Below are 56,813 nucleotides of genomic sequence, written 5' to 3'. Positions count from 1 at the left end.
AGCACATTTTCGGGCATTTTTGGGGTCGTTTCAAGTTTATATAAAACATTTAGAATAGTAAGAAACAACTCAATATTCATATATAATAAAGCAATATAACTCTATGGGAGTTTCTCTAACCGACAACCATCACTATGAGCTATGTGATGATACAACGTCTCGCCCACGCTGCCAGAATTGTCCTATAATTTGTCAGGATATAGAACGCCTCAACTAAGTGGATCCACTAGTCTATGCTAAAAAGTACTAAGGAATCGTCTAAAAAGTATGACCCTTTCTACCCACGATGGCTACATGATTTATGGAGACTTGAGTTATTATGAACTCGACCCTTTATTGGTGCTCAATACTACTGCCAAAATATACTCAGCTCATATGTTTTAAAAGAAAACTCTTTCTGTGATTTGAGGTAATTACTCATAAAAACTTATCTCTTAAAAGAGATGGAACTCAAAACTACTCATGAAAACTTATTTGGAAATCAGTGTTTCCTCTTATCTTAAATGTGAAAACATTTGTTCTTTGGGATTACTTAGTTCTCATATATAATTAAAAGAAATGAACTTGGCTCTACTCTTTCTCGAACTCAAGGCTTAAGTCTTTAAAACAAGTTTAAAACGATTGCATAAGACTTTTTAAACACTCTAAGAACTCTTTTGACTTGACTCTTATCTTTACCTTGAATTTGATTTGTGGATTCAAGGGTCATGATCTTGTGTTATAGACAACATCATGATGTTTAGACGTAACTTAGAGTGTAGAAATAAACTAGGAAACATAGGTACGATTCAAGGAAACTCAAATGGAAAGAAGTGGTAAAGGGTAGAAGACCCAGCGTCCTAGAGGGAAAACTTCAGAAGTTGGGTTGGGGCGCACCGGCTGGAGCGGCGCCCCAGAGCCCAAACTACAGAAGTTAATTTTGGGCGCTCTGAGTGGCGCGGCACCCCAGCCCTCTCCCCAGGTTTTTGACGAATTTTCTTGCTCGTTTTTCAACTTTAAACTCGCTAGATTCGAATGGTTCCTTCCCCAAAAGATTATATTCGAATACATAACCAAAATATGCAAGAATCAACTCAAAACAACATCAAATTTCGTGAATTTAACTCAAGAACTGTTCAACAACTTCAACTATCAAGAACCAAATAGAAACATCAACAAAATCTATCAAGAACTCTATTTCTATACTTTCAAGAACACAAATTCGTGGAATTAAATCATGATATGCGCGTGGATGAACTAATTCAATGCTATGTGATCTCACATACTTTGTAGGGATCAACCCTTGGAAAAATTGATGAGATTAACTTCAAGAACGTGAAGAATCCTTGCTTCTTCTCCTCCTTTCTCCTCTTCTTTTCTCTTCTCTCAAAATCCTAACTTAATTTTGTAAAGCGTAAACCGAATCCTATCAGTTTAGACCCCAACTTAATTACCAAAAATGAATTTAATTAATTGGGTAGTGAAAGACCATAATACCCTTCAAAAATCCCGTTTTGACTTTCCTTATCTAGATAGCTCAATTTTGAATGGACATATCTCCCTCATGCGGACTCGAAATTGAGAAAATTTGGCGGCGTTGGAAAGATAATTCAGTGATATTTCATACGGTATTTGGTAGAACATCTAAATCATCCCGAGCTAGGAGTTATGGTCATTTGAAGTTAACCCAAAATTCATACTTAACTTAACTTTGCCAAACATTCCAAATTTGATTATTCCCAACAACGGTTTCTTCCAAATTCTAGTTCTTTCAAATAGCGAGGTGTTACAATATCTCCCCCTTGGGAACATTCGTCCTTGAATGAGATTACTCTTACTAGGCTAAGGGTGTAACATCTAACATTCAGTTCAAACACCCAACAAGCAAATCTAACACATTAAGTATATCAATTTAAAGAGTACTAAGAAGAGAATTAGTACCTTGATCTGGAATTTCTCTGGACTCAAAGAGATGTGGATATCTCTTCTTCATATCCTCCTAAGCTTCCCAAGTGGCTTCCTCAACAAAATTATTTCTCCAAAGAACTTTGACTGAGGCTACTTCCTTGGTCCTCAACTTACGAACCTGACGGTCTAGTATCTGAACATGAATCTCCTCATAAGACAAACTATCCTTGATACCAATATCTTTAGTTGGTATGATAAGTGAAGGATCTCTCATGCACTTCTTCAACATGGAAATATGAAATACCGGATGGACCGCTGCTAATTCTTGTGGTAGCTTCAATTCATAAGCTACATTACCAATCCTTTTGGTTATACTGTAAAGCCTAATATACCGAGGACTAAGCTTCCCTTTCTTACCAATCTCATAACACCCTTCATGGGTGAAACTTTCAAGTATACCCAATCATCTACTTCAAACTCTAACTCCCTTCTCCTAATATCATTGTAGGATTTCTGAAGACTCTGCGTTGTTTTCAACCTCTCTTGAATAACTTTCACTTTCTCCATAACTTGATGAACTAGGTCTGGTCCTATCAACCCAGCTTCACCAACTTCAAACCATCCAATAGGAGATCTGTATCTTCTCCCATTAGGAGCTTCATAAGGAGCCATTTGGATGCTAGAGTGATAACTATTATTGTAAGCAAACTCGATGAGAGGTAGGTGATCATCCCAATTACCCTTGAAGTCAATCACACAGGCCCTCAACATATCTTCTAAAGTCTGAATAGTGCGCTCTGCTTGACCATCTATCTGAGGACGAAAAATAGTACTTAAGTTCATCTTTGAACCCAAGACTTTCTGAAAAGATTTCCAAAACTGTGCAGTAAATTGTGAACCTCTATCTGATATAATCGATACCAGAACCCCATGAAGTCTGACTACCACTTAATTATACAACTTAACATAATCTTCTACTGAATGGGTAGTCTTTACCGGTAACAAGTGGATTGATTTCGTCATTCTATTAACAATCACCCAAATAGAATTATGCTGTCTGCGAGACCTTGGTAAACTTGTGATAAAATCCATATTATCATCTCCCACTTCCATTTTGGGAGTTCGATATTCTGAGCCATACCACCGGGTCTATGGTGCTCTACTTTAACTTGTTGACAAATTGGGCATTTAGAAACGAACTCAACAATACCTTTCTTCATACTACTCCACCAATATACCTCGTCACGATACATCTTTGTGGAACCCGGATGGATAGAATATCTGGAGCTATGAGCTTTCTCCATGATCCTCTCCTGGAGTTCATCCACCTTTAGTACACACAATCTACCTTGATACCTCAATACACCATCTTCCCCTTTTTCAAAAGCCATTACTTTTTGCTTATGAACATTTGCCTTCAATTAAAGCAAGATAGGATCACTTCTTTTTTACTTCTGACACTAATGATGATTCAACCCCATTCATCACCACTACTCCTCCTTCTATGCAATCCATTAGTCGAACTCTTAATCGTGCAAGTCTATGCACCTCTTTTGCTAACTCTTTCTTATCTTCCTCAAAATGGGTGGTACTACCCATATATAATCTACTCAAGGCATCATCAACAACATTAGCCTTACCTGGGTGATAAAGAATATTCATGTCATAATATTTGAGTAACTATAACCACTTTCTCTGTCAAAGGTTAAGCTCTTTCTGACTAAACACATATTGAAGACTCTTGTGATAGTGAATACATCTACATGAACACCATACAAATAATGACGCCATATTTTCAAAGCAAATACTACGGCAACAAACTCTAGCTAATGGGTTGGGTAATTCTTCTTGTGAACTTTCAGCTGTCTGGAGGCATAAGCTATAACTTTACCATTCTGCAATAACACACAACCCAAACTAACTCTGTACGCATCACAATATACAACAAAGCCTTGCGTACCTTTTAGTAAGGTCAATACTGGGGCAGTAGTCAACCTCTTCTTCAATTACTGAAAGTTTTTCTCACAAGCTTCAGACTATTGAAACTTCACTTTTTTCTGAATCAGCTTGGTCAAAGGGGACAAAATAGATGGGAAACCCTCTACGAACCTTCTATAATATACAGCCAACCCTAAGAAACTCCTAATATCGGTTGGAGATGTAGGTCCAGGCCAATTCTGCACTGCCTCTATTTTCTAACTGTCAACTCTAATCCGATCACCGGATATAATGTGGCCTAAGAATGCCACAGACTCAAAGACAAAACTCACATTTAGAGAACTTAGCGTACAACTCTCTATCCTTTAGAGTTTGGAGGACTATTCTGTTATGGCTAGCATGATCTTCCTCATTCCTCAAATAGATTAGAATGTCATCAATGAACACAACAACAATAACATTCTGATATGGAAGGATATCTATACCGAAGTCTATTTCTCTCTTAGGAGGGACTCCAGGTAGGTCGTCAGGAACGATTTCTGGAAACTCACTCACAACTGAAACTAACTCAATAGGAGGTGTCTCAACACTAGAATCACTTACTCAGACTAAGTGATAGACACACCCCTTGGAAACTAAATTCCTCGCCTTAAGGTATGAAATAAAACGACCCTTAGGCACTGCTGAACTACTACTGCACTCTATAACTGGCTCATTAGGAAACTGGAACTTGACAACTCGAGTTCTACAATCAATGGAGGCATAACAGGCATGAAGCCAGTCCATACCCATAATAACATCAAAATCAACCATATCTAACTCAATTAAATCAGCCATGGTGCTCTTGAGATTGACAGAAATGGTTTAATCACGATAGACTCACTCAGCTAGAATAGACTCCCCAAAAGGTGTTGAAACACAAAAGGGCTTGCAAAGTTTCTCAAGAAGAACATCAAAATTCATTGCAACATAAGGAGTCAAAAAAGATAAACTCGCTCCATCGTATAGCAAAGCATAAACATCAAGAGTAAAGACTTTGATCATACTAGTGACAACATCTAGAGAATTATCTTACTCTTGGCGACTAGTGATAGCATATAGGCGGTTTGCTCCTCCGCGAGTACCTGAAGTAGCTCCTCTAGGTACATCCCTGTCTGGTGGAGCAACTAAAGAAGATTGGGCTCTATTGCCACTATTTCCATTTCCATGTCTGCCTTTCAGACACTCTTTCATGAAGTGACTCTCTTGACCGCACTTGAAACATCCTGTAGAGCCATCGCAACAAGCACCTGGGTGGTTCATACCACACTTAGCACATGTAGGAGCCCAATTACTTCTTTGTGCCACACTACCCTGAGACTGAGCAGGTCTAGCCTTGAAATTCTATGAATTCTGACTATTATACTCACCTTTGTTCCATGATGCAGGGGCACTAGCAGATGACGGAGTAGGTACCTTTTGCTTCTGTTGAAAGCAAGAACAGTTCACATTACTCCTTTGCTGCCCGGACTGATTCCCTGTTTTAGCCTTCTTGTTTCTGAATTCTTCTCTATCACTCAGCTTATGTTCCTCAACCTGCTGCACATAAACAATAAATATCGCTATGTCCATGTCTCCTATCAGCATAGGTGCCTTACCCTCCTTACTTGACAGACGAGACAATCTAGCAACAAACATACTCATCCTGCTCCTCATATTCGCAACCATCTCCGGAGCATATCGAGAAATTAGGTGACTTCAAACTATACTTATAAACACTCATAGGTTCCTACTTAAGAGTAAGGAATTCCCATACCTTGGCTTCTCTCAGTTCACGGGGAAAAAAAACACCTCAAGGAAGCACTCTCGTACACAACCCAACTCAAAACCGGTGCATCCTCAACCCTACCCTTCTTCCACTGGTCAAACCATGTCTTAGCAAGACCCCTCATTTAATAGGCAACTAGTTCCACTCGCTCAACATCAGTAACATGCATAACCTCAAACACTTTTTGCAGTTCCTCTACAAAGTTTTCCGAATCCATTGTGGTTCTTGAACTAGTGAAACTCGGAGGATTCATCATCAAGAACTCTCGGATCCTCGAAGTATCAGCCATTTCCTATCGAGCCCCTCTTTATTGCCCAACCTAGTTAGTCACAGCTTGACTTAGCATTCAAATTGCTTCCCGAAATTCTGCATTGGTAACCTCTCCTTGGGGTTGCACTTCTGGTGCATTAGGTACCATTTGCTCCTCTACGTTCCTCCTAGCAGGACGACCTCGAACAACTCTTCGTTGAGGGATGATTGAAAGACACGCGCAAACACGAGTTAGAAAGAAACTTTCATAGAGATAAACTCTATCGCACGAAATGAATATGAAAAAAGTGAGATAGTTCCTAAATGTTGCAGCCTCCTAATTATAGATGTGACGCACGTCACACCGATAACTAGGACTCTACAGATATGGCTTCATAAACTCTGTGGCACTCTTGAACTCTATGCTCTAATACCAAGTTTATCATGCCCCGAGCCTATATCCTGGGTGGGACTGCCATTTAAGAACCATTGCTGACTCTAAGCTAACCCTTGGCCTGGCTAGACTCTCAGCGGAAGACTTTACGCATTAATAAAGAAATCAAAATCACTTAAATCAACTATCTTAAAATAACTTAGAATGTTTTAGAAATAAACATTCTACTTAGCCAGAGTGGCAAACCAAGTCTTAACATAAACAATTGAAAATGGAAAGACTGGAGAACTATAACTCTCTGTCTATGAAGCCTCTAAAAACAATTAGGGATGTCAGGACAAGACCCCCTGTCATCCTAACAACTGAAATACTAAACAATTAAAAAGGGATCCTTCAGAAAACAATGAGGCTCACCAACTAAATCTGAGTGCTCAATTGGATCAATGGGGCGCTGGATGTTGATCCTGGTTATATGTATCTGCATCATAAAATGATGCAGGCCAAAAGGCATCAGTACATTGAATGTACGAGCATGCGAGGGAAATACTAAACATGACATAAGCTTGAAATGACTACTGAAAGAACACTTACCTCAGCTTTACTCAACTCATGGATACTCAACTCAAATACAGAATTAAACGTTAGTAAAAGTGAAGTTTATATAAAGCACTTAAAAGAGTAAGAAACCACTCAATATACATATATAATAAATTAATATAACTCTATAGGAGTTTCTCTAAGCGACAACCATCATTATGAACTATGTGATGATACATTGTCTCTCCCACGCTGCCAGAATTATTCTATAACTTGCCGAGATATAGAACGCCTCAACTAAGAGGATCCACTAGTCTATGCTAAAAATAACTAAGGAATCATCTTCAATGTATGACCCTTTCTACCCACGATGGCTACATGGTTTATGGAGACTTGAGTTATTATGAACTTGTCCCCATATTGGTGCTCAATTCTACTCCCAAAATATACTCAGGTCATATGTTTTAAAACAAAACTCATTCTATCATTTGAGTTAATTACTCAAAAAAACTTATCTCTTAAAAAAGATGGAACTCAAAACTACTCGTGAAAACGCATTTGGAAATCGGTGTATCCTCTTATCTTAAATGTGAAAACAATTGTTCTTTGGGACTACTTAATTCCCATATATCATTTAAATAAATTAACTTGGCTCTACTCTTTCTCGAACCTAAGGCTTAAGTCTTTAAAACAAGTTTAAAACGATTGCATAAGACTTTTGAAAGACTCTAAGAACTCTCTTGACTTGACTCTTAGCTCTACCTTGAATTTTATTTATGGATTCAAGGATCATGATCTTGTGTTATAGACAACATCATGATGTTTATACATACATTAGAGTGTAGAAATAAACTAGGAAACATAGGTACGATTCACGGAAACTCAAACGGAAAGATGTGGGAAAGGGTAGAAGAAATGGCGTCCCTGGCACTCTGAGTGGAGCGGGGTGCCAGAGAGCAAACTTGAGAGACTGGGTTGGGGCACTCTGGATGGCACGGCGCCCCAAATCCCAAACTACAGAAGTTTATTTGAGGCATTTTGAGTTGCTCGGCACCCCAGCCCCCTCCCTAGGTTTTTGACGAATTTTCTTGCTAGTTTTTCAACTCTATACTCCCTAGATTCGACTGGTTCCTTCCCCAAACGATTACATTCGAATACATCACCAAAATATGCAAGAATTGACTAAAAACAACATCAAATTTTATGAATTTCACTCAAGAACTTATCAACAACTTCAACAATGAAGAGCCCAATAGAAACTTCAACAAAACCCATCAACAACTCAATTTCTATACTTTCAAGAACACAAATTTGTGGAATTGAATCATGATTGGCGTGTGGGTGAACTAACCCAATGCTATATGATCTCACATACCTCGTAGGGATAAACCCTTGGCGAAATCAATGAGCTTAACTTCAATTTGTTAGCCTCAACATCATCAGAAGTACAAGCGGAGTAGGGGTGCTTCCCCACAGCAAGGGAAGAATCTGGTGGCCGCAAAGCATCGCCGAATAGGGCAGTCATCACCACCTCATCATCTGGTGCGGTGGGGGAAGACTCTGGCTTAGTCTCTGGGGAGCGAGAAGTGCAGCAACATCAGTACAGAGGCTATCTAACTCCTTCTTGAATGTGGTCACATCAACGGTTGGGGCCGTCTCTCCAGGACTCACAACTCAAAGGCATCCAAGCACTTATGACCGTCCTTGGTCTTCTGGTCCATCATCTTCTCCATCCTCTACTCAACCCTAGCCTCGAACTCAGCTATAGACCGCTGCATCCATGGCTTCACATGCTGAAGCAGAGTGTCCATCTTAGCCTCCAGCTTCTGGAATCGAGCTAGAGGGGTGAAGTTAGACCCTAAAGAGGGAGTGGCTCGGGATGAGCTAGGGCCTGACTGGTGGTCGGAGACGGTGGAGACTGAGTGTATACTGTAGTGGCCGGAATGGTGGAGTCATCGGCCTGCATATGCAAAACATCAATAGCCAGATCATCACCCAGAGGTGGCACCTTCACCTGTGGCTCTCCCCATGGTGCATAAAGGTTGGCATCATCCTGAATGAGGCCAATGTCTAGAGTCTTGGTTGTATGAGGCAACCTACCACAATGTCGTACCGATACAAACGAATCCCTACATAGCTAAAAGATGAGGCACTGGAAGGGCAAGGTGGTGGTGGCCTTGAAGGCCCTCTCATGGATATCCACAATCAATATGTGGGCAAAATCTACCTCATTTCCCACTACCATAGTTGCAAACATCCCTGGTCGGTCCTGTGTGACCATATCGTCCGCCTGAGTAGGGGACATTCGATTCCTCACAAGAAACCAGAAGAATTTTGCAACAAAGTTTAATGTAGCTTTCCTAATGCCTATTCTAGGGGTATTAAACCACTCCGCGTGCTCTCCGTCCATAGCAAGATGGCGTGCTAGCCACCTAATAAGTGACTCCCTCTGCTCAACATTTCTCTGAAATGCCCCGCTTTGAATGATGCCCATCCAATAGTTGAACTCTGCAGTATTGATGGGCAGAGTGTGATCCGGGCCATAGATAAACCTGCAGAGGGTGGTCTCAGAGATGTCTACTGTGAAATCCCGTACTAGTGTAGCCTCAAATGGAGGCTGAGCTGCAAGCTTTGCCCGTTTGGAGATGGATCCTTTGATGGTGGCGGCAGAGGAAATGTATAATTCTCGAACTATCTCCTTGTTGTATGTGCCTGGGTCCGTTCCATCCACTCACACATGTGTCTCCCGAAGAGTCCAACAATGACTGGAGCGGTGTGGAGGCAACCTGTGAGAACCCGACGATCCTCGGTGACTAATCTAGCCATCTTATTGTGCTCATTTAGCATGCGAGCATCAACATAGATTTGATATAGGCCCTCCACACAACATATATTAGGCTCTGTAGCAACTGGTACAGACTCAAAACTGGGGGCACTGGAATATCTCCCATACTATTGGCCTTAGAAGACTAGGCGGTGTTGCCGCGAGAGCTGGAGCCGGATGGTGACTTTGAGCCAGTTGGTGAGCTGATCGGTGTGGCCCTCTCTTCAGACTGGGGGCAGTGACCATGTCGAAACTCACCTGCTGGGCTCGATTCCTCGTAGTGCGAGGGGCAGTAGGGGAGGTCCTGATGTTGGGAGGAATATACTCAACGTGGTCCTCAATGATCATACATCGCGAAGGAGCGACAAATTTAGATTTTCCCTTAGCGGCATAGGTTGGATCTTGCTTAGGGGCCATAGTACCTGTGGAAGCTTAGTTAGTATCAAAACAAGCCAATAAAACACACGAAAGAATTTTAAAACAAGAAACTGACCAAAACAAACAACTAAAAAAATCTGGACAGTAGATGAACTGTCGACCTACGGTTCGTCGATGGAATGACGGTCCGTGGGTCAGATGGTTGAAAATCAGGTCCCAGATATAAGAACCACAGATGTGCAAAACGATATGTCGATGGAACGACGGACCATAGTCAACACCGTGGTTCGACACTTAGTGAAAGCTTTGTTTGCAACTGACCCACGAACTAGACCTACGGTCCATGGAAGGGGAGTCGTGGGTCAGTTTTGTGCCAGGTTACAGAACTTGACTCAATTTCATGCCTTTTCTTTCAATAATTACAAACAAACTAGGGCTACACATGCATTTCAACATGTGATTTGGTTGTTAATCATCTTTAGCGTCTTGTTGACACAAATTTTACAGATTATCAAATCGAAACCTATGAACCCTAAGTCAAAACTTCTAATTTGGCAAATTACTTGATTTCGTTGGTTAAAATTTACGACACATTCACATACCGTCATTCCAAGGATTCATCTAACTTCAATTTAACATTCAAACACATGATCTACAACCCAAGGTCAAGTTCATTGTTGTGATTTCAAGTTGAAACTATGAAATACTCAAAGTTTAGGGAAATCATCATACCTTACAAGTACGTAACAACAATGAGTGTCTGATTGATAACAACGACTACTAAACCAGCGTCGACACCGAACCTGGACTAGGAGATCTCTTTGGGGAGAAGATAGGATGAATATAGGATTTGGGGGAGTGAATTGTGTATTGATATGGGGTTAATGGGAGTGATTGTGGGAGATAGAGAGTTGAAAAATGGTTGGGAGGGAGTTTTGGACGTTGGGGGGTGTTTTAAAATAATGGGGTTTTATTTAAAAGTGGTCCGGGTCAGGTCGATAGAACATTGATTTTGGACCCATGAGACCCCATCGACGGTCCGTGGGTCGACCTACGGACCGTGGATAGGGTCCATAGGTCACTCTGACACTTAGAAAATTTTGAGGACTTACTTGGGATCTACGGACACCATTCACGGTCCGTGGATTGACCAACGGACCATCGATGGGGTCCATAGACCACAACACAACTGTTTACCTGTAGATTTTGTCTTTCGTCCCTGCACATGTTGCAATCGTTAGGACTTTCTCTTTACATTTTCTAGATACTTTTTAGGCACGGACCCTATTCTATATCTAGCCAACACTAATACCAAAATAAAACACCTATCAAAGGAGATATAAATATTAAAATAAAAGAAGAAAAACCTACAGTTGGCTAGATTATACATCTTGGGTTGTCTCCCAAGCAGCGCTTGATTTAACATCGCGGCACGACACAGACACCTTGATTACTCAGACTTCATGATGAGTCCTAGATTTGGACTTATTTAGGGGCATTATTGATATAGATTTAGTGTCCTCAAATGCTTATTTTGTGCCAATAACTGATGTGAAACCCTTAATTTCTAGGTATATGGATTGAGGAACAAAGCAAGGACACTAATTTGTAAAAAGGAACAAAGCGATTTAAAAGAATGAAGAAACGGAAGCCTGGTGATCGCCAAGTCCACTTGGTGAGTTTTCGAATAGTCGTTTGACCGCTTAAAGTTCCAGTGTGCCAAGCCTGAGGGAAGAAATCAAGTTTGCGATGGAAAAGAGAAGTCAGCAAATCGCCGAGTAGTTCCACGATGCAATGCTGGATTGCCCAAAGTTATAGACCTTGAGGATGTTGAATGTCAAGGAAAAAAGTCAATGAAAGTGACCAAAGGGGGCTCGCCGAGTGGTTCAGCGAGCCTGACTTACTACGTCAAGTGGCTTTTCGCAGCATATTTTTGACGACTATAAATACATTTTTAAACATTTAGCTTTGGATCTAATATCATAATATATGAATTGTAGCTGATATCATTAGACTGAGACAAGTTTTCTCTAGTTTTTCCTAAGCTTTAAAGAATTGAAAATTTTCACTTTTGAGAAATTGGAAGTGGGTCTTTGAGATTCTTCGAATTGGAGCATTGTAAGGACGAATCTACTCTTACCCAATTAATGGATAATCAATTTGGTAATAGTTTTTACCTTTTATGATGTCTAGCTAAAAGCCCAATTCTTGGGGTGTGATTATGGGCTGATTTAATTTATGGGTATGGCTAATTGTTAGTTTAAATGTTATTTAGAAGTGAGTTCAATCATTAATTGTGGTTTAATTTAAGAATTGTAGTTGCAAATGCAGTTCTACCCTTGTGTTTTTGTCTTGCTCGAGAGAGAGGTTTTAAAACTAAACTTATTGATTGATTGTTAGTGGGTATTGGGTTGACCTGGGTTCAGCTCGAGAGAGTGAATCCTAAACCCAATCCCACACATTCAGTTTGAGAGAGTGAATGGACTAAGGTGTGGGTTGTTCTTATTTTGCTTGCTTGTTGATATTCGAGAGAAATCAACTTGATTTAGGGTAAATTATTCGAGAGAAAGTTTATCTCCAATATAGCCTAGCTTACTCACTAATATCTAGCTATTTTCTAATAGTTGCAATTACCCATTTGTCTATATTAGCCTATAATTAAATCACATCCCAAGAACCCATCACATTATTGTTACTTCGTGTTGATTGCCGCTGCTTGTAGTTGATAATCAAAACCAAAACCCCCTATTTGACATTCGTGTCAAACCTTGATTTGAATGATATTTTTATTCGATAACTTTTATTCTTATGGCTGATTTAAACACGTTCATACTTTCCAATTGACTCTCAAACACGTACAGCTCCCTGTGGGATTCGACCCCAACTCATTTAGTTGGGTTATATACTGATTAACGATTGTTGACGCTTAGAATTGGATGAAGTGTCTTTGATAACATTACAACAATTAAAATGGCGCCGCTGCCGGAGATTGGTGTTGTTTGAAATTCTCTTGGTGAAGTTGAATTTTCTTCTTTTTATTCATAGTTGAATCTACTTACTTTTAGTTTTTGTTTGTGTGTTGCTGTTTTAAAACAGAGGAAATGAGTGTCAATGGAAGCAATGGTAGCCTAGTGGGCCACCAAGATGACATCAATAATCTCAATGATGTCAATGAGTCGAATGCTAATAACCCTAATCTTGTGGATGGAGTTGGTGCCATTCGCTTGCATCCAGCTGAAGGGAACGTTGTGTTCCACACTACAAGCACCATGTTGCAGCTCTTGCAATTGCAGGGTTGTTTGGTGGGTTGGCTCATGAGGATCCCTATGAGCATATAAGGAACTTTATTGACGTTTGCAGACCGTTCTCCTTCAAGAACATATCCCAAGAGTCGGTCCAGTTGAGGTTGTCCCCAGTTTCCTTAATAGGAAAAGCGTGCAAATGGTTGACTGATTTGCCAAGAGATTCTATCACTTCATGGGAAGAGCTCAATCTCCGCATTTCAAGTGCGATTCTTTCCACCTTTGAAGATGATGACTCTTCGAGACAACATCCAAAGCTTTAAGCATTTGGTGGGTGAGCCAATCCATGAGACTTGGCTAAGATTTAAGAAGTTAGTGCTACAATGCCAAACTTATGGTTTGCCCGACAACGTTTTGCTGCAATACTTTTATCGAAGCCTTGATTCGGTGAACAAGAAAGTAGCTGACCAACTTTCTCCTGGAGGTTTGAGGCAACAACATTACATTATAGCAGCCCAGCTCTTGGATGGAATGACCAAAATTACCCGGGCATGGTACACCTGTGAAGATCAGGTCTCCCTTCTCACTTTTAAATTGACCAAAGAACAGATTGAAAAAGATCAAGAGAGGGACCAAAACATGGCAAAAATGATGACTTAGCTAGACATTTTGGTCAAGAATGTTATGGGAGCTGGTGCTAAAAGTGTAAATATTGTGGGTGTTGGGTGTGTAAACCTCGATGAGGCCAAGTTTGAAGTGATGTATAATGAGGAAGTGAACTTCCTAGCCAACCAAGGAGGTGGTTATCGTGCAAACTACCTGAGGCAGGGTGGTAACCAAGGTTGGAACAGGGATGAGGGCTGGAGAGATCGTGATAAAGAGTGGAGGGATCGTAACCCCAGTTAGAAGGAAAGAGATAGGGAGAAGGATAGGTACATTCCTCCCCACGAGCGTCAAAAACCCAAAGATTCTGAGGATGGCCGTTCTGAGGATATGCTCTCTCGTATTCTCAACAAGGTTAAAGGGTCCGATAAAATTTTGAAAGAAATGAAGGAAGATGTATCGACCCTTAGCCAAATGGTTACCTCTCATTCGGACTCTATCAAATAGTTGGAGACCCAGATGAGTCAAATTTCTTCTCATTTAAACCCGAGACAACAAGGGGGTTGCCTAGTGACACTATGGAAAACCTCAAGAATGAAGTTTGAGTGAGGACTTGCGTCATGCCACGATGTTAACTAAGGCACTGCTTAGGAGGCAACCTAAGTTTTTATTTGCTTTCTTTTTGTTTTTGGAATAATCGCGTGTTGATTGTGCAGGTTGAAGTGTAGAATATGTTTGAAAAGTGCAGGTTGGCGAGCAAAATGTCTAGTCGGGGACTCGCTGAAGAGGTCGGCGAGCCCGACTTGGACCGTCGTTAGACTCAAGAAATCAAAAGATGATGCCTGTAAAACTCGGCAAGTCCATGGACTAATCGGTGAATCGCCGAATAGGTCGGCGATCCCGACCTTATCTGTCGTTTGGACCCCCACATTAACTAGAGGTCCTGTAAAACTCGGGGAGGTAAGTAACCACTCGGCGTATTGCTGAGTGGTTGCGTAGAGAAAAATAACATCGTCGAAAGGGCGAGAACTGGACAATTTTTTAAAGGCCAAAATTTTAAAATTTCAAACACTTTCATATTCCCTCACTTTTTAACTTTATACAATCACACACACTCAATATTTCCCGTATTTTCGCAATTTTACCGCTTTCTATTCATTGATTCGGTGTTCGAAGTTGGATACTTTTCCGCCTAGCATTATAAAGTCTTATATTCGGCATTAAAGGTTGGTTTTCAAAACCCCAAAACTCGTAATTAGCGGTTAAACTCAATTGCATTGTTATAAATTGTGTTGACGTGTGTTGGGCCTCTGTGAAATTGTATTTGTGTGCTTGTTTGCCAGTTTTAATTTTGATATACTGCTTTAATTGCCGTAGTTGTTGATTTCCCAAATTTCATGCTTTAAAATTGATCGAAAACTGTTGGGTTGTGCTTAATTGTTGTGGAGTCTAGTCGGGTGAAGTCTATGTAACCCAAATTTGTGCTAAATGACGTTCTTTGCCCAATGATGGAGCGTTTGACATCATTCTTAAGGGCAAAAGTTGTCAAATGGCCAATTTTGGCCAAACCAGGGGAAGTCTGAGTACCCTGATGTCATGGGTCTTGGATTAATTGAATAAGTGTATGGTTTAATTTGGTTTTCTAGAGCTACGGGGTTGATTTTGGAAGTGGGGTTTGAAAGTAGGCACGTTGGGCAGTTTGGTGAGCTGGATCGAGCTAGCCGAACCACTCGGCGGTTCACCGAATCCCCATTGATCACCTTTAATTTCATGCTATTATTGAAGTTTGGTTTTGTACCTTTCGGCGAAAACCTTGAGTTCACCAAGTGCACTCGGCGACTCACTGAATGTCTTCTTTGATCGCCCCCAACCCCTAAAATACACTATGATATTCGGTAGGCTAACCTGTGCTCGCCGAATGATGTCGGCGATAAGCTGAAATGACCTTTCGATCACCGACATGCCATTTTTCTAGAAAATGTTTGAGTCAATCCTTTCGGAGAGCCCGATTTAGCTCGCCAAAGTGATTCGACGTAGCTTGTGAAAGTGATTCGACGTAGCTCGCCAAAGTGATTCGGCGACTCGCTGATCGATTCGGTGAGTCTGTCTGGAACATGATTTCTGTATTTTTCTTGGATTGACTCTAACTTATTTTGGTTTGTTTTGCAGATATGGCTAGACTAAAGGTGGCAAGTAGGGACATGCTGCCCCGCAAGAGGGAAAAGGGAATCACAATATATGAGGATGCAGTTGCATCCCGGGTAAAGGCAACCAAGCGGCCTACCACTGGTGGGAAAGGCAAAGGGAAAGGCAAGGCACATGTGCCTGCATCACCAGAGGCCAGCTCCGATAGTGAGGGGATATATGCCACTCACCTCACCACCTCTGAGAGTGAGGGTGAGCACCAAGACCCTCAGGCTGCAATTTCTGAGCCCGAGGATAATGAGTTATTGTTAGCCCAGAGAGCTGAGTTGCGTTCCAAGAGGTTGAATGATCAGTCTAGGATCAAGACTCCCAGGCTACTACTCCTTCTCTTGTTCTAGATCAGACTGTGGTCCCAGCATAACATGTACATGGTCCTCCTCCCCGGTCTATGAACAGACTGAAGACTGAGGGATTGAAGACCATCGTCGAGGAGAAGAGGTTGTCTACTGATAGAGTAATAGACAGATACCCAACGATTATGAGTTGCTTAATGTCCCATATGTTCCAGATATTCACTAGACCCCATGGCCCTTACGTTCCAACTTGGGTGCGGGAATTCTACACTACCTACGGAGCCCTGGTGCCACAAGGGAAGAAGCAGGCCGCTAAATTCAAGCTGGTTGATTATGTGTTTGTTAGGGGCAAGAAGCTGAAATGTGACAGTGATGACATCAATGCAGTTTTGGAATGCACTAGCAATATCACCGATGACCATCAATATATGATCAAGACAAAGTCATTGGAGACTTTGAAGAATTGGTTGGCCCCTTTGATATTTGATGGCACTCCTCGGTGGTTGGAGACAGGAGCTCCAATAGACAAGAATGACCTCAATGTAGCAGTGAGGTACTGGTTCGACTTTATCAGCAGCACTATCATGCCATCCCTAAATGAGTCTATTATCCACCATACGAAGGCACTATGTCTTGGTTGCATTATTAATGGGCGCAGTCTCAACTTGGGTATGATTGTGGGCCAAGAGATGGTCATGAGGTCTAGGCAGCGCCAAACCTCTCTACCTTTTCCAATGTTTATCACCGAGTTGTGCAGATGAGCCCGAGTGCTCTTTGATATGAAAAAGGATGTGGAAGTGATTCCTACATCTTCTACCGACATCCCGTGGATCGAGTCTGAGTATCTAAAGGATGATGCCAAAAAGAAGAAGGTAGCCCCGGTGGACACCTCCCTGGTTATTGATCCTGACACATTACATGCAGAGGTAATGTTGCCTACCCTGGCCTTGGGCCTTTAGGTATATCTAGTACTGTTCCTTTTGTGACTCATAGCCCCTCCACAGCTCCCATATCTCCTAGGTTTACTACTGTTGCTGCTTCTCGACGTCCACTCACCCAGGTTGCATCATTTCGGATGGTCAGCTAGCCCATTCTACGGATAGGTGTGCCTCCAGGCTTGAAGCCACAATTCCTGTAATGATAGAGAGGACCTTTACTGCTACTGTGACACCTCTTAATGTGTCTATTGATGCCCTTACGGCAAGGATAGCAGCGTGTGAGCAATGCCAGGGGGCCACTGAAGAGGTGACAGCCCTAAATGCCGCAATTTCTGAGCTGAGAAAGGACGTGCACCAACTGAAGTCCACGAATATGACCATCATTTTTGGGAATGTGGAGATCCCCGATATGCCAGCTGATACAGATGTGCCTCCGGCTACCGTTAGAGATGAGGTTTGAGTTGAGGAGGTAGTTGCTACAGAGTTTGAGGCTGAGACAAATGAGGAGCAGCTTGGTGTAGATTAGGAGGCTACCTATGAGGGCCTGACAGAGGGTGATGAGGCAATGATAGATTCAGCCATGCATATTTCATTGGGAGACACCACCATGGCTGGATCTAGTGTTATTGATACCTCGAAATGGATGCCCAAGATCAGAGTGCTGCACCAGGCACTGATGCCCCGACAAATGGAGCGACTGTGTAGAAAGGACCTTAATTTACCTCCCTCTATGTCATTTCTATTGATTTATTATTACTATTTTGTTGCATTTGTGGACAACTGCTTTTATTTATGGTGGGGTGAGGTATTTCCATACCTACCTCTTGTGATTATCATTTTTGTATATATATTGGTTTTTTATATTGTAAATTGTGTTTTGACACTGTTTTGTGGATGTTTGAGCTTATGGCTCCTTGTTTTGAATGTAAATGGTTTTGACCCTTTCTAAAAAAAATTGCCACCTCTTCTGTATGATTGTGGCTGTTCTTGTGCAAATTAGAGTGTGGTTATGATCAATACCGATGACTTGAATAGTGCTCTTAATCGAATAAAAATGAATGCGCGGCTACGACGAGGCCAAATAAAGTTGCATAGACAATATGTGAACTTTTTGCATCTCGTTGTGACTAGCCGATTATCGAATGAGACTCTTGTGATGAACATTGCACACTAACGAAAGTGTGGAGTCTTGTTTGATATTGGTGCCAATGTCTTATGTGATGAGCTTACCGTGAACCTTGTGTGATGACACATAGAATTTTCCCCGTTGGTCCGGTTGACTAAGTGATGCAAGCTCTTGAAATGATCTTAGGCAACAATTGTGAAGAGTGAAACAATTTGACAATATACCTCTTTTGTAGCCAACCTTGTGAGTGTGTGAACTTTGCTTGAAACCCTTTTTGAGCCTTATCCTTTTCTTGGAAGAAACTTGATGAAACTTGCAACCCCTCTTTATCCATTCACCCATAATCCTCATGAAGTGTGGTTTGTTTGAATAGTCAACTTAGGCCAAAAGCCTAAGTTCGACCATGAACCTTTTTAGATGGTTGAACTCTTAATCACTAGGATGGAATCGAAAACCTAAATTATGCTTAGATCTTGATAATGCCATGTTATTTGTATTATTTTTTTTGGTATGTGTAAAAAGATCGATGTAATATAATTTAATTGAATGTAGTGGAGTTTATATAATATGTTAATTAAGCCTAATCTATCTAATATTATACATGTATCAAATGTGTATCTAGTGCATTTGCATGTATCTGGATACATGACTATCTCCCTCCCATATTCTCGCTAGCCTCCCTCCCCATCTCGCTCTCCTCTCTCCTTATTTTAGTGTATATGGTAGCAAAATTCCTTATTTTATTGTATCTAATTGTAAAAATACATGTATCTTTCTCATTGTATGATAAGAAACTCTTAATTAGTAGTAAGATATGTAAATTATATAAAAATATATGTAGAATTAATATATCTCACTACATCAAAAATGATCTTTAGCGGCAATTAGTTAACGACAATAGCTCAATTGCCGCTAAATGTGTATTTTTAGTGGCAATTAACACTCTTTGTATATGTCCCTAAAGCCTTTAGCGACATTGGATCTAATGACACTTAAGTAATGTTGATAAAGACTTTAGCATTCTTTATTAATGTGTTTATTAATTGCCGCTAAAAGGTACTTTTGTTGTAGTGTATGGTATGTATGTATGTACTCTAATAAGATAGTTGTCCTTATCTTGTGTATGGTTGTAAGGAAATACGTATACCACAAATTTAAAAAAAAAACACGTTAATGATTAAATATATGATTAAGTCCAATGTAAAGTTTAAAATTAATTTGCATGGTTTCAAAAAAAATAGTTATGTAATTTAAACATGTGGTAATTAGTTCCAAATATTGTCACCTTTAAGTTCCTTCGGAATTAACTTGACTAATTTTTAAAATTAAATTGGATTAAGTTTAATATTTTAAAATTTCAAAGACTAAACAAAAATTACTACTAGAAGTTGCACTTTTTCTCATATCACTTTAGTGAAAAAATGCATCGTGTCTTTCAAATATTTTCGAATTGTATTTATATAGTTTATAAATATATATAAAAAAATTAAATGATAAATTTTCAGCTAAAAATTAAATTTGATACTCAAAATAATTAAAACCAAGGGGTATTATTTTCCGGTATTGAAACAAATATAATTGTTTGTCAAAAAATTCAAAAAAAAACTCGGGGTTAAAGCAAACTGACAACTTCAATAGTAAAATTTGGTAATTAACAAAAAAATTAGAGGACTCGTAGTCAAATTTGGTAATTAGCAAAAATTTAGAGGATTAGGCTTAATTAACACTTCTATAATATCGCCAACTATCCGAACACTAGATGGATTAGGCTTAATTAACACAATACTAGACAGATTAGGCTTAATCGACATATCATATAAACTCAATTACATTCAATTAAATTCTATTACATCGATCTTTTTACACATACCAAAAACAATTACAAATAACATGGCGTCATCAAGATCTAAGCATAGTTTAGGTTTTCGATTCCATCCTAGTTATAAAGAGTTGATCAACCATCTAAAAGATTCATGCTCGATGGAATTTTCCACATCCCCATGTATCAAACTAAAGGACGTATTTGGAGACTTAGAGCCATGGCAAATTATCGATGGAGAGAAAACATGTTACTTTCTTACGCGATTAAAGAAATTCAATAATTCGAACAAGAGATTCTCAAGAACAGTTGGGAGTGGGACTTGGAGTGGCCAAACAAGTGGTATTCCCATTAGAGATAAATCAAATAGAAATATTATAATTGGATATGAGAGAAGTTTGAGGTATAAAAGTGGTATTGAAAAAGATCAAAGTGAAAAATGGCTTCTGAAGGAATATTTTTTGCCTGATGAGTATATTAAGAAAAGCAAGAACAAGGATATATTTGCCATTTGTAGAATTAAAGAGAAGACAAAAAACGATGAGGAAAATAATAATGATGACGATGATGATGATGTTAAGGATGAAGATGTTGATGGATTACTGGATTATCTATTTGAAGGAAATTATGATCAAGTAATTAGCAATGATAATAAGAATCAATTAGAGGGTAATTATGAAGTGAGGACAAGTGATGAAGCAAGTACAAGTACATTAAACAATAATGGAATCAATCCATATGAGAATTCAAGTATTGAGTCTGTATTGGAAATGATTGAGTTTTAATGTTTATAAGCATGAAAATAGCAATGCTATGAAGTACTTTTTTTTTTGTTACATTAGTCATTAGGTTATAAACTTATAATAGCTTGAATGTGAATAATTTTCGTTTAGAAAAATATGAATTTGCAATTGAGGATACATTGTTGCATGAGTATTTGTCTTTAAATATTGAAGAAAACTAATTAATACAATTTCATCTTTTAATAGCTTGATCATCCTTGTTTTGTTTATATGGCAAACACATGTTTAACCTTTTCAATTTTTTATTTTTATAAATAATAATGTTACCATGTGAAGTTAAACGCAAAAAACAGTGAACTAAGAATAAAAAAAGGCAATCCTAAATTAATAATATTTTTGTGCATGTGTATAACTATTTAAGGCCTCTTATTATAATTTGGTGTTAGACTATAAATTTTATTGAAACGTTCTTGAAACAGATCCAAGATATTTTCTTTTAGAAAAAAAGAAAACATAATACTTAAGTTTTTCCAGAGCAAGCAAGTCAGCGAATGCTTGTCTACCTCAACAATGCACTTGAGGTAGACACTTGGTATATAATCCGATATACAAGAAAATAGACAAAAATACAGCCTATATACAGATGTATACATTCAGTGTATACATGAATTTTCAGAAACGAAAATGGGCCAAAGCCCAATTTTTCTTTGCACAACAGTAGCAGCGGGAAGCAGAAATGGGCCACGAAATGCTCTTTTTATACCATACTTTATTGGAAAAATTACTGAAATACACGTCTTATGTTTCCCTTATTTCCAATATTCCCTTCTATTTCTAAAAACCTCTAAAATCTCTTATTTCTCTCCTAATTCTAAATTATTTTATAATGTATCCGAGCTAGTTTTTAATGTATCCGAGCTACATATTATGTATCCGGTTTATTTTATAATGTATCCGAGCTAGTTCTTAATGTATCCGAGCTACATATTATGTATCCGATTTGTTTTACTTTTTCAGGGATTAATGTAATTACAAACTAAATAGGGATAGATTGTAATTTCATATTAAATCTATGTGATTCCTAAAATTTATACTAGGCAGTATTTTGGTCTATTTTATTGTATATCAGATTGAATCTTTGGAACTTTGATATAGTGGCAGCTCGAAATCCTTCAATAGGCTATAACATCTTTTTGCTTCAACATTTGGTTCCTCCTCAAGTAAATCATCACCATCAGTGTGTGTAGTTCCTCCATCAAGATTAGGATATAAATCTCTCAACAGTTCTTCTACTAGATCCTCACTCTCACATTCTTCTACTTCATCACCATCTTCATATTCAAATTCAAATTCATATTCAGATTCTGACAATGGCTCACCCAAACATTCTCCATGGTGATACCAAAAAGTATAGTTCTTAATTATTCCATATACTTGTAAATGTGCCTCAACTGTTTTACGAGTTTCTAAAGTTGTATTGTAACATTTGACACATGGACATCGTATTTCATATTCTTCTCATGTTTTCTGAAAAGCATAATCCAAAAAGTTTTGCACACCTACTAAATAGGTTTCATCGAGTCGATGCTCAAATAGTTGCATCCATTGCTTACTAGGAGCCATAACCTTGAAAAGTACATAAAAGTTAGATTAAAAAAGATAAAGTATAAAAAAAAATACGAAGATCCATACAAATTGTTATAATTAGATGCACAAAACATAAATGTGTGTTATGAATTATACACCACTGGTTAAAACGTATATTGTTTGTCTAAAGGTTTTATTCATGATGTTCCATTTAACTCATGTTAAGATAAGATAAAATGGAGTATCTAATTATTTGATAGAGAAGCTTATTGTACATCTCACTCAACTCACATGTGACTTTTTGGATTTCAAAAATGATTCAAATGCATTTTTTAACAAAAAAGTACAGCTCACTCAACTCACATGTGAATTTTTGGATTCCAAAAATGAATAAATGCATTTTTTAACAAAAAATTAATCCAATTACACTAACAAACATAAAAAATTACTTATCTTAAAACATGTAATCTTCTATAGCTTTGTACTTACACAAAAAAGTCGCTTGTGATTAAAAATATTCTTATTGGTAGTCGCTTGTGATTAAAAAGTCTTGGCTCATAACTAACTTATCCTAAAGTTAAGAATTACCTAATCGCATCTTCAAACTAATACATAAAGAAAGAATCAAGAAAACTTGTAATTCCAACTATATGCTACATTGGTTATAAGTCCAAACTCATAATACAGGTGAATGTTTATTTAAGTTTGAGAATTAAATTTAAATTCACATATATATATGTCATGCAGCTGCGCATAGTATTATAGGATTAATATAAAATTCTATCATACTTGATTTATCAGTCATGCAGCTGCGCACAGTGGTTTTGGGTCTGTGCAAGGTCATGGATATCTCATCTCTTAGATAATAACCTAAGACATGATGCTACAGCAGCCGAGCAAATGACACCTTTTATTTCTGGAACATGAATCTGTTGACAATCGCCTATGAACTTGAGTGGTTTATGTCATTTATTATGTAACTGTACTTTTACTATGAAGACTGTTCTTTGAATCTATAGTATCTTTTTTTCTGTAGCAAATGATACAACTAGTAACACATGTGATTCAGTTCTTTAGAACATAATAATCATTTTTTTTGGTTTTTCACTCCGTGTTCAGTATCCGTTTTGGGGCACCGACTAATATGGACAACTGTTGTGTAAGATTCATTAAACGAAGATGCGCTCTATACCATAATTTTTTCCATTTTCAGGTCTCAAAGTTAAGCTTCTGGTTAAAGGTTAAGGAATTATATCCATCCTACAACAATCCTAAGTGACAAACAAGATAACCGTATTAAACCTAATCTTCCTGATGATATGAAGTTGTACAGTTAAGACAGTCGACATTTTAAAAAAATCTAGAGTTACTGCATTGAGTTTTGAAACATTTCTTCTATTTATCATCAGGTTCCAGTTGGAGAGATTTCATAAAGGGAACAAAGAGGGTAAGGCTGTTATTACCTTATATTGCTGGTTAAGAAATGAGAAATTTGGCCTCCAAAGTTGAAAACAGAAGATCCCAATAAATCTTACATTCAACGACCTATGAAATGAGGTTAAAAACATATACTCAATTAATTTTGTTTTAGTGATATTTAAAGCTTGAACTGGATATGGTGGAGTGTAAGTTTCACGCTTGTATCAATTTGTATCAGTAGCACACTTAATTATTCTACAGCAAAATATATTTAGCTTATTTTAGATGTATATTAAGTTAGACAAGTACAAATATGGGGAGCCCTTAATTATTGCATTTGGCATAGATTTCTGTGTATGAACTGAATCCTGATAGGGCTATTCGTAATATATTATATGCATATACGTCATGTGATATATGAGTCACCACTGTAAAGTTTTATCTATGGAACTTGATTGTCCATTATAGTGGCACTATTTTTCAATTATAGGAGTTAAAAAAGAGGAATAACAAATATATTAACTTGAACACAACAATGAAAAAATGACATCAATAAAACATATAGAAGAAACACAACAACTCGATTGGAAGAGGAACAAACCTGGAATTCTGTTTCGAGCAAAACTGAGGTGGAATTCTGTTTTTGGGTAGAGCAGTAATGACACAAGCAAAAAGACGCGATTAGGAGAGGAACGTCAAGATTAAGCAGGAAGAACAAAAAGAGCAGCTTGAATACAACAATGAAAAAATGACATTAGTAAGAGAATTGTCTTGGTCAGAATGGTTATGTATCTCAAGAAAAGCTAATTGCAAGCAAGATAGGACTATTGTTATTGTTGATTAGCTACCAAATTACCTGCAGGCTTATTTTCAAGGCTATTAGTCCCCCCTTTTGTTAATGAAGGGTTACATGTAGTTATTGTTTAGATTGCTTGATACAATAATACTCTCAATATGGCCTATATACAGCCTGAATGCAATGAGAGTGGCCAACTTTTGGGAGATATCCAAGAGATGGAATGCACAGCAAAATGCAATGCAGCTGAATCAAACTAGGTTATATGTGTCTTAGTATATATGTTGCGTTTTCACATGTATATACAGTTGAATTCCACATAATTGATTAACTAAACAGATGATTGACGACTATAATCAGTAAACCTGGTCATTAACATGCACCATTCTGTTTTGCAGGTTGGGAGTACATATGAAAGTCTAATAATTCAGACTGAGACTAAAGCAAGTGCAGCTATAGAGGTTATTAGTAACCCAGTCATTCCAAATACTTATTTTTCTCTAGCATTATTCCAGAGCAGGTGGACATGTGAATTATGTGATGTGACTCAATCGAAAGAGGAACAAACCTAAAATTCAGTTTCGAGTAAAGCTAGGGTGGAATTCTGTTTTGATTAGAGCAGCACCGATATAAGTAAAAAGACGCGATTAGGGCAGAGGAACGTCAATATAAGATTAGGCACGAAGAACAAAAAGAGTAGCTTGAATGCAACAATGAAAAAACGACATCAACAATACATATAGAAGAAACACAACAACTCGATCGGAAGAGGAACCAACCTAGAATTCTGTTTCGAGCAAAGCTGGGTGGAATTATGTTTTGAGCAGAGCAGCAACAATACAAGAAAAAAGACGCGATTAGGGCAGAGAAACGTCAAGAAACGTAAAGATTAAGCAAAAAAGCGTGAAGAGGGCAAAGTTATGACCTTGATCGGTTCCACTGGCGTTATCAGAGCTCAAACTAAGGCATTAGGTAAGGGGCTGCTGTATTTTGAGAAAAAACAGAACGATGGTCTTTTTCGTTTACCCAGCTTCAGTATACTTTAATTTAGCGCTTAAATTTTTGTTAAAAATGAAATTTCATTTTTTTAAATATTTTAGTATAAAAAATGGTGGAACTTTTATCCCACTCTAGGCCCTCAATATAATTTGGGACCAGTTTTTAAGGACTAGATTTAATACCTTCTCAATAAAATGTACAAATAAGGACCGAAATATAATCTCGTCTCAATAGATATACTTTTAGAGACATGATAATTCACTCGTCCCTAAATGTTGGTCTTAAATAAGACTTTTTCTTGTAGTGTGAACTTATGATTGGATCGGTAGTCTATAATTCTTGTCTTTTCAAGTATTTTGATATTATTGTGGTTGTGTGTTTTTCGTTGGGATTTACTCAGCACCAAAAGAACTTTGAGATGGAGGCTCTCCCATTGGTAGATGCCTGTTCTCTAGAAGAAATTTCCTTCTCTCAAACTACGTGCCCCTATAGGATTATCTTTAATGACTTAAGCTAGTGGATTCACTTTAGCGAGAATAAATGATACGAATTCTTACCTTGGCAAGTAGATTCCGATGTCATTTTAGGTATGGATTGGTTCTCTCCTTATGATGTTACTCTTAATTGCAATGTTAAGATGGCGACCTTAGCGATGCCTGGCGTTGCGAGGGTTTAGTTGAAGAGTGTTAGTGGTTTTTACCCTAGTAAAGCTATTTCTTTCCTCCATATTCAGAGATTGGTTGATAAAGGGTATTTATCTTACTTATCTTTTATCCGAGACTTTAGCATTGAGATACCTCCCATGGAGTCCATTCCCAGGCTTCAGGAGTTTGCATATGTATTTCCTACTGATCTTCTATATGTTCCTTCTGATAGAGTCATTGATCTTGCAATTTATTTGGTGTCGGACACCAAGATCATCTATATTCATCCTTATCGCATGGCCAACAGAGTTGAATGAGCAGTTGCAGGTCTATTAAGTAAGGGGTTTATTTTCTCTAGTATGTAACCTTAGGGTGCATCGGTCTTATTTGTGAAATAGAAGGATGGTCCTTTGAGGATGTGCATCAATTATAGACAACTGAACAAGGTCACTATTAAGAACAAGTATCCTCTTCCGCGCAATGATGATTTGTTTGATCATCTTTAGGGTCTGCTTTGTTTTCCAAGATAGACTTGTTGTCTAGTTACCATCAGTTCATGATTAGGGCATCAGATGTCCCTAAGACAGCTTTCTAGAGTAGGTATGGTGATATACCGTGAGTTTACGGTATTTTTGATATGTTTTACTTAGAGTTTGTGTGTGTCTTAGGCCATTTTGTTATTAGAAATAATGTTTTGTGCATAATTCTTGCAGGAAATAGGCTTGGATGCAGTTGATGAGGATGCGAGCTGAAAATTGCTGAAGTAGCCACCAACGGTGCCATCCACGGACCGTAGGTCCATCGACGAACAGTTGATGGGCATTCGTAGGTTGTTGATGGGCAGTCGTAGGTCTTGGCCTTGGAGATGAGTTTCTGTAACTCAAACCACGGAGTTCCAGGACGGACCGTAGTCCAGTCCACAGACCGTATGTGGTGCATCGTAGGTGGAACATCAGGGAAGTTTGACAAGTGTGGAACCACAAAGTAAGACGACAGACTCTAGGTCGACCCACGGTCCATCCTGCACGTTCGTCAATGATGATTTGAGCGTTGAAGGTTCCAGTACCTAATGAAAGTTTCTAAGTGTTGAGCCACGGAGAGGACTTACGGACCATAGGTCGACCCACGATCCGTAGGTCGAAGCATCGTTTGAAACCGCGTCCTGCCAGTTATTTCCTTATTTTGTTTCCTGTTTTATTTAGGAGTTGTTTTCTATAAATAGAAGTTATAAACCTCATTTTTGGGGGTTAGACATTATTGTATACTTTTAGTTTTGGTCTTTTGGGAGTTATTTTGAAAACTCTTAACATTCTAATTTCTGGAAGTTGGTTAATACGATTTTCACTTTGAATTTCAATTCAAGATTTGGGTTTTTATCTATTCTCATTGTAAGTTCATGAATTCTTTTTACCCAATTATGAATTGTGTTCTTTCAAGCATGAGTAGCTAAATCCACAACTAGGGTTGTGGGAACCATGAGCAATTAAAATAGAATGAATGATAATTATGTAATTCTTGAATAGTGCATGTATTGTTAATCCTTTCATTTAGAAGTCTTTTAAACGGTTGCAAATCTTAGAACTCGCCTCATTCCTACTTGCTGGACCAAGGAGGTAATGAATGAGAAAAAAATTAACAACAGAGATGTAGTGGATACTATCTAATAGTCTAATGTCAATGGGAGCGAGGGTGAAAACTAAGTCATGCATTTATGTGATGTCTAATTTGGGGTAAAGGTAAGGTTTAGTACAACATATACCCGTAGCTGAACCAAGGTGCGAGGTGAAATTCCCTACTTGGAGGACCAATCACTTAGGGATACCTAACTTACCAACTTTGCATGTAAAACCCTAGGAAAGGATTACTATTATTAGGATTACTGCGTTAAGAGCTTATGGGGAACACATATGCCCTAGTTTCTCTCTTATATTGATTTCTCAAACTGATAATCTTGCTTACTTATTACTTAATCAACAATTTGTTACTTGCTTACAAACCCCCCCCCCCCATTTATTTACTTGTCTCGGAAATAGTTTTACTAAACATATATAATAGTTAGTTAAGTTTAAGTGTGAACCATATTCCTCGTGGGATCAACCCCAACCTACAAGTTGGGTTTTTTACTTGATAATGATCACTTATACTTCTTTAGGGAGGTGTAATTTGAGCGTATCAAATTTTGGTGTTGCTTCCGAGGAATTTGGCTTTTAGATTAAGTTTAACTACATTATTGAACTTTAGTCAAGTATTTCCTGATTTTACATTTTATTTTGTTTTTGTTTTCTACAGGTTTCTACTCTAGTGTATGCCAAGTACACGGAGTTGAGGCAAACCATTGACCCCTTACGATCCGGAGTTGAGCAAAACTTTGCGAAAAATGAATAATCAAGGGGTTCACGACAATCCAATTGGAGAGAATCTAGGTGATGGAGTTGAATTGCAGCCTCCAGGGGTTGTAAATGTCCACGCTCAGGTTCATGGTGGTAATCTAATCAAAGATACAGAGAGGGTACAAAATCCGCCAGCACCGAGGTTGCGTGATATGTACAGGGTTGGCTTTAATATAGTTGAATCAAAAGGGCCCATTGTTCTGCCTCATCTACCTCTAGGGCATACATTTGTGGTAACCAGCAGTCTGATGCAAATGCTTACAACACGAGAGTTGTTTTCTGGTCTAGCTTCAGAAGATCCATATGGTCACATGGCAAAATTGAGAAGTGTCTGCAAGAGTTATGTGGGACGACCAGAATTGGACATTTGTTTAGAAGTCTTTTTAACGGTTGCAAACGTTAGAATTCGCATTATTCCTACTTGCGGACCAAGGAGGTAATGAATGAGAAAAGAATTAACAACAGAGATTTAGTGGATGCTAACTAATAGTCTAATGCCAATTGGAGCGAGGGTGAAAACTATCCTACCCACGACATGGAGTTGGTGACAGTGGTCTTTGTGCTTAAGTTTTGGCGTCACTACTTATATGGTGTTCATTGCAAGGTCTTCATCTATCATAAGAGCCTTCAGTATATATTCACTCAGAGGGATCTGAACTTGAGGAATCGTAGGTGGCTGGAGTTTTCGAAGGACTATGACATGACTATGTTGTATTACCCATGGAAGGCCAATATTGTAGCGGATGCACTGAGTAGGAAGACTTCTTGCATGGGGAGTCTTGTCACGATATGAGTGGATGACAGACTGTCAGTTAGGGATGTTAAGATATTAGCCAACACTCTTGTCTTATTTCATATTTCAAAGGATGGTGGTGTTATTGCCTTTGTTGAGACCCGATCTTCTTTGACTAAGCAGATTAGAGAGGACATTTTGATGATGAGTAGTTGGGTATTATTTGAGACAAGGTGTTGCAGGGTGAATTTAAGAAAGTGACACTTGATTCTGAGGGAGTGGTGAGGATTGGAGGCATGATTTGTATGCCTAAGATGGGAGAGTTGGTCAGACTGATCTTTGGGGAAGCACATTGTCGAGGTACTCTATTCCAACAGAAGCGGCCAAGATTTACCATGATTAGTCAACATTAATAGTGGTGCGGTATGAAGAGGGACATTGTGGAGTTTATGGCTAGGTGCATGACTTGCCAACATGTCAAGTGTGAGCATCAGCAGCCTAATTGTGTGTCTTAGAGGATGTTCATTCCTACTTGAAAATGTGAGTGTATCACTATAAACTTCTTAGTGGGTTTTCCAATCACCATGGGTGGTTATGATTCAATTTGAATTATGCAATATAATGCACATTAGCATTTCAAACAATGACAAGTTACTACTGAAAAGCTAAACACAGCCCTGAAACTCAATTCCAAGTTGATTGGCCAATTTTATTTATAACAAAACTACTTCACATCAATATAATGTTAAACCATTCAACAAACTAAGAAAACAGTAAATTTAATAATTTTAAGGTCAATATATATGGATGAAAGAAAAAGATTTCACTACAAATTATGAAATGCATTGTACTGCCAAAACTCCTGGAGAATAACTTTACTGAGGTCATTCATGCCCTTTGTCCACTCCACGAGTAGTTGTGACTCTAGAAAGCTTCTCGTCCTAGCAGAATAGAATACCAAAGAATCTACAACAGTTCAATCGTTACATTTGGCAATTTATAAAAATTGAAAGGAACACCATGACATTAAATATGAATATGAAAACGAAAAGGAATTCTAAGGAACTTTGGAAGCAACAAAAATATTGAATAGCCTGCAATAATTGTAGAAAATTAATTCTACTTATATCGATTTGTCTAATTGATTATTGTAAACAACATTATTATGAACAATATCGGTACAAAAACTATAAAAAAAATCTATCATGTTATACTAAATTACTATTTGATATTAAATTAATTAGATATATTATAACATTTTAATTTAGTTTAATGGTGAAATGTTAATTCAACTTTGCACTTTAGAGTTTTCCACTTTTAGTATAATATACTAGTTCTCTAACATGCGTGTTGCATGTACATCTCATGCTAAATAGTAAGTATTTTAAAAGTTCAAGAATTTGAATTATTTTTTTTAGTGAAAAAATAAATACAAAATTTTATAAAAAATCTAATTAAAGAAGTCTAATAGAGAGAAAACACACAAAAATATCACAGATATTCAGTTCATTAATAATAATTATATAAAAATCAAGGTGAAAGAATAAAAAAATTGCGCCCACTAAAACCCTTTATACATAGCTAACAATGGATATTCTAAACATATATTTTATTGTGCCCTATCAGAAAAGTAAAAACTCTTCCAAAAAGTCACAATCCTTCGAAAAAGTTATAATCCTTCGGTAAAAGGCAAATCTCTTCAATGTTAAAAGGTGTCTATTTTTAATATAATATCGTATAAAATATATATTAAACTGAGTGTTTTTAGTTGCATATATTATATTAATGTAACATTCAAGTTATGAATTTCATATTTTTAAAATTATATATAAATAGATAGATAGATATAATCTAAATAGACTTGACTGTTCTGATGAGGTTTCCAATGAATCCATTAATGACTTATTATTCAATAAAAAGCACATCCTTTTTAATTTGGCATATGTTGATGACCTATTGTTATTTACTAACCCTATCAATAAGGTGCTCAAGGAAATCCCAAGCATGAAAAAGGTAACTAGACAACTCCTTACCAAAGACTATTACCTTCCCGAATAACTAGTTTGTAGTGTTAAGAGAGGCTGCTAGTTTTATGGAGCATACATTTATTTTTTTTTATTTGAGAAAGAAAAAAGGCAAATATTTTTGATAACTGAGTTATCAAGATTGTCAACAGAATTAATGGTTGACAGAGAATCTTCTTTATACCCATTTCTTAATGTACTGACTTTATTTTAGAGAATAACCAAAAATCCTTTCTCTAAGAATGATTATTCTTTTTTTTTATTAGCCTTACTTTTCTTCATGAAAATAATGTATACTAATTTATCTCTGTTACATATAAGTAATGTTTTCCAAGGAAAAAAATAAAGAGGATAAATAAAAGGTTTACCTCATCTGTCAACCTTTGATTTTGTTCTTTCAAATTTTCTAAATTGCTTGCTCTTTTAGAATCACATTGTGGGCATATAATTTTCTTCACTGCCTCTTTCATTGCTATATTCTCACAACGGAATCTTTCATTTTCTGTCTGGAGAGTCTTGTTGTCTGATTTCTCAATTTGTGTCTGATGAAATATATATAACAAATATTTATCTCACACATATATATATGAACTAATTAAATGTAGAAAGAGAATGAAATTAATAGTTTCTAGGATAATAGCTTTTTTCTTCCCTAAAATATAAGTCCGTTTTGACTTTGCTCCTTCTGACATTTGACGAATCACATTTAACTTTTAACTAATCAAAATATGTATTTGTAGTCATTTTATGTGAGATGTATGCCATATGAACTACTTTCAAAATTATTTTACCATCAAATATGAAGAAAAATAACACATGTAATTAAGTGATAGAGCGATCAATAATTACTAAATTTGTGAATAATCACAAGAAAAGGAATGAAAATGTGCATTTAAATTAATTAAAGGTCTATGTGCTTAGTTAGACATTGCAAGTATCATAATTAGAACTAAATAATAATTGAAGGGCCAAATGTTTTATTAAGCCTTTGTTATAATTCCTCCATCTTTGCTTAAAACTTCAAATCCTCGCTAATATTTTAAACAGCGTACATTTTCTTCCTCTTATGAAATATATATTTTTAAGGATCAATTTCTACATTGGTGAAATAATAGTTCATGAAAATAGGCATATTTTCATGGGGATCACTTTTGGCGCAACTCAAGGTAGCATGTTAAAAAAATGTTGGCTGATATAGATAAATTATAAAACTCAAATTATTCATTAGAGATCAAGTTAAAATATTTTTTAAGAAAATATTTGAGATTTAAACATAGTCATAGTTAAATAAAAATCACTTTGCCTGGTAATGAAGAAAATAATAAGAAAAAATTAATAAAAATAAATTTTTGTTAGAGTTGGAAAATTGGGTTGTGATCCATTTTAAGCTCAAGTTAGTCCAAAAAACTATAACCTTCTCATTTATTTATTCAAATCATTTTCACTAGCCTACACTTAGTTTAGTCACCACTTAGATTTCTTTCATTCATCAAATAATTCAAAAAGAAAATCATTAGTTCTTAGTTATAAAATTAGATTTTCTTTGACTTTGAATTCTCAAAATCAAATAGAAATATAAATTTTTGTCCATTTATTAAGTCCTTGATAAATTATTGATCTCGTTAGGGATTTCATGTATTTCAAATAATTTTACATGATTTTATCATTGGTTCTAATGAGTTGTAGCTCAATCAAATTGGAGGCCGAACGAAAATACTTAAACTTCTTTAATAAAATTCATTTATTAACGAGGCAAGGGCCTTTTCTTCAAAATCTATTGATCAATTCAACAAGACAAAATACATACCTGATTTAGGAAATCTATATTGAAATGAAAAAGTGAAATTGTCAATAATAGAATTGATATTACATAAACGGAAAAAAATTGAAACGAAAGAAGAAATAAGTGTACCAATTAATAGAAGAGGACAATTTTTGTATCTAATCACACATTCAGAAAATTACCAAATATAGATAAGCAATTTTGGGGCCTAACGTAAGAGATTCACTAATTTAGTCATGGAGGTAACCCTACTTTTAACTAGTCATTTGTTTTTTAGATTCTTGCCTAATCTAATGAAAATATAAATTATTATTGGTCATATTGTGTAAAATTTAAATAATAATAATACTAATAATAATAATAATAACAATAATAACAACAACAATAACAATTAAAAATAAATAATAATAATAATTAATACCTTTGTTGTGGTCTTGTTGTTATAAATCCAAGTCTTGATCTTCTTAGGGTTAAGCCCTACCTCCTTACCAATTTGAATTAGTTGGTCCTTATCAGGATGTGGACATTTCTTCAAGAATCTTCATTTCAAATTCAACCAAAAACACACCATTAATAACCATTTTTTAAAGAAATATAAAGCCTAAAAATGAAAAAACAAAAGGCCTCATGTTCGTGTCCTACCTTTTTCAGGCAAAATTTGATTAGTGAAACTTTTCAATGGGAATTTAAATTTGATGAGCTCCAACAAAGGTATCAAACACCAACCATGAGTAAGAGATTATTGTTTTGTTGCAAAAAGGATAAATACATTAAAATTAAATAAACTCATAGCCCTATGCTAAAGTTATTAATGAAGAACAAATTGATTCATTTATGAAAAATGCATATATATGGTATAACAACTAGGAAAATAATCTATTTTTAACCATTTTAGCAACTCAATTTAGAAAAATTGATTAGCAAAATAAAACATATAGATTTTTTACTAAATAATAATGGACTTATTAAATAACAAAGGAAAAAAGTAACACAATAAATCAAATGAGAATTAAACATAAACTAATTCACAAAAAAGTAAATATAAAAAGATAAATTATTATATGGATAATAAATTTTGATTATATCATTTAGAAAAACAACATAATCGTTTTAAACAAGCAACACAAAAAATTGAACATATATTAAGGTTCAATTTCTTTTTCTTTTTTTTGTAAATAAAATTGATCTTACTCTTTAAGATGTTGAACTTGTTCCACAGTGTGTCGAAAGCATTTGCTTTGCTTGTTTGCTTTTTTTTGAGAGGTTGATGAATCTCCCACATGTTTCTTTTGTGAATTTGTCATTTTCTTTGGTAAATTCCTGTTCGATAAAATAAAATAACAAAAGAACACAGAAAATCAATTAATAATATGTTTGATTTGTTGTTTACCCAATCAATTTATATAAGAAACAACTAAAATAAATCAAAGAGAAAAGAAATATATAAGAGAGATTTTTACCAACCTTTTGATTGATGAATAGAGATCGAGAGATATGTTATAACTTGATAGAAAGTGGTCTATTTATATAATAGAAAACAAGTTGACTTGACATGAATTATGATCTATTTTGTTTTCTTTTTTAAATAATAATAATAATAATTTGGACTTAGAATATATGGCTTGCTATTTAATTTTTGTCTATACAAGGTGCATCATAGGTCAAATTTCATAAATGGAAAAATACTATGACTTTTTTCTTTAAAAGTCACATAATTATGTTTTTTAATAGAAAAATCTTATCTTTTTTTATCCTATTATGATGTCCTAACATGGAAATAATTTTATTAATTATTCTAAGTGATTCTTTCAATTAACTTATTTCTTTAATTAGTGTGCTTACATTAGAACTATGACAAGAAGCTCCATGTCATGTTTAATAATCTGTTTGACCAATCTTTTAAGACTAACTTATTTTGAAATATAACTTTTTCCAAAAGTGTTTTACAAAACTATTTTTGATAAGAAGTAGTTTATGTCTGACTAATAAAATTAAAAATCATATTTGAGAAATAAATAGTATTTGACCAAACTTTTTTAAATTGTTTTTAATTTAAGTGTATTTTCCTTATGTTTTTTTTTTTTAAAAAAAAAGTCCTTTAAGGAAAAATTAATAATTTAGCTTTGAAATAGTAGGTTTTTCATGTTTGGTGTTTCTTTCTTGAGCTTATGATGTCAAGTTCATTAGTCTTTTAGAGATGAACAAAAGTTATATTGAAAAATATACAAACCATTTATGATTTTTATATATATATTTGTTCTAAAAAATGTGCGGTGCATGTGTATTTCACGCTTAAAAATATAAATATTTTAAATATTAAAGTATTTGATTTAAATATTTAGTTGTCATATGAAAATGTGAAGATAATGACTACATTTTAGTTTTTAAAATTGTTTGTCCGTACGTTAATTTTTATTTTATAAGGTACATAATAGATGATGTTCTTGTTGTTGGTTCTCATATTTGACTTCTGATCGAATGTCTACGTAAATCAAAGATAGTTATTAAATGTCACGACTCGAGCCTACACCCTGAACGCGACCGACACTCAAGAACCATTGCTGGTCCCCAAGCGATCCCTCATCCTGGATGACTAAAAGTAAAAGACTAACTTGAGCATATATAAGAATCAAATTGAAAAAATGTTCCACTGAATATACTAATGATGAAACATAAGTTTTAAATAAAATATTTGAAACTGAAAGACTCTCCAAAACAGCCTATCTATGAAGCCTCTACTATAGACAGACGAGTGTCGGGACAAGACCCACAACTACTCAAAATTCTACTAATACTAAAAACTCATAAAACTGGATTCCTTCGGAAGCAAGGAGACCTCACTCGAGAACCATTGTTGGCCCCAAGCGAACCCTTGGCCTGGCTAGACTCTCAGCGGAAGACTTTACGCATTAATAAAGATATCAAAAGCACTTAAATCATCTATCTCAAAATAATTTAGAATGTTTTAGAAATAAACATTCAACTTAGCCAGAGTGGCAAACCAAGTCTTAACATAAACAACTGAAAATGGAAAGACAAGAGAACTATAACTATCCGTCTATGAAGCCTCTAAAAATAATGAGGGATGTCGGGACAAGACATCCGATCATCCTAATAACTGAAATACTAAACAATGAAAAAAGGATCCTCCAAAAAGAAATGAGGCTCACCAACTGAATGTGAATGCTCAACTGGATCAACGGGGAGCTGGGTGTTGATCCTGGTTACCTGTATCTGCATCATAAAATGATGCATGCCAAAATGCACCAGTACATTGAATGTACGAGCATGCAAGGGAAATACTAAACATGACATAAGATTGAAATGAATTCTGAAAGAATACTTGCCTCAGTTTTCCTCAACTCATGGATACTCAACTCAAATGCAGAATTAAATGACAGTAAAGGTGCAGTTTATATAAAACATTTAAAATAGTAAGAATCAACTCAATATACATATTTAATAAAGTAATATAACTCTATGGGAGTTTCTCTAACCGACAACCATCACTATGAGCTATGTGATGATACAACGTCTCGCCCATGCTGTAAGAACTGTCCTATAATTTGTCAGGATATAGAACGCCTCAAATAAGTGGATCCACTAGTCTATGCTAAAAAGTACTAAGGAATCGTCTAAAAAGTATGACCCTTTCTACCCACGATGGCTACATGGTTTATGGAGACTTGAGTTATTATTGAACTCGTCCCCTTATTGGTGCTCAATACTACTCCCAAAATATACTCAGCTCATATGTTTTAAAACAAAACTCTTTCTGTGATTTGAGGTAATTACTCAAAAAAACTTATCTCTTAAAAGAGATGGAACTCAAAACTACTCATTAAAACTCATTTGGAAATCGGTGTTTCCTCTTATCTTAAATGTGAAAACATTTGTTCTTTGGGATTACTTAGTTCTCATATATCATTATAAGAAATGAACTTGGCTCTACTCTTTCTTGAACTCAAGGCTTAAATCTTTAAAACAAGTTTAAAATGATTGCATAAGACTTTTTAAACACTCTAAGAACTCTCTTGACTTGACTCTTATCTTTACCTTGAATTTGATTTGTGGATTCAAGGGTCATGATCTCGTGTTATAGAGAACATCATGATGTTTAGACGTACCTTAGAGTGTAGAAATAAACTAGGAAACATAGGTACGATTCAAGGAAACTGAAACGGAAAGAAGTGGTAAAGGGTAGAAGACCCGACGTCCCAGAGGGCAAACTTCAGAAGTTGGGTTGGGGCACACCGGCTAGAGCGGCGCCCCAGAGCCCAAACTACAGAAGTTAATTTTGGGCGCTCTGAGTGGCGCGGCACCCCAGCCCCCTCCCTAGGTTTTTGACAAATTTTCTTGCTCATTTTTCAACTTTAAACTCTCTAGATTCGAATGGTTCCTTCCCCAAACGATTAGATTCGAATACATAACCAAAATATGCAAGAATCAACTCAAAACAACATTAAATTTCGTGAATTTAACTCAAGAACTTCTCAACAACTTCAACAATCAAGAACCAAATAGAAACATCAACAAAATATATCAAGAACTCTATTTCTATACTTTAAAGAACACAAATTCGTGGAATTAAATCATGATTGGCATGTGGATGAACTAACTCAATGCTATGTGATCTCACATACCTTGTAGGGATCAACCCTTGGAAAAATCAACGAGATTAACTTCAAGAACGCGACGAATCCTTGCTTCTTTTCCTCCTTTCTCCTCTTCTTTTCTCTTCTCTCAAAATCCTAACTTAATTTTGTAAAGCGTAAACCAAATCCTATCAGCTTAGACCCCAAATTAATTACCAAAAATGAATCTAATTAATTGGGTAGTGAAAGACCATAATACCCTTCAAAAATTCCGTTTTGACTTTCCTTATCTAGATAGCTCAATTTTGAATGGACATATCTCCCTCATGCGGACTCGAAATTGAGCAAATTTGGCGGCGTTGGAAAGATAATTCAATGATATTTCATACGGTATTTGGTAGAACACCTAAATCATCCTGAGATAGGAGTTATGGTCATTTGAAGTTGACCCAAAACTCATACTTAACTTAACTTTGCCAAACTTTCCAAATTTGAATATTCCCAACAACGATTTCTTCCAAATTCTAGTTCTTTCAAATAGCGAAGTGTTACAATATCTCCCCCCTGGGAACATTCGTCCTTGAATGAGATTACTCTTACTAGGCTAAGGGTGTAACATCTAACATTTAGTTCAAACACCTAACAAGCAAATCTAACACATTAAGCATATCAATTTAAAGAGTACTAAGAAGAGAATTAGTACCTTGAACTGGAATTTCTCCGGGCTCAAAGAGATGTGGATATCTCTTCTTCATATCCTCCTAATCTTCCCAAGTGGCTTCCTCAACAAAATGATTTCTCCAAAGAACTTTGACTGAGGCTACTTCCTTGGTCCTCAACTTGCGAACCTGACGGTCTAGAATCTGAACAATGAATCTCCTCATAAGACAAACTATCCTTGATACCAATATCTTCAGTTGGTATGATAAAGTGAAGGATCTCTCATGCACTTCTTCAACATGGAAATATAAAATACCGGATGGACCGCTGCTAATTCTTGCGGTAGCTTCAATTCATAAGCTACATTACCAATCCTTTTGGATATACTGTAAAGCCCAATATATCGTGGACTAAGCTTCCCCTTCTGACCAATCTCATAACACCCTTCATGGGTGAAACTTTCAAGTATACCCAATCATCTACTTCAAACTCTAACTCCCTTCTTCTAATATCATTGTAGGATTTCTGACGACTCTGCGTTGTTTTCAACCTCTCTTGAATGACTTTCACTTTCTCCATAACTTGATGAACTAGGTCTGGTCCTATCAACCCAGCTTCACCAGCTTCAAACCATCCAATAGGAGATCTGCATCTTCTACCATTAAGAGCTTCATAAGGAGCCATTTGGATGCTAGAGTGGTAACTATTATTGTAAGCAAACTCGATAAGAGGTAGGTGATCATCCCAAATACCCTTGAAATCAATCACACAGGCCCTCAACATATCTTCTAAAGTCTAAATAGTGCGCTATGCTTGACCATCTATCTGAGGACGAAAAGCAGTACTTAAGTTCATCTTTGAACCCAAGCCTTTCTGAAAAGATTTCCAGAACTGTGCAGTAAATTGTGAACCTCTATCTGATATAATCGATACCAGAACCCCATGAAGTCTGACTACCACTTAAATATACAACTTAGCATAATCTTCTGCTGAATGGGTAGTCTTTACCGGTAACAAATGGATTGATTTCGTCATTCTATCAACAATCACCCAAATAGAATTATGCTGTCTGCGAGACCTTGGTAAACTTGTGATAAAATCCATATTGATCATCTCCCACTTCTATTTTGGGAGTTCTATATTCTGAGCCATACCACCGGGCCTTTGGTGCTCTACTTTAACTTGTCAACAATGCCTTTCTTCATACTACTCCACCAATATACCTCTCTCAAGTCACGATACATCTTTGTGGAACCCAGATGGATAGAATATCTGGAGCTATGAGCTTTCTCCATGATCCTCTCCTGGAGTTCATCCACCTTTAGTATACACAATCTACCTTGATACCTCAATACACCATCTTCCCCTTAATCAAAAGCCATTACTTTTTGCTTATGAACATTTTCCTTACCTAGGTAATAAAGAATATTCATGTCATAATCTTTGAGTAACTCTAACTACCTTATCTGTCAGAGATTAAGCTCTTTCTGACTAAACACATATTGAAGACTCTTGTGATAGTGAATACATCTACATAAACACCATACAAATAATGACACCATATTTTCAAAGCAAATACTACGGTAGCCAACTCTAGCTAATGGGTTGGGTAATTCTTCTCGTGAACTTTCAACTGTCTGGAGGCATAAGCTATAACTTTACCATTCTGCAATAACACACAACCCAAACCAACTCTGGACGCATAACAATATACAACAAAGCCTTGCATACCTTCTAGTAAGGTCAATACTAGGGCAGTAGTCAACCTCTTCTTCAATTACTGAAAGTTTTTCTCACAAGCTTCAGACTATTGAAACTTCACTTTTTTCTGAATCAACTTGGTCAAAGGGGACGAAATAGATAAGAACCCCTCTACGAACCTTCTATAACATACAGCCAACCCCAAGAAACTCCTAATATCGGTTGGAGATGTAGGTCCAAGCCAATTCTGCATTGCTTTTATTTTCTGACTGTCAACTCTAATCTGATCACTGGATACAATGTGGCCTAAGAATGCCATAGACTCCAGAAAAAACTCACATTTAGAGAACTTAGCATACAACTCTCTATCCTTTAGAGTTTGGAGGACTATTCTGATATGGCTAGCATGATCTTCCTTATTCCTCAAATAGATTAGAATGTCATCAATGAACACAATAACAATCATATCTAAATAAGGCTTGAAAACTCTATTCATAAGGTCCATGAACGCTACTGGCGCATTAGTTAAACCAAACGATATGACCAGAAACTCATAATGGCCATAACGTATCCTGAAGGATGTCTTTGGAATATCACATTCCCTTACTCTTAACTGATGGTAGCCAGATCTGAGTTCTATCTTAGAAAAACAAGTGGCACCCTGAAGCTGATCGAATAAACCATCAATTCTCGGAAGAGGATACTTATTATTGATTGTAACATTGTTCAACTGACGGTAATCTATACACATTCTAAGGGAACCGTCTTTCTTTCTCACAAATAAGACTGGAGCGCCCCAAGGTAAGATACTTGGTCGAATAAAACCCTTATCAAGGAGATCTTTCAACTGTTCTTTTATCTCTTTCAACCCTTCTGGAGCCATTCTATATGGCGGAATAGATATAGGATGAGTATCGGGAAGGATATCTATACCGAAGTCTATTTCTCTCTTAGGAGGGACTCCAGGTAGGTCATCAGAAATGGTTTCTGGAAACTCACTCACAACTGAAACTAACTCAATAGGAGGTGTCTCAACACTAGAATCATTAACTCGGACTAAGTGATAGACACACCCCTTGGAAACTAACTTCCTCGCCTTAAGGTACTAAATAAAATAACCCTTAGGCACTGCTGAACTACTAGTCCACTCTACAACTGGCTCATTAGGAAACTGGAACTTGACAACTCGAGTTCTACAATCAATGGAGGCATAACGGGCATGAAGCCAGTCCATACCCAGAATAACATCAAAATCAACCATGTCTAACTCAACTAAATCAGCCATAGTGCTCTTGTGATTGACGGAAATTGTTCAATCACGATAGACTCACTCAGCTAGAATAGACTCCCCAAAAGGTGTTGTAACAAAAAAGGGCTTGCAAACTTTCTCAAGAAGAACATCAAAATTCATTGTAGCATAAGGAGTCACAAAAGATAAACTCACTCCATGGTCTAGCAAAGCATAAACATCAACTGTAAAGACTTTGATCATACCAGTGACAACATCTGGAGAATTATCTTACTCTTGGCGACTAGTGATAGCATATTGGCGGTTTGCTCCTTTGTGAGTACCTGAAGTAGCTCCTCTACGTACACCCCTGTCTGGTGGAGCAATTGAAGAAGATTGGGCTCTATTGCCCCTATTTCCATTTCCATGCCTATCTTTTAGACACTCTTTCATGAAGTGACTCTCTTGACTGCACTTGAAACATCCTGTAGAGCCATCAGGACGAGCACCTGGGTGGTTCATACCACAATTAGCACATGTAGGAGTCCAATTACCTCTTTGTGCCACACTACCCTGAGACTGAGCAGGTCTAGCCCTGAAATTCTACGAATTCTGACTATTATACTCACCTTTTTCCCATGATGCAGGGGCACTAGCAGACGATGGAGTAGGTCCCTTTTGCTTATGTTGAAAGCAAGAATGGTTCACATTACTCCTTTGCTGCCCGGACTCATTCCCTGTTTTAGTCTTCTTGTTTCTGAATCCTTCTCTATCCCTCAACTTCTCTTCCTCAACCTGCTGCACATAAACAATAAGTATCGATATGTCCATGTCTCCTATCATCATAGGTGCCTTACCCTCCTTACTTGACAGACGAGACAATCCAGCAACAAACAGACTCATCATGCTCCTCCTATTCGCAACCATCTCCGGAGCATATCGGGAAATTAGGTGACTTCAAACTATACTTATGAACACTCATAGGTTCCTGCTTAAGAGTAAGGAATTCCCATACCTTGGCTTCTCTCAGTTCACGGGGAAAGAAAACACCCCGAGGAAGCACTCTCGAACACAACCCAACTCAAAACCGGTGCATCCTCAACCCTACCCTTCTTCCACTGGTCAAACCAAGTCCTAGTAAGACCCCTCATTTGATAGGAAACTAGTTCCACTTGCTCAGCATCAGTAGCATGCATAACCTCAAACACTTTTTGCAGTTCCTCTACAAAAATTTTCGGATCCTCTGTGGTGCTTGAACTAGTGAAACTCGGAGGATTCATCATCAAGAACTCTCGGATCCTCGAAGTATCAGCCATTTCCTATCGAGCCCCTCTTTGTTGCCCAACCTGGTTAGTCACAGCTTGACTTAGCATTCAGATTGATTCCCGAAATTCTGCATTGGAAACCTCTCCTTGGGGTTGCACTTCTGATGCATTAGGTACCCTTTGCTCCTCTACGTTCCTCCTAGTAAGAAGACCTCGAACAACTCTTCGTGGAGGGATGATATGAAAGACACACGCAAACACGAGTTAGAAAGAAACTTTCATAGAGATAAACTCTATCACAAAATGAATATGAAAGAAGTGAGATAGTTTCTAATGTTGTAGCCTCCTAATTATAGATGTGACGCACGTCGCACCGATAACTAGGACTCTACAAATATGGCTTCGTAGACTCCATGGCACTCTTGAACTCTGTGCTCTAATACCAAGTTTATCATGCCCCGAGACTACATCCTGGGCGGGACTGCCAGGTGAGAACCACTGCTGACTCCAAGCGAACCCTTGGCCTGGCTAGACTCTCAGCGGAAGACTTTACGTATTAATAAAGAAATCAAAATCACTTAAATCAACTATCTTAAAATAACTTAGAATGTTTTAGAAATAAACATTCAACTTAGCCAGAGTGGCAAACCAAGTCTTAACATAAACAACTGAAAATGGAAAGATTGGAGAACTATAACTCTATGTCTATGAAGCCTCTAAAAACAATTAGGGATGTCAGGACAAGTCCCTCTGTCATCCTAACAACTGAAATACTAAACAATGAAAAAGGGATCCTTCAGAAAGCAATGAGGCTCACCGACTGAATCTGAGTGCTCAATTGGATCAACGGGGCGCTGGATGCTAATCCTGGTTATATGTATCTTCATCATAAAATGATGCAGTCCAAAAGGCATCAGTACATTGAATGTACGAGCATTCGAGGGAAATATTAAACATGACATAATCTTGAAATGACTTTTGAAAGAACACTTACCTCAGCTTTACTCAACTCATGGATACTCAACTTAAATGCAGAATTAAACGATAGTAAAAGTGTAGTTTATATAAAGCACTTAAAAGAGTAAGAAACCACTCAATATACATATATAATAAAGTAATAAAACTCTATAAAAGTTTCTCTAACCGACAACCATCACTATGAGCTATGTGATGATACATTGTCTCGCCCACGCTACCAGAATTATCCTATAACTTGCCAGAATATAGAATGCCTCAACTAAGCGGATCCACTAGTCTATGCTAAAAAGCACTAAGGAATCATCTTCAACGTATGACCTTTTCTACCCACAATGGCTATATGGTTTATGGAGACTTGAGTTGTTATGAACTTGTCCCCATATTGGTGCACAATACTACTCCCAAAATATACTCAGCTTATATGTTTTAAAACAAAACTCATTCTATCATTTGAGTTAATTACTCAAAAAAACTTATCTCTTAAAAAAGATGGAACTCAAAACTACTCGTGAAAACTCATTTGGAAATCGGTGTATCCTCATATCTTAAATGTGAAAACAATTGTTCTTTGGGATTACTTAGTTCCCATATATCATTTAAATAAATTAACTTGGCTCTACTCTTTCTCGAACTTAAGGCTTAAGTCTTTAAAAGAAGTTTAAAACGATTGCATAAGACTTTTGAAAGACTCTAACAACTCTCTTGACTTGACTCTTAGCTCTACCTTGAATTTGATTTATGGATTCAAGGGTCATGATCTCGTGTTATAGACAACATCATGATGTGTAGACATACCTTAGAGTGTAGAAATCAACTAGGAAACATAGGTATGATTCAAGGAAACTCAAACGGAAAGATGTGGGAAAGGGTAGAAGACATGGCGTCCCTGGCGCTCTGAGTGGAGCGGGGCGCCAGAGAGCAAACTTGAGAAACTGGGTTGGGGCGCACTGGATGGCGCGGCGCCCCAGATCCCAAATTACAGAAGTTTATTTGAGGCATTTTGAGTGGCTCGCTACCCCAGCCCCCTCCCTAGGTTTTTGACGAATTTTCTTGCTGGTTTTTCAACTCTATACTCCCTAGATCCGAATGGTTCCTTCCCCAAATGATTACATTCGAATACATCACCAAAATATGCAAGAATCGACTAAAAAAAACATCAAATTTTATGAATTTCACTCAAGAACTTCTCAACAACTTCAACAATGAAGAGCCCAATATAAACTTCAGCAAAACCTATCAAGAACTCAATTTCTATACTTTCAAGAACACAAATTCGAGGAATTGAATCATGATTGGCGCGTGAGTGAACTAACCCAACGGTAAATGATCTCACATACCTCGTAAGGGTAAACCCTTGGCGAGATAGAAGAGCTTAACTTCAATCTCTTAGGCTCAACATCATCAGAAGTACGAGCGGAGTAGGGGTGCTTCCCCACATCACGGGAATAATTTGGTGGCGGCATAGCATCACCGAATAGGGCAGTCATCACCACCTCATCATCTGGTGCAGTAGGGGAAGACTCTGGCTTAGTCTCTGGGGGAGCGAGAAGTGCAGCAACATCAGTACAGAGGCTATCTAACTCCTTCATGAATGTGATCACATCAACGGTTAAGGCCGTTTCTCCAGGACTCGCAACTCAAATGCATCCAGGTGCTTATGAATGGCCTTGGACTTCTGGTCCATCATTTGCTCTATCCTCTACTTAACCCTAGCCTCAGACTCAGCTATAGACCGCTGCATCCATGGCTTCACATGCTGAAGTAGAGTGGCCATCTATGCCTCCAGTTTCTGGAATCGGGCTAGAGGGGTGACGTTAGACCCTGAAGATGGAGTGGCTCAGGATGAGCTAGGGCCTGACTGGTGGTCGGAGACGGTGGAGCCTGAGTGTATACTGTAGTGGCCGGAATGGTGGAGTCATCGGCCTGCATATGCAAAACATAAGTAGCCAGATCATCACCCAGAGGTGGTACCTTAACCTGTGGGTCTCCCCATGGTGCAGCAAGGTTGGCATCATCCTGAATGAGGCCAATGTCTAGAGTCTTGGTTGCATGAAGCAACCTGCCACAATGTCATACCGGTATAGACGATCCCTACATAGCTAAAAGGTGAGGCACGGGAAGGGCAAGGTCGTGGTAGCCTTGAAGGCCCTCTCATGGATATCTGCAATCAATATGCGGGCAAAATCTACCTCAAGCCCCACTACCATAGTTGCAACCATCCTTGGTCGGTCCTATGTGACCACATTGTCAACTTGAGTAGGGGACATTCGATTCCTTACAAGAAACCAGAAGAATTTTGCAGCAAAGTTTAATGTAGCTTTCATAATGCCCAGGCTAGGGGTACTAACCCACTCCGCGCACTCTCCATCCATAGCAAGATGGCGTGCTAGCCACCTAATAAGTGACTCCCTCTGCTCGACATTTCTCTGAAATGCCCCGCTTTGATTGATGCCCATTCAATAGTTGAACTCTGCGGTATTGATGGGCAGAGTGTGATCTGGGCCATAGATAAACCTGCAGAGGGTGGTCTTAGAGATGTCAATGGTGAAATCCCATACTAGTGTAGCCTCAAGTGGAGGCTGAGCTGCGGGCTTCACACATTTGGAGATGGACCCTCTGATGGTGGCGGTAAAGGAAGTGAAGAATTCCCGAACTATCCCCTTGTTGTATGTGCCTGAGTTCGATCCATCCACTCACGCATGTGTGTCCAAAAGAGCCCCACAATGACTGGAGCAGTGTGGAGGCTACCTGTGAGAACCTGACGATCCTCGGTGACTAATCTAGCCATCTTATTATGCTCATTCAGCATGCGAGCATCAACATAGGTTTGATATAAGCCCTCCACACACCATCTATTAGGCTTCGTAGCAACTGGTACAGGCTCAAAACTGGGGGCACTGGAATATCGCCCATACTATTAGCCTCAGAAGACTAGGCGGTGCTGCCATTAGAGCTGCAGCTGGATGGTGACTTTGAGCCAGCTGGTGAGCTGATCGGTGTAGCCCTCTCTTCAGACTAGGGGCAGTGACCATGTCGAAAGTCACCTGATGGGCTCGATTCCTCGTAGTGCGAGGGGCAGTAGGGGAGGTCCTGATGTTGGGAGGAATATACTTAACGTCCTCCTCAATGATCATACGTCGCGAAGGAGCGTCAAATTTAGATTTTCCGTTAGCGGCATAGGTTGGATCTTGCTTGGGGGCCATGGTACCTGTGGAAGCTTAGTTAGTACCAAAACAAGCCAATAAAACACACGAAAGAATTTTAAAACAAGAAACTGACCAAACCCAAAAACTAAAAAAAATCTGGACAGTAGATGAACTGTCAGCCTACGGTGGGTACCTACGGTTCGTCGATGGAATGATGGTCCCTGGGTCAGATGGTTGAAAATCAGGTCCCAGATATGGGAACCACAGAAGTGCAAAACGATCTATCCATGGAACGACGGACCATAGTCAACATTGTGGTTCGACACTTAGTGAAAACTTTGTTTGCAACTAACCCACGAACTCGACCTACGGTCCGTAGGGTGACCTACAGTCCGTAGGGTGACCTACGGTCCGTGGAAGGGGAGTCGTGGGTCATTTTTGTGCCAGGTTACAGAACTTTACTCAATTTCATGCCTTTTCTTTCAATAATTACAAACAATCTAGGACAACACATGCATTTCAACATGTTATTTGGTAGTTAATCATCCTTAAGTTCTCGTTGACACAAATTTTACAGATTATGAAACCTAAACCTATGAACCCTAAGTCAAAACTTCTAATTTGGCATATTACTTGATTTTGTTGGTTAAAATTTACTATACATTCACATACCGTCATTCCAAGGATTCATCTAACTTCAATTTAACATTCAAACACATGATCTACAACCCAAGGTCAAGTTCATTGTTGTGATTTCAAGTTGAAACTATGAAATACTCAAAGTTTAGGGAAATCATCATACCTTACAAGTACGCAACAACAATGAGTGTGTGATTGATAAAAAAAACTACTAAACCAGCGTGGACACCGAACCTGGACTAGGAGATCGCTTTGGGGAGAAGATGGGTGATTTGGGAGAGGATAGGATGAATATGGGATTTGGGGGAGTGAATTGGGTATTGATATGGGGTTAATGGGAGTGATTGTGGGAGATAGAGAGTTGAAAAATGGTTGGGAGGGAGTTTTGGACGTTGGGGGGTGTTTTAAAATGAAGGGGTTTTATTTAAAAATGGTTCTGGTCAGGTCGACAGAACCCTGATTTTGCACCCATGAGACCCCCTCGACGGTCCGTGGGTCGACCTACGAACCGTGGATAGGGTCCATAGGTCACTCTGACACTTAGAAAATTTTGAGGACTTACTTGGGATCTACGGACACCATTCTCGGTCCGTGGATTGACCAATGGACCGTCGATGGGGTCCGTAGACCACAACACAGTTGTTTTCCTGTAGATTTTGTCTTTCGTTCCTGCACATGTTGCAATCATTTGGACTTTCTCTTTACATTTTCTGGACACTTTTTAGGAACAGACCCTATTCTATATCTAGCCAACACTAATACCAAAATAAAACACCTATCAAAGGAGCTATAAAAATTAAAATAAAAGAAGAAAACTCCTATATCACAAAGAAAAACCTATAGTTGGCTAGATTATACATTTTGGGTTGTCTCCCAAGCAATACTTGATTTAACATCGCGGCACGACACAGACACCTTGATTACTCAGACTTCATGATGAGTCCTAGATTTTGGACTTATTTAGGGCATTATTGATATAGATTTAGTGTCCTCAAATGCTTATTTTGTGCCAATAACTGATGTAAACCTTAATTCTAGGTATATGGATTGAGAAACAAAGCAAGGACACTAATTTGTAAAAAGGAACAAAGCGAGTTAAAAAAATGAAGAAACGCAAGCCTGGTGATCGCCAAGTCCACTTGGTGAGTCGTCGAATAGTTGTTTGACCGCTTAAAGTTCTAGTGTGCCAAGCCTGAGGAAAGAAATCAAGTTTGCGATGGAAAGGAGAAGTCGGAAAATCATCGAGTAGCTCCACGAAGAAGTGCTGGATTGCCCAAAGTTACAAACCTTGAGGATGTTGAATGTCAAGGCAAAAAGTCAATGAAAGTGACCAAAGGGGGGCTCGCCGAGTGGTTCAGCGAGCCTGACTTACTTCGCCAAGTGGCTTTTCGCAGCATATTTTTGACGACTGTAAATACATTTTTAAACATTTAGTTTTGGATCTAATATCATAATATATGAATTGTAGATGATATCATTAGACTGAGACAAGTTTTCTCTAGTCTTTCCTAAGCTTTAAAGAATTGAAGTTTTTCACTTTTGAGAAATTGGAAGTGGGTCTTTGAGATTCTTTAAATTGGAGCATTGTACGGACGAATCTAGTCTTACCCAATTGATGGATAAATAATTTGGTAATAGTTTTTACCTTTTTATGATGTCTAGCTAAAACCCCAATTCTTGGGGTGTGATTATGTGATTATGGGCTGATTTAATTTATGGATATGGTTAATTGTTAGTTTAAATGTTATTTAGAAGTGAGTTCAATCATTAATTGTGGTTTAATTTAAGAATTGTAGTTGCAAATACAGTCTACCCTTGTGTTTTTGTCTTGCTCGAGAGAGAAGTTTTAAAACTAAACTTATTGATTGATTGTTAGTGGGTATTGGGTTGACCTAGGTTCAGCTCGAGAGAGTGAATCCTAAACCCAATCCCCACACATTCAGTTTGAGAGAGTGAATGGACTAAGGTGTGGGTTGTTCTTATTTTGCTTGCTTGTTAATATTCGAGAGAAATCAACTTGATTCAGGGTAAATTGTTCGAGAGAAAGTTTATCCCCTCTATAGCCTAGCTTACTCACTAATATCTAGCTATTTTCTAATAGTTGCAATTACCCATTTGTCTATATTAGCCTATAATCGAATCACATCCCAAGAACCCATCACATTATTGTTACTTCGTGTTGATTGCCGCTGCTTGTAGTTGATAATCAAAACCAAAACCCCCAATTTGACATTCGTGTCAACCCCTGATTTGAATGTTGTTTTTATTCGATAACTTTTATTCATATGGCTGATTTAAACACGTTCATACTTTCCAATTGACTCTCAAACACGTACAGCCCCCTGTGGGATTCGACCCCAACTCATTTAGTTGGGTTATATACTGATTAACGATTGTTGACGCTTAGAATTGGATGAAGTGTCTTTGATAACATTACAACAATCAAAATGGCGCCGCTGCCGGAGATTGGTGTTGTTTGAGATTCTCTTGGTGAAGTTGAATTTTGTTCTTTTTATTCATAGTTGAATCTACTTACTTTTAGTTTTGGTTTTTGTGTTGTTGTTTTAAAACAGAGGAAATGAGTGTCAATGGAAGTAATGGTAGCCAAATGGGCCACCAAGATGACATCAACAATCTCAATGATGTCAATGAGTCGAATGCTAATGACCCTAGTCTTGTGGGTGGAGTTGGTGCCATTCACTTGCATCCAGCTGAAGGGAACGGTGTGTTCCATACTACAAGCACCATGTTGCAGCTCTAGCAATTGAAAGGGTTGTTTGGTGGGTTGGCTCATGAGGATCCCCATGAGCATATAAGGAACTTTATTGATGTTTGCAGACCATTCTCCTTCAAGAACATATCCCAAGAGTCGGTCCAGTTGAGGTTATTCCCAGTTTCCTTAATAGGATAAGCGTGCAAATGGTTGGATGATTTGCCAAGAGATTCTATCACTTCGTGGGAAGAGCTCATCACCGCATTTCAAGTGCGATTCTTTCCACCTTTGAAGATGATGACTCTTCGGGACAACATCCAAAGCTTCAAGCATTTGGAGGGTGAGCCAATCCATGAGACTTGGCTAAGATTTAAGAAGTTGGTGCTACAATGCCAAACTCATGGTTTTGCCCAACAACGTTTTGCTGCAATACTTTTACCGAAGCCTTGATTCGGTGAACAAGAGAGTAGCTGACCAACTTTCTCCTGGAGGTTTGATGCAACAACCATATATTATAGCACCCCAGCTCTTGGATGGAATGACTAAAATTACTCGGGCATGGTACACCTGTGAAGATCACGTTTCCCCTCTCACTTTTAAATTGACCGAAGAACAGATTGAAAAAGATCAAGAGATGGACCAAAACATGGCAAAAATGATGAATTAGTTGGACATTTTGACCAAGAATGTTATGGGAGCTGGTGCTAAAAGTGTAAATATTGTGGGTATTGGGTGTGTAAACCCCGATGAGGCCAAGTTTTAAGCGATGTATAATGAGGAAGTGAACTTCCTAGCCAACCAAGGAGGTGGTTATCGTGCAAACTACCCGAGGCAGGGTGGTAACCATGGTTGAAATAGGGATGAGGGCTGGAGAGATCGTGATAGAGAGTGGAGGGATCGTAACCCCACTTAGAAGGAAAGATATGGGGTGAAGGATAGGTAGATTCCTCCCCACGAGCGTCAAAAGCCCAAAGATTCTGAGGGTGGCCGTTCTGAGGATATGCTCTCTTGTATTCTCAACAAGGTTGAAGGGTCCGATAAAATTTTGAAAGAAATGAAGTAAGATGTATCGACCCTTAGCCAGACGATTACCTCTCATTCAGTCTCTATCAAATAGTTGGAGACCTAGATGGGTCAAATTTCTTCTCATTTAAACGCGAGACAACAAGGGGGGTTGCCTAGTGACACTATGGAAAACCCCAAGAATGAAATTTGAGGGAGGACTTGCGTCGTGCCACGATTTTAACTAAGGCGCTACTTGGGAGGCAACCTAAGTTTTTATTTGCTTTCATTTTGTTTTTGGAATAATCGTGTGTTGATTGTGCAGGTTGAAGTGTAGAATGTGTTTGAAAAGTGCAGGTTGGCGAGCAAAATGTCTAGTCGGCGACTCGCTGAAGAGGTCGGCGATCCCGACTTGGACCATCGTTGGACTCAAGGAATCAAAAGATGAAGTCTGTAAAACTCGGCGAGTCCATGGACTAGTCGGTGAATCGCCGAACAGGTCGGCGATCCCGACCTTGTCTGTCGTTTGGACCCCCACATTAACTGGAGGTCCTGTAAAACTCAGCGAGGCAAGTAACCACTCGGCGTATTGCTGAGTGGTTCGGCAAAGAAAAATAACATCGTCGAAAGGGCGAGAACTGGACGATTTTTAAAAGGCCAAAATTTTAAAATTTCAAACACTTTCATATTCCCTCACTTTTTAACTTTATACAATCACACACACTCTATATTTCCCATATTTTTACAATTTTACCGCTTTCTAGTCATTGATTCGGTGTTCGGAGTGGGATACTTTGCCGCCTAGCATTATAAATTCTTATATTCGGCATTAAAGGTTGGTTTTCAAAACCCCAAAACTCGTAATTAGCAGTTAAAATTAATTGCATTGTTATAAATTGTGTTGATGTGTGTTGGGCCTCTCTAAAATCGTATTTGTGTGCTTGTTTGCCTGCTTTAATTTCGATAATGTGCTTTAATTGCCTTAGTTGTCGATTTCCCAAATTTCATGCTTTAAAATTGATCGAAAATTGTTGGGTTGTGCTTAATTGTTGTGGAGTCTAGTCGGGTGAAGTCTAAGTAACCCAAATTTGTGCTAAATGACGTGCTTTGCCCAATGATGGAGCGTTTGACGTCATTCTTAAGGGCTAAAGTTGTCAAATGGCTAATTTTGGTCAAACCGGGGGAAGTCTGAGTACCCTGATGTCACGGGTCTTATGGGTCTTGGATTAATTTAATAAGTGTATGGTTTAATTTGGTTTTCTAGAGCTCGGGGTTGATTTTGGAAGTCGGGATTGAAAGTAGGCACGTTAAGCAGTTTGGTGAGATGGGTCGAGCTCGCTGAACCACTCGGCGGTTCACCGAATCCCCATTGATCACCTTTAATTTCATGCTATTATTGAAGTTTGGTTCTGTAACTTTCGGTGAAAAGCTTGAGTTCATTGAGTGCACTCGGCGACTCGATGAATGTCTTCTTTGATCGCCCTTTCTGCGCCCCCAACCCCTAAAATACACTGTGATATTCGGTAGACTAACCTGTGCTCGCCGAATGATGTCGGTGATAAGCTGAAAGAACCTTTCGATCACCGACAGGCCATTTTTCTAGAAAATGTTTGAGTCAATCCTTTCGGAGAGCCTGATTTAGCTCGCCAAAGTGATTATACGTAGCTCGCCAAAGTGATTCGGCGAATCGCCGATCGATTCGGTGAGTCTGTCTGCAACATGATTTCTGTATTTTTCTTGGATTGACTCTAACTTATTTTGGTTTGTTTTGCAGATATGGCTAGACTAAAAGTGGCAGGTAGAGACATGCTGCCCCGCAAGAGGGCAAAGGGAACCACAATATATGAGGATGCAGCTGCATCCCGGGTAAAGGAAACCAAGCTGCCTACCACTGGTGGGAAAGGCAAAGGGAAAGGCAAGGCACATGCGCCTGCATCACCGGAGGCAAGCTCCGATAGTGAGGGGATATATGCCACTCACCTCACCACCTCTGAGAGTGTGGGTGAGAACCAAGACCCTCAGGCTGCAATTTCTGAGCCCGAGGATGATGAGTTATTGTTAGCCTAGAGAGCTGAGTTGCGTTCCAAGAGGTTGAATGATTCGTCTAGGATCTAGACTCCCTAGGCCACTACTCCTTCTCTTGTTCTAGATCAAACTGTGTTCCCAGCACCATGTGTACAGGGTCCTCCTCCCCAATCTATGAACAGACTGAAGACTGAGGGATTGAGGACCATCATCGAGGAAAAGAGGTTGTCTACTGATAGAGTAATAGACAGATACCCAACGATTATGAGTTGCTTGAGGTCCCATATGTTCCAGATATTCACTAGACCCCATGGCCCTTACGTTTCAACTTGGGTGAGGGAATTCTACACTGCCTATGGAGCCCTGGTGCCACAAGGGAAGAAGCAGACCACTAAATTCAAGTTGGTTGATTATGTGTTTGTCAGGGGCAAAAAGGTGAAATGTGACAGTGATGACATCAATGCAGTTTTGGAATGCACCAGCAATATCACCGATGACCATCAATATATGATCAAGACAAAGTCATTGGAGACTTTGAAGAAGTGGTTGGCCCCTTTGATATCTGATGGCACTCCTCGGTGGTTGGAGGCAGGAGCTCCAATAGAGAAGAATGACTTCAATGTAGCAGCAAGGTACTAGTTCAACTTTATCAGCAACACTATCATGCCATCCCATAGTGAGTCTATTATCCACAATACGAAGGCACCATGTCTTGGTTGCATTATTGATGGGCGCAGTCTCAACTTGGGTATGATTGTGGGCTAAGAGATGGCCATGAGGTCTAGGCAGTGCCAAACCTCTCTACCTTTTCCAGTGTTGATCACCGAGTTGTGCAGATAAGCCCGAGTGCTCTTTGATATGAAGAAGGATATGGAAGTGATTCATATATCTTCTACCGACATCCAGTGGATCGAGTCTGAGTATCTAAAGAATGATGCCAAAAAGAAGAAGGTAGCCCCGGTGGACACCTCCCCGGTTATTGATCCTGATACATTACCTGCAGAGGCAATGTTTCCTACTCTGGCCTTGGGCCTTCAGGTATATCTAGTTCTGTTACTTTTGTGACTCATAGACCCTCCATAGCTCCCATACCTCCTAGGTTTGCTACTGCTGCTGCTTCTCGACGCCCACTCACCTAGGCTGCATTATTTCGGATGGGGCAGCTAGCCCATTCTACGGATAGGTGTGCCTCCAATCTTGAGGCTACAATTCCTGTGATGATAGAGAGGACCCTTATTGCTATAGTGACAACTCTTAATGTGTCTATTGATGCCCTTGCGGCAAGGATAGCGGCGTGTGAGCAAGGCCAGGGGGCCACTGAAGAGGTGACGACCCTAAATGCCGCTTTTGCTGAGCTGAGGAAGGACGTGCACCAAATGAAGTCCACAAATATGCCCATTATTTTTGGGAATATGGAGATCCCCGATATGCCAGTTGATACAGATGTGCCTCCGGCTACCATTAGAGATGAGGTTTGAGTTGAGGAGGTAGCTGTTGCAGAGGCTGAGACAGATGAGGAGCAGCTTGGTGTCGATGAGGAGGCTACATATGAGGGCCTGACAGAGGGTGAGAAGGCAATGATAGATTCAGCCATGCATATTTCATTGGCGGATACCACCATGGCTAGATCTAGTGTTATTGATACATGGAACTGATGCCCAAGATCAGAGTGTTGCACCGGGCACTGATGCCCAAGATCAGAGTGCTACACCGGGCACTAATGCCCCGACAAATGGAGCGACTATGTAGACAGGACCTTCCTTTACCTCCCTCTCTATCATTTTTATTGATTTATTATTACTATTTTGTTGCATTTGAGGACAACAACTTTTATTTATGGTTGGGTGAGGTATTTCCATACCTACCTCTTGTGATTATCATTTTTAGTATATATATTGGGTTTTTGTATTGTAAATTGTGTTTTGACACTGTTTTGTGGATGTTTGAGCTTATGGCTCCTTGTTTTGAATGTAAATGGTTTTGACCCTTTCTAAAAAAAATTACCACCTCTTCTGTATGATTGTGGTTGTTCTTGTGCAAATTAGAGTGTCGGTTATGATCAATACCGATGACTTGAATAGTGCTCTTAATCGAATAAAAATGAATGCGCGGCTACGATGAGGCCAAATAAAGTTGCATAGACAATATGTGAACTTTTTGCATCTCGTTGTGACTAGCCGATTATCGAATGAGACTCTTGTGATGAACATTGCACACTAGTGAAAGTGTGGAGTCTTGTTTGATATTGGTGTCAATGCCTTGTGTGATGAGCTTACCGTGAACCATATGTGATGACATCTAGAATTTTCTCCGTTGTTCCGGTTGATTAAGTGATGCAAGCTCTTGAAATGATCTTAGGCAACAATTGTGAAGAGTGAAACAATTTGACAATATACCTCTTTTGTGGCCAACCTTGTGAGTGTGTGAACTTTGCTTGAAACCCTTTTTGAGCCTTATCCTTTTCTTGGAAGAAACTTGATGAAATTTGCAACCCCTCTTTATCCATTCACCCATAATCCTCATGAAGTGTGGTTTGTTTAAATAGTCAACTTAGGCCAAAAGCCTAAGTCCCCCTTGATCCATGGTTTTTAAAAAGATGGAACCCCTCCAAACAAAAAAAAAAGACGAAAAAGAAAAATGGAATGAAAAGAAAAGAATGAAAAAGTTGTGAAATAAAAGTTGCGAAAGTTGCAAAAGAAATGGGGTGTCCGGTATTCCATTGGAAGTGAATGATGGGGTGAGATTTTAAGCACAAGTGAAAATATTGAAGAAAAAGGAAAGAAAGTGATGTTCATGCCAGATTTCATGAGGATAGCAGTCACTGAGCCTAAATGACCATATGTTTGCACTCAGCCCCGTTACATGCCTTGAAAAGACCTTTTTGATCTTGAGTGAGCTGAAGTGAATGTTAACTGGAAAATAAGGGCAAACCTAGTGGTGAAGTCTGATGAGTCCACAAATTGGACTCATTTAGGGCTATATTTTGATAGAATTAGTGTCCTCAAATGCATATTTTATCTCATTATCTGATGAAAACCATTAAGTTCCAGGTATTTGGAGTTTGAGGAAAAGCATGGACACTACCTAACAAAAAAAGAACAAAGGCAGCTGAAAGAATGAAGAAATGAAGATCTGAGAATCGCCGAACCCATTCGGCGAATCGCCATAAGGTCTTACCCTCACCTTTTGTTCCAGTGTACTGAGCCCTGAAGGAAAAGATCAAATCGATGGTGAAAAAGAGCAATCGGCGTATCGCCGAACAGTTCTGCGAAGCAGTACTATGTCGCCCAATGATCCAAACACGACGATGCTGAAGGATAAAGCAAGACGGTGATAAAACCTACCAAAGGGCGGATCACCGAGTTGAACGGCTATCTCGACTAACGACGTCGAATGATCCGCTGCAGCACAGCTTTTTCAGAACTATAAATACTAGTTAAAGTTTTGTAGCTTAGTATCAGATTTTTAATATAGAATTTCTAACATAGACTTCTGAGTTCTAA

General features: G+C 38.3%; 2 protein-coding genes across 3 annotated transcripts; one reads left to right on the top strand and one right to left on the bottom strand.

The window, feature by feature from the left end:
• The first annotated feature begins 20,311 nt into the window (after positions 1 to 20,311).
• Positions 20,312 to 26,745, top strand: LOC102582251 (NAC domain-containing protein 53-like). The gene is made up of 3 exons (XM_015306342.1): positions 20,312 to 20,875; positions 25,184 to 25,246; positions 26,518 to 26,745. Exons 1-3 carry the CDS (start codon positions 20,312 to 20,314, stop codon positions 26,743 to 26,745), a joined length of 855 nt encoding a protein of 284 aa, XP_015161828.1.
• A 3,513-nt stretch (positions 26,746 to 30,258) lies between these two features.
• On the bottom strand, positions 30,259 to 34,672 carry LOC102602110 (homeobox-leucine zipper protein ROC8-like). 2 transcript variants are annotated; one of them, XM_006341790.2, is made up of 4 exons: positions 34,550 to 34,672; positions 33,780 to 33,897; positions 31,944 to 32,117; positions 30,259 to 30,517 (listed from the first exon to the last, which is right to left on the bottom strand). In XM_006341790.2, exons 1-4 carry the CDS (start codon positions 34,660 to 34,662, stop codon positions 30,476 to 30,478), a joined length of 447 nt encoding a protein of 148 aa, XP_006341852.1. In that variant the 5' UTR covers positions 34,663 to 34,672; the 3' UTR covers positions 30,259 to 30,475. The 2 variants fall into 2 exon arrangements, with proteins under 2 accessions (XP_006341852.1, XP_006341851.1); XM_006341789.2 differs by having other exon boundaries at positions 30,259 to 30,492.
• Between the last annotated feature and the right edge of the window lie 22,141 nt (positions 34,673 to 56,813).

The sequence above is a fragment of the Solanum tuberosum genome, unplaced genomic scaffold (assembly GCF_000226075.1).
Source record: "Solanum tuberosum cultivar DM 1-3 516 R44 unplaced genomic scaffold, SolTub_3.0 scf00029, whole genome shotgun sequence".
Classification (NCBI taxonomy): domain Eukaryota; kingdom Viridiplantae; phylum Streptophyta; class Magnoliopsida; order Solanales; family Solanaceae; genus Solanum; species Solanum tuberosum.
Note: the sequence above shows the minus strand (reverse complement) of the source record. Positions and strands in the feature narration are given on the sequence as shown.

What these genes read in the sequence shown, in the direction of transcription:
- LOC102582251 (XM_015306342.1), top strand. Translation starts at nt 20,312, where the DNA reads ATGGCGTCATCAAGATCTAAGCATAGTTTAGGTTTTCGATTCCATCCT. An exon ending in TTGAAGGAAATTATGATCAA is followed by an intron (nt 20,876 to 25,183) that starts GTAATTAGCAAT and finishes TCTGTTTTGCAG; the next exon opens with GTTGGGAGTACATATGAAAG. An exon ending in AAGCAAGTGCAGCTATAGAG is followed by an intron (nt 25,247 to 26,517) that starts GTTATTAGTAAC and finishes CTCCATATTCAG; the next exon opens with AGATTGGTTGATAAAGGGTA.
- LOC102602110 (XM_006341789.2), bottom strand. Translation starts at nt 34,662, where the DNA reads ATGACAAATTCACAAAAGAAACATGTGGGAGATTCATCAACCTCTCAA. An exon ending in CAAGTTCAACATCTTAAAGA is followed by an intron (nt 33,898 to 34,549) that starts GTAAGATCAATT and finishes TTTGAAATGAAG; the next exon opens with ATTCTTGAAGAAATGTCCAC. An exon ending in ACAACAAGACCACAACAAAG is followed by an intron (nt 32,118 to 33,779) that starts GTATTAATTATT and finishes ATATTTCATCAG; the next exon opens with ACACAAATTGAGAAATCAGA.